This window comes from Aristolochia californica, unplaced genomic scaffold (assembly GCF_029961685.1).
Source record: "Aristolochia californica isolate CCGP_79_NKW_82.1479 unplaced genomic scaffold, dmAriCali1.0.hap1 SCAF_6, whole genome shotgun sequence".
NCBI classification, from domain to species: domain Eukaryota; kingdom Viridiplantae; phylum Streptophyta; class Magnoliopsida; order Piperales; family Aristolochiaceae; genus Aristolochia; species Aristolochia californica.
In genome coordinates this window covers 2,632,499-2,703,803 of record NW_027182257.1, presented here as the reverse complement: position 1 = coordinate 2,703,803, position 71,305 = coordinate 2,632,499, and the positions used below count along the sequence as shown (strand labels likewise).

At 38.1% G+C, this 71,305-nt stretch overlaps 6 protein-coding genes and 1 pseudogene across 6 annotated transcripts; all 7 read right to left on the bottom strand.

Moving 5' to 3' along the window:
* Positions 1-1,382: 1,382 nt before the first annotated feature.
* On the bottom strand, positions 1,383-2,804 carry LOC137934314 (uncharacterized). Its single transcript, XM_068778598.1, has 4 exons — positions 2,763-2,804; positions 2,351-2,489; positions 2,041-2,267; positions 1,383-1,961 (listed from the first exon to the last, which is right to left on the bottom strand). Exons 1-4 carry the CDS (start codon positions 2,802-2,804, stop codon positions 1,383-1,385), a joined length of 987 nt encoding a protein of 328 aa, XP_068634699.1.
* Positions 2,805-23,531: 20,727 nt separating this feature from the next.
* Positions 23,532-24,954, bottom strand: LOC137934310 (uncharacterized). Its single transcript, XM_068778596.1, has 4 exons — positions 24,913-24,954; positions 24,501-24,639; positions 24,191-24,417; positions 23,532-24,110 (listed from the first exon to the last, which is right to left on the bottom strand). Exons 1-4 carry the CDS (start codon positions 24,952-24,954, stop codon positions 23,532-23,534), a joined length of 987 nt encoding a protein of 328 aa, XP_068634697.1.
* Positions 24,955-37,958: 13,004 nt separating this feature from the next.
* LOC137934311 (uncharacterized) lies at positions 37,959-40,954 on the bottom strand. Its single transcript, XM_068778597.1, has 5 exons — positions 40,792-40,954; positions 40,128-40,266; positions 39,750-39,976; positions 38,713-38,970; positions 37,959-38,513 (listed from the first exon to the last, which is right to left on the bottom strand). The coding sequence occupies exons 1-5, from the start codon at positions 40,831-40,833 to the stop codon at positions 38,199-38,201; spliced, it is 981 nt and encodes a 326-aa protein (XP_068634698.1). The 5' UTR covers positions 40,834-40,954; the 3' UTR covers positions 37,959-38,198.
* A 2,762-nt stretch (positions 40,955-43,716) lies between these two features.
* On the bottom strand, positions 43,717-48,547 carry LOC137934309 (uncharacterized). The gene is made up of 7 exons (XM_068778595.1): positions 48,530-48,547; positions 48,246-48,335; positions 46,647-46,763; positions 45,977-46,115; positions 45,597-45,823; positions 44,629-44,886; positions 43,717-44,409 (listed from the first exon to the last, which is right to left on the bottom strand). The coding sequence occupies exons 1-7, from the start codon at positions 48,545-48,547 to the stop codon at positions 44,095-44,097; spliced, it is 1,164 nt and encodes a 387-aa protein (XP_068634696.1). The 3' UTR covers positions 43,717-44,094.
* On the bottom strand, positions 48,401-49,567 carry LOC137934308 (uncharacterized). Its single transcript, XM_068778594.1, has 2 exons — positions 48,855-49,567; positions 48,401-48,740 (listed from the first exon to the last, which is right to left on the bottom strand). The coding sequence occupies exons 1-2, from the start codon at positions 49,565-49,567 to the stop codon at positions 48,548-48,550; spliced, it is 906 nt and encodes a 301-aa protein (XP_068634695.1). The 3' UTR covers positions 48,401-48,547.
* Positions 49,568-51,214: 1,647 nt separating this feature from the next.
* On the bottom strand, positions 51,215-54,225 carry LOC137934810 (uncharacterized; annotated as a pseudogene).
* A 7,354-nt stretch (positions 54,226-61,579) lies between these two features.
* Positions 61,580-63,792, bottom strand: LOC137934962 (G-type lectin S-receptor-like serine/threonine-protein kinase At1g34300). Its single transcript, XM_068779566.1, has 2 exons — positions 63,165-63,792; positions 61,580-63,051 (listed from the first exon to the last, which is right to left on the bottom strand). The coding sequence occupies exons 1-2, from the start codon at positions 63,497-63,499 to the stop codon at positions 62,232-62,234; spliced, it is 1,155 nt and encodes a 384-aa protein (XP_068635667.1). The 5' UTR covers positions 63,500-63,792; the 3' UTR covers positions 61,580-62,231.
* Between the last annotated feature and the right edge of the window lie 7,513 nt (positions 63,793-71,305).

Sequence of the window (71,305 nt, the reverse complement as noted above, 5' to 3'; positions counted from 1 at the left end):
AACCGCGTTTTAAGAAGAAATGGGAAACACTTGAAAGTTGAAATCAGTACCAACAAATAAAAAGGCAAACGCTCTTCCTCCTATCTTTGTGCATGACTTTGCACAGAGGAGGAAGAGCTGCTGCCTTGCTACCTTCCCTTTGTCATCAATAAGTGGAATACCAACCCATCTTGGACTAGAAAAGAGACAAAAGGTAATGGCGACGAAAGGAGGGAAAATGCCAGCTTTCCCATTGATAATGAAAGGAGGGGAGGGGCCTCTCCTCTTTTTTCTGTTCTCTTTCCGAAGTGAGAGAGACAGCTGAAATAGGGGAGAGAGTGCTCCATTGCCCTCCTCATTTTTTCCCTGTTTATTACTGGTTGTTGGGTATAAGAGAATAAAATAATCTAGGTTTATAAATAGAGAATAAAATTACATGCAAAGCAAGGAGTGCCTAATTTGACCTTCCTGGGCGCCAAATTAGTCGGTCTAGAATCAAGTGCCTGTTGATAGAGATAGAGATAAACATAGTGATAGATATAAAGATAATGATAGAGATAAAGATAACTAGTGTTTGAATTAGAGATAGACTCAAATTGTAATCTCCTACAATCTCTCCGTGTAATTCTATAAATAGTTTACACCTGATCAATAATAATCATGGCAATATTATTCTTTATTACTATATTCTATATAGATATAAAGATAATGATAAAGATAAAGATAACTAGTATTTGAATTAGAGATAGACTCAGATTGTAAAGTCCTAATCTCCAACAATCTCTCTGTGTAATTCTATAAATAGTTTACACCTGATCAATAATAATCACGGCAATATTGTTCTTCATTCCTATATTCTATATGGTATCAGAGTTTCCGATCGATTAATCAGAACCAGTCTGCCGTCGCTGGAAATCCTTATCGGAATCAGCCTCCGTAGCTCCGTGCAATCTCGCTGGAGGTATTTTTGAAAAAATAAAAAACTTCCGCCACTGTTTCGCCTGACATCCTCATCGCCGTCACCCTGCTGCCGCTGCCGTCCGCTCTGCTGTCAACTCCCTCGCCACTGCCACTCGCCTCCGCACGCCGTTGCCGCATGCCACCGAACGCCGCTACCCCGAGACAGTGGTATTTTCTTCTCAATTTTTTTCTCGTCACCGCCGCACGTCGCCGCCACCGTTCGCCCAGACGGCCACAATGCCGACCGTCCAGAGTTCCCCACTCTTCTTTCTCTCTTTTCTCGTCGCCGATTTACCGCCGAAATCAGTAGACCCCGCTACTGCCCGCCGCCGTTCACCCCTCCGCTCACATCACCGACCACCCCCAGCCTGCTGGCGCAGCTCCCCCCCCACAGAAAATCCAGTAACAAATTCAATGCTATGTAACATGTGTATAGATATATATTAGCAAATACTGAAGTCTGGAATCAAAACAATCGACCCTGCAGTTTGGCGATTCTCAACGTCTGCATGGGCTTGTGCTGCTTGCGACAGAGGGTAAGTGTGGTTAACACGAACCTTTAGCACACCCGCTGTAACATTAGCAAACACTTCTCCGGCACATTCAAGTAGCTTGTCTGGAGTTGTAATGAACTGAAGGTACGTAGGTCTTGTCAAGAACAAACTTTTTTCTGCAAGGATTGACAGTGGGACTGGGTCTGGTGCTCCTGACGACTGCCCGAAGCTGATCATCCATCCCCGTGTCTTCAAGCAAGCCAATGATCCCTCAAATGTGTCCTTCCCAACAGAGTCATAGACCACATCAACTCCGTTCCCAGATGTTATCTCGTTGACACGAGCAGCAAAATCTTCTTTCTTGTAGAGTATGACATGGTGGCATCCATCTTCAGTGGCTTGAGCTGCTTTGGCCTCACTTGACACAGTTCCAATCACAGTAGCACCAAGGGCATTTGCCCACTGGCAAAGTAAAGAGCCAACTGCTCCGGCTGCCGCATGCACCAGGAGAGTATGCCCAGCTTCAACCTGCAACAGCGAACATTTATACTATAATTGGAGTTATAGATCATGTTTTAATCCTCATAGGTCTAAGCATAGAAGATACCTTAAAGCATTGGCGGAGTAAGAACTGTGCAGTCACACCCTTAAGCATAACTGAAGCGGCCACGATTGGAGATACAGAGGATGGGACTGGCACCACAGAAGTGGCAGGGAGTATCATTTCTTCTGCGTAAGCACCCATGGGAACGCCACTATAAGCAACTAGATCCCCCACTTTCAGCCCTATTAATCCAGGCCCTACTGCAGTCACTACTCCAGCTGCCTCAACTCCTACAAAACCAATCTAATAATTGGTATTTGGTGCGAAAACAAACCGATTAAACCTTTTTTGCTGGAAAGAATTGCGAACAGACCTGGTATAAAGGGCAAGGCAGTTTTTTTTACTCCCTTGCGGAAATATATATCATAGAAGTTGAGTCCAACAGCTTTGATTTTGAGTCGGATTTCGCCTTCCTTTGGCTGTCCTACTTCTACATCTTCAAACTTCAAGACCTGCTTGTCATGTTCAAATAGAAAACGCCCTGATCACAGTCTGTAAAATTTTAAAAATGGAATAAAACAGGCGATATCCAAGTATTGGGTGGTGACGATCTTTGCCAGCTGAGTGAAAATTTAATGAGAACCAAGATAGAAAGTTATACAAACAACCATAACAAAAGTGTCTCCAGGTGCGACGCTATCAGTTTACATTTTATCCAGGGATTGAATATAAAAAGCCCGTCGAAGAGATCAGAAGATCAATATTCGAAAGACGGAGACTGATACCTCGGGTCCGCCATGCTCGTAGACTCTAATGGCTTTCACCATGGCTACAGCAAATGTCGTTGCTGGGGAGAACGAGAAGCCACAGAAACCAGCAATCTTCTTCCTTAATAACATCGAGGGCTTTCCAACAGATTTATATCTAAAAACGGTAGACTTTATGATCGTGTGATTCTTTTATGTTGCAGGCACTCGATTCCAGACCGATTAATCTGGCGTCCAGGAAGGTCAAAAATTAAAAACAAATTAGGCACTCCTTGCTTTGCTTGTGTTGGGAATTTTACCAAAATACCAGTTTAAAACAACTTATTTATGAAAATAACGGAGATCTCAACTTATTTGCAAAACTACCGAACTATGACCGGTCCAATGTATATGTGGACAGTCAAAGCGACATGTAAGCTTTGACTGCTTACGCTTCGCCCCGTCATCAGAGCGATGAACACAAAAGCTACCACGTCATTATTATTGACACATCATCTGCCACATAATTTACCACGTCATTATATATTACTTTCTTTTATCCCTGTCATCTAGGGCCACGTAAGCACACGCCACGTCAGCCCTCACATATATTTTTCATTCTAATCTCTTCCACGATCTTTCTCCTCGCCTCTCGTCTCGGCTGCTCTCCTCTCGTCGCTCCCTTGCTGTCGCCTCCCCTGTTGCCGCTGGCTCCCCTGCTGTGGCCGCTCCCCTGTTGCTGCTGCTCTGCCTCGGCCTCGCCCTCGACACCCCCCTCTCAACTGCTCTCTCTTCGACTTAGCCTCATCTCTCGTTCTTCTTCTCCGTTCGCCTCTATTCATCCTCTCGCCGCCCCATCTCTCAAAACCGAAACCCTACTCACCCTCCAAACCCGAATTTGAATTTCAGAAGCCGATTTAGGAGGGTGATTTTTTAGGGTTTTTGTTAATTGAATTGAATTATTGTATTTAATTATAATGTTGATTTGAATTTAGGTGTTTAATTACTGAATTGATTTTTTTATGATTTATTGTTTAATTTCTGATTTTATGTTAATGAATTTTTTGCCAAATTAAAATTATTGTAAAATTTTGTAAGATTTTTAATTAAATAATATATTTTTTAATAATTTATTATTTTTTAAATAAGGTGATAAAAAGTATACAAATAAATTATATTTTTAAACACTAAAATAACTTTTTTGTATATTTTTTAATTTATAAATATTTTAAATAGATAATATATGTGTAAAACGTAAGAGTAAATTTTTTTCTATTTATAAATATTTTAAATGGATAATATATGGGTAAGACTTAAAAGTAATTTTTATTTATTTATAAATATTTTAAATCCATAGTAAATGGGTAAGAGTTAGATTATTTCTATTTATAAATATTTTAAATTTCTAAATATTATTATTTTTTAAATAAGGTGATAAAAATATACAAATAAATTGTATTTTTAAACTCTAAAATAACTTTTTTGTATATTTTTTTAAAATTTTAAATATTTTAAATCGATAATATATGGATAAGACTTAAGAGTAAGATTTTTTAAATTTATAAATATTTAAATCCATAATAAATGGGTAAGAGTTAGATTTTTTCTATTTATAAATATTTAAAATTTGTAAATATTATTATTTTTTAAATAAGATGATAAAAATTATACAAATAAATTGTATTTTTAAACTCTAAAATAAATTTTTTGAATTTTTTTAATTGATAAATATTTTAAATCTAATTAATTTACTTATTTTATTTTATTTTTTAAAATATGAAGAAATAAAAAGTGTAACGATAATTTTTTTAATTAATAAATATTTTAATTGATATTAAATGGTGTTAAATAAGTAAAAGTTAATTTTTTAATTTTTTATTAAAAAAATTTAATAATTTATTATTTTAGATATAAAGTAATAAAAAGTGTATTTGATTTTTTTTAAATTTGTTCAAAATTTTATCATGTAATGATGTGGCAGATGATGTGTCAATAATAATGACGTGGCAGCCTCTGTGTTCATCTACAGAATCGCACTGATGATGTGGTGACATGTAAGCAGTCAAAGCTTACGTGTTGCTTTGATTGTCCACATATACAGTGGGCCGGTCAAAGTTCGGTAGTTTTGCAAATAAGTTGAAATCTTCGTTGTTTTTATAAATAAGTTATTTCAAACCGGTATTTTGGTAAAATTCCCATTTTATTATCTATTTATGAACCAAGAGTATTTTACTCTCTTATACCCAGCAACCAGGAATAAATAAGACTTCACATGTGTGCTCTCTGAAGTGGTTCAAGGGGTATGAATCTGAATCCGATCAGTTAAAAGATTTTCTGGATATATAGTGCTAGACATGAGGGGTTTGACCTTCAAGTGCTTACTTCATGTTTTCGAGGTTAATCTGAAAATCTGACAATGGGTACCACAGGAGTGATTGAAAATCTTTGATTGGTTTCTTAAATGCAATCTAGTGATCAAATTTATTTGAATAAAACCTATGAAATAATAAAATTATTTCATTTAGATCATTCTGTAATAAAAGAGGGGAGGCCCTTTCGTCGTCATTACGAGAGGCTGTTGGCCCCTGTTCCCATTACTGGTTCGGAGAGTGGTTGTCCCCTCCTGTTGGTAGTGGGAAAGGTGATTGCCACCTCCTTCTGTCACCTATGGGAGGCACCACCTCCACCACCACCGATGGTTGCCACCACCTATGGGTTGGTAGTGAGACTGGGTCTGGTGCTCCTGACGACTGCCCGAAGCTGACCATCCAACCCCGAGTCTTCAAACAAACCAAAGATCCCTCAACATATTCAAGGTGCATTAATAGAAGAGACACTACCATTTTTCTAGAAGATTGTTGGCATGAGCTGTCTCAAGGAATTGAAATCCTTTGATTTATCCTCCGAGAAAGATCAGGAGGAAACCTTAATTCCGACAAAAATTAGAGGATTTCATCCTCTGATTTATCCAGTGAGAGATTGCAGGAGAAAATCCTGCAATCGATGTTGTATAAATTTTGTAAGATGTAAAGTGTAAGATCGAAAAATTGAAATACGAAAGATAGACGATTTTTTTATCATGGTATCAGAATTCGAATAACCAGTTCGGCAACGACTGTGGGAGAAAAGTTGGCGATGAAGTTTTCAACTTAGGTGTTGTTGAGTGATTTTTTGTGTGACCCAGACCGAACTCCAAGCCGAATTAACCTGAACCAGACTCGGACTGGATTCAACCAAGTCAGACTAGACTCGACCGAACAAGACTCAACTTGTCCTAGTTTGTCGAGATGTGTATCTCAGGTAAGATAAGATGGGGTATTTGAACAACGATCCTCCTCAGATGGATGAGGTCTCAGGTAAGGTTTTACTTGGATCTACTAAATAGGCTAATTGCAGTACGTGGATACTTGATTTTGGAGCAACGGACCATATAACATTTAATGTGAATGATTTTTATCGGACCTCTCCTCCCTGGTGAACTAGTATTGCCAATGCTAATGGAGTTATTTATTTGGTAATAGGAGCGGGAACGGTAATGTTGTCACCATCTATACTATTATCAAGTACATGTACCTACTCTTTCTCACAAGTTATTATCCGCAAGTCAAGTTATCGAAGAACTGAATTGTATTGTATTATCTATCTATCCTGCATTTTGTCTTATTTTTGATATTCTCACCAAGGAGATCATTGGCGTGGTACTAAGAGATGGGGGTTCTATTACATGGAAGATTTTGGTATGGACCGAGCATATCACATGTGCCACCCGAGTAATCTCAAAGTGGAACAAATTTGGCAATGACATCGTTAGTTAGGTCATCCTTCATTTGGTTATCTGAAACATATGTTTTTTTATTTATTTTATGATTTGTCAATTCATGACTTTAACTGTGATGTTGTCACCATCCCTACTTATTCAATTCTTTTGAATAAGAGTAAGGTCCCTTTTTTCTTTGATTTATTCTAATGTGTAGGGTCCTTTCCCTAAATATACTCTGTCTGGTTTTCGTTGGTTCGTAATGTTTGTTGATGATTGCACTCGAATGAAGATACAGAGGATGGGACTGGCACCACAGAAGTGGCAGGGAGGATCAGTTCTTCTGAGTCGAATAAAGCAGTAATATATATTTGAATAGATTTGGTGCAGAACAAACTGATCAAACCTTTTTCGCAGGAAAGAATTGCGACAAGGCAGTTATTTTATTCCCTTGCGGAAATATACATCATAGAAGTTGAGTCCAACAGCTTTGATTTTGAGACGAATTTCAAACTTCAGGACCTGCTTGTCATGTTCAAATAGAAAACGCCCTGATCACAGTCTGTATAATTTTCAAAATGGAATAAAACAAGAGATATCCAAATTTTGGGTGGTGACGATCAACTATAAATCGATTATATTGCCACCTGAGTGAAAATTTAATGAGAACCAAGATAGACAGAAAGTTATACAAAACACCATAACAAAAGGCGTTCTCCGGGTGGAATGCTACCAGTTTTCTTCCATCCAAGCATTGAATACAACAAAGCCGTCGAAGAGATCAGAAGATCAGTACTCGAAAGACGGAGACTTATACCGCCATGGTCGTTGGCTCTAATCGCTTTCACCATGGCTACTGCAAATGTCCTTGCTGGGGAGAACGAGAAGCTACGAAAACCAACAATCTTCTTCCTGATTAACACCGAGGGCATCCCAAAAGATTTGATCTAAAAACGGTATACTATTTTATGATCATGTGATTTTTTTTAAGTGATTTGTTTATGTTGCACGCAGCCGAGAAGGGAAGTTAGGCACTCCTTGCTTTGCATGTGATTTTACTTTCTATTATGGAAATAGTATTATTTTATTCTCTTGTACCCAGCAACCAGGAACAAATAAGGCTTCCCATGTGATTTTTAAACAATGCAAGACTCTCCCTGCTTTGCTTTCCGATTGGGTTCATTTTTATATAAAAAAAGGATATGAATCTGAATCCAATCAGTTAAGAGATTTTCTGGATATATAGGATTAGACTCGAGGGGTTTGACCCAATCCAACCCAATACAGGCCTACCTTTGGTTGCTTGTAAGGGTGGCATCAAACCGAGCTGATTCGCAAATAGCTCGAGTTCGGATTTGATCCGGCTCGGTATGATTCAAAAAATTTTGATTTCGGATCGAATTCGAGATTGGAGTCGGGTTTGTTTAAGTAAACAAGCCGAGCTCAAACGAGCAGCAATTCGGTTAGTGAACTCGTGAGCTGACCAGTGGGCATTAGAGGGAATAAGGGCATTCTGTTAGATCCGTAATAGTAAATTCTAATCCAGAATTTAGAACATGTTAGAATATTGTGATTAAAAACATACCCGGATCTATTCCGTGAATTTCGTCTTCTGATGCGGAATTTACTGTGACGAATGATAAGAACGGATGTGGTTTTCCTCAACTAAATCGCCTTATTCATCAATGGGACCTTCGTCTTTCTTCCGAATGGGGAGAAGGGAAATTATGTGTGATTTAGTATATTGGGGACCATAACCATGTTGTGTCTCTTTATATAGGGTTCCCATAATTCCCTATGGTATATACTTAATTGGCCCATATCCATGACCCATTCCTTAATGGGCTTAACAAAATTAGATCACTTAATTTCAGCCCATTCCATTAATAATAGAAAATATAAATGCATAATAAATATGTTACAAAAATTAGAATAGGAAATGTGAATTTCCTAAGAATCTCCCACTTGGGTTACATATCATTCCTGAAACAATTATATCACAATTCTTTAGGCGTGCATTTGTATACAATTAATAATGGAACCATCGTATATATTAATAATGGAACCACCGCGACTTTCATCACATTACATTCGTGATTAAACCACGATGATCACTATACTAATACACTCAATGACATAGATCAAATATGGATGTAGCATGAAAATTACATGCAATGTGATCTCAAACATGCCTATTTCCAACTGGTCCTTCTTTAGTCTTTAGTGAGATCTTTCCATAGTCCTTAATGCAATGTCAACATAGCACATAGAAAAACACAAGCAAGTTCATAAATAAAATAATAAGCAATCAATTTTATTAAAAAAATCAAATAACGCAATGTCTAAAGCAAACATGTAGTACAAAAATGACTCCCACTAAACCAAGGTATCCTTAGAAATAACGCCCATATGAGCAGTGTGCTCATGAAAGACCTTAGGCGGTAAACCATTGGTTAATGGGTTTGCTAGTATAGAGTCCGTCCCTATATGTTCTATAGAAATCTGCTTATTCTGAACTCTCTCCTTAACAACTAGAAACTTGGTGTCAATAAACTTTGACTTCGTCGAGCTCCTGTTGTTGTTGGAATAAAGTACCGTCGAGTTATTGTCACAGTAAATCTTTAATGGCCTGTCAATGCTATCTACCACTCGTAGCCCAGTGACAAAGTTTCGCAACCATATTCCGTGGTTGGATGCCTCAAAACAAGTAATGAACTCCGCAACCATGGTTAAAGAAGGTATGAGAGTCTGCTTAGCAGACTTCCATGACATAGCTCCTTCACCAAACATAAAGATGTAGCCTGATGTGGAGCGTCTGCTATCTTGGCATTCGGCAAAGTCGGAGTCAAAGAACCCAATGATCTCTAAATTGTCTGACCTCCGATAAGTAAGCATGTAGTCTTTTGTTCTCCTCGAATAATGCATCACGCGTTTGGCTGCCTTCTAATGTTGCATACCCGGATTAGTCAAATACCTGCCTAGAATTCCTACTATAAATGCTATGTCGGGACGAGTACAAACTTGAGCGTACATTAAATTCCCTACTACTGATGCATAGGGAATTTTTTGTATCTCTGTTCTTTTAAGATCATTTTTAGGGCACTGTTTGAGACTAAACTTGTCTCCTTTAGCGACGGGTGTGTCTACTGGTTTACTATCTTTCATATCGAATCTACTGAACACCTTATCAATATAGCTCTTTTGTGACAACCTAAGGATACCTTGAGAATGATCTCTAAGTATCTGTATACCTAATACAAAAAAGGCATCACCAAGATCTTTCATCTCGAATTTCTTCGTCACAAATTTCTTGGTTTCGTGCAGTAAGCCTATATCGCTACTAGCGAGTAGAATATCATCGACATATAATATTAGGAAGATGTATTTACTCCCACTGAACTTATGATATACACAGCCATCAATAACATTCGCCTCAAAACTGTATGAGGTTATGACTTGATGGAATTTGTGATACCATTGACGGGAAGCCTATTTGAGACCATAGATGGATTTCTTCAATTTACAGACCATAGACTTTGGATCATCAGACACAAAGTTTTCTGGTTGTGTCATATAAATCGTCTCATCAATGTCTCCATTGAGAAATGCAGTTTTAACATTCATCTGATGTAGTTCTAGATCTAAATGAGCCACTAGTGCCATTATTGTTCTAAAAGAGTTTTTCGAAGATACCGGAGAGAAAGTCTCTTTATAGTCTATGCCTTCCCTTTGAGTAAAGCCTTTAGCGACTAGCCGAGCCCGAGCTTGATTTAAATATTTCGAATCGAGCTTCGAGCCGAGCCTTGTCTCGAGCCTAAAATTGTTATTGAGCTCGAGCCCAACGAGTTCGACCCGAGCTTCGAGTCGAGCTCGAGCCTCAACATACATTTAAAACTTTTCAAAAAATATATATCGAATAAAATGTATATAAAATTATGCATACATTTTACATAAAATTGGGCATGACCTCTACATAAAATTGGGCATAACTTATATATATAATATGTGTATAAGATTGGGTATAACCTCTACTTAAAATTGATCATAATCTATATATATAATACTTGTATAAAATTCGGCATGACCTCTACTTAAAATTGGGCATAATCAATATACATAATACCTGCATAAACACTCCATAAAATTGTCTATACATTCCATAAACACTTCATGAAATTGTTTATACACTCCATAAAATAATCTAAACACTTCATACACTGCATAACATTATAAATAAACTCCATACAATAATCAAACATAACAAAATTAAATAAAATATCACTATCAATTTACAATCACCCAAATAAAAACTATAAAGCCTTTAAATAAAATCCTATTACTATTACAGACTTACTAGAAAATTACAAGAAATATTTTAAATTTTTCTTAGGAAAGTTAAATGGACCTCTTATTGCCTTTTCTAAGGAAATAAATAAAAATTAATAATTAATCTAATATATTATTATACTTATCGATACATTTTTAATCACATCAAATGTCAAACACAAAATTGCTATGAAAATTGCCTCATGCTCAAAGTATTATATCATCAACTATCAAATACTTATTCAAAATTTTTCTATATGGTTTTCTAACCCATCTTGGCAAGAAAATCTTACTTATAAAATTATATGATTTTTTAAAAAGAATTTATAAGTAGAAAAATATTTTGAAAAAACATGAGGCACTAATGGTCCCTATATTTCTATTAAAAATTTCTTTTCAACATTTATTGAAAAAACCACTAATAGTCTCTAGAAACGTATTTCTACTAAAATATCTTTTCAATTTATTTAAGAGCCATGAGGAAGGGACAAAAAGTTTTTTTTTCCCTTGTTTATGATCTCGCACGTAGGGGTGGCTTTGAATAAATTATATATAAAATTATGCATACATTTTTAAAAAATATAATGATAGAGGAGGTTCAGGATTGAATTTCAATAATGGATTAAAATGCACCAATATTAATATTTTTTACTCCAATTGTTGTCTAGCTTATTTTGTAATTTTTGAATATGGCCATAATTTATTATGGCCTCCTTAGTGCCCCTAGATAAAAATTTATATTCTAGGAAAAACTAAAAATATTTTTCCTATGATACATATTCCCAAAAAAACCTTTAAATAAAATCTTATTACTATTAGTGACTTATTAGAAAATTACAGGAAATATTTTAAAATTTTCTTAGGAAAGTTAAATGGACCTTTTATTGTCTCTTCTAGGGAAATAAAAAAAATTAATAATCAATCTAATATATTATTATACTTATCGATAAATTTTTAATTAAATAAAATATCAAACACAAATTTGCAATGAAAATTGCTTCATCCTAAAAGTATTACAGCATCAACTGTTAAATACTTATTCAAAAATTTTCTATACAGTTTTCTACCCCATCTTGGTACGAAAAATCTTACTTAGAAAATTATATGATTTTTAATAAAAAATTTCAATTAGAAAAATGTTTAAAAAAACATGAGACACTAATAGTTTATAGAAAATTATTTCTATAAAATTTATTTTTAATTTTTTCCAGAGGAAAAAGTTTTTTTTATTTTTTTATTTTATGATCTCGCACGTGCGAAATCGCACGTGCGAGATCATCTTCTCGCGAGGGAGGGGGGAGATTATTTCTCCCCTATTCTGGTTTTTCGCCGAGACGACGCGGAGGGAAGGGGGTTACGGCGCCGGGGAGGACCTATCATCGGGGATGACGGCCACGACGGAGTAGGCGGCGACGGAAGCGGCGGTGACGGAAACAGAGGCGACGACGAGGAGAGGAAGAAATCGAACGGACGGCCACAGAGGCGGCCGACGAGCAGCTGCGACGACGGTATAGATGGCTGGCGAACAGCTCCGACGGCGGTAGAGGCGGTGACAACAACCGATGGGAGGGGTCGGCGGTGACGAGGGAAGAGGAAAAAAATTTTCCCCCCTCGCTCGCGATCCCGTTACCGATCCATACCAATCCGACTCACTTCGAGCCGGCTCGCGAGCCGACGAACCGGACCTAGCTTCGCTCGAGCTCGGCTCGTTAAGGTAAACGAGCCGATTTCGGTGCTCGAGCTCGGCTCGAGCTCGATAAATGACGAATCGAACTGAGCCGGCTCGGTTTGAAGCCACCCCTATCTCTCGACATTGCCCTTTGAATCCCTCTTGGTTTTAAATATCCACTTACAACCAATGGGCTTCTTACCTTTAGGCAACTCGATGAGATCCCAAACATCATTGTCATTCATAGACTTTATCTAATCCTTCATGGCGTCAATTCACTTTTGAGAGTTAGAACTGTGCAAGGCTTGACATAAGTTAATCGGGTCATCTTCTGTCTATCCGACGTCATCCTCATGTTCTTGGTGAAATATGATATAATCATCTGGAATCACATTTCTCCTCTCCCTAGTGGATGTCCTTAATGGCACTTCTTGAGGTGGTTGAGTTCGTACTAAAGGAAGTGCAAGAGGAAGAATCTCATTGTTGTCTTGATCTGGAACAATGTCAGGAATAGGAGCCTTAACATTGTCCTCTAATGCCTGAACTGTGTCTTGAACAACAATAGGTATGAAGACCTGATCACTATCAATAACAGATTCTTCTTCAAAGACAACATTCCTTATGTTTTCTTCCCCTCCAAACTCAATATCCTCAAGGAATCTCACTTTTCCAGTTTCAAAGAAGGATCGTGATGTGGGATCGTAAAACTTATAACCCCGAGAGATTTCAGCGTAACCAACGAAATAACAGCTAACCGTCCTTGAGTCCAGTTTTCTTTCATGTAGCCTATAAGGCCGCGCTTCAGCTGGACAACCCCAAATGTTTAAGTGCCTAATGCTAGGCTTCTTGCCTGTCCAAAGTTCATAGGGGGTTTGGGCAACTATTTTGCTTGGTACCCTGTTAAGGATGTACACTGCGGTTTTGAGAGCTTCTCCCCAAAGTCACTCTGGCAAAGAAGAATGACTGGTCATAGTCCTTACCATATCCTTAAGAGTTCGGTTTCGTCGCTCTGCAACATCGTTCATCCTAGGTTTGCCCGACATGGTGTATTGCGGAACAATTCCACACTCTTTGAGGAAAATCATGAAGGGTCCTGGACGTTGTTCTCCTGATCCATCATACCGTCCATAGTATTCACCACCACGGTCGGATTTGACAACCTTGATTTTCTTTCCAAGTTGAAGTTCAACTTCAGCTTTGAAAGACTTGAAGACGTCCAGTGATTGTGACTTCTCATGTATTAAATATAGGTAATCGAATCTAGATTAATCGTCTATGAACGTAATGAAGTATTGTTGGTCATTCCATGAAGCTGTAGGAAATGGACCACAAATATCTATATGTATAAGTTCTAAGACATCTTTAGTTCTTTCGGCACCTAATTTTCTAACATTTGTTTGTTTCCCCTTGATGCACTCAACACAAACTTGGAAGTTTGTAGTATCTAGGGGTTCAAGAATTTCAATCTGACACAAGCCTTTGAATTCTCTGTTGAGAGATATGTCCTAAATGTTTGTGCCATAATGTGGTGGAATTCTCACTTAATTTTTGCTTCGTACTACGTGAACTAATTTGCAATATTTCTCTATAGGAACTAACAACATCAAGCATATATAGATTATCAATTAAGGGACCGGAACTAACAACATTTGAATTTTGGTAGAGACTAACTTTATTATTTCCAAAAGAACAAGAAAAACCTGATTTGTCCAAAATGGAAATAGAAATTAAATTCCGTTTGAAAGACGGTGCAACAAATATCTCAAATAAATCCAAATAAAATCCAGTGCTTAATTGTAATCTAAAAGTTCCTATAGCCTCTACTGCAACTTTATTGCCATCGCCCACAAAGGTGAATTTTTCAGCATCACTTGGCGGTCGGCTCCACAGGCAACCCTGCAAAGACATACTAATGTGAGTGGTAGCACCAGAATCCACCCACAAAGTGTCTTTAGGTACAAAAGCTAAATTAACTTCAAAACAAACTAAAGTTAGAGGCATACCCTTCTTTACACGCCAGGCGGCATACTTGGGACAATCCTTCTTCATATGTCCCGACTTCTTGTAGAAGAAGCACGTAAACTCCTCAGCTTGCTTCTTCTGTTTCTTAGTCTGAGAAGAACCTACCGCAGTATCCTTACCTCTCTTCTTCTTCTTGTAAAAATCTCGTTGTTGCCTCTCTTCCTCTTGCACACAGTGAGATATAAGCTCATTTATGGACTATTTGTCCTTCTGAGTGTTATAACTCACTTTGAATTGGCCAAAGTGTGCAGGAAGAGAGATCAGAACCAAGTGCACGAGCAAGTCCTCAGACAGCTCTAACTTAAGTGACTTGAGTTTTGATGTGAGATGAGACATTTCCATAATGTACTCTCTTATGTTCCCTTTGCCTTTATACTTCATCGAAACGAGTTTAGCCAAAAGGCTACTCGCCTCTGATTTTTCATTCTTGGCAAAATATTGTTCAATTTTTTCTAGGAACTTCTTGGCGCTCTCGCTCTCTGTCATAGAGCCTCGAAACGCCTCCGGAATGTAGCATTTCATGATCATCAAACTCATACAGTTAGAGCGCTTCCACTTCTCAATTTTAACCTCATTGAGGTTATCAGGAGTAGAAATGGGTGGCTCTGCCCGAAGTGCAAGATCTAAATCCATACAACCAAGGACAATTTCCATGGTATCTTTCCAGGCCTTAAAATTCGTCCCGCTTAACATTGGAATGTTGCTTATTTGAGCAGTAACATTTGAAGCAGTAGCAACAAAAATTGGATCCAGAACAAAATAAACAAACATACTCACATTAACTACCATGTCATATAAAGAAAAATAGACAAGTACAAAATAAAATCCAAATTGGGGATCCATCTCAAGATACCTAGTACAACATTAATTCATAGTCTTTGGACAGAGAAATTAATTGTAAGTGGTACTCTCAGTGCAATGATCAAATACTGACAATCAGTTCTGTCAAACAATAGCCTTTCTTTGGACCGACTATTGTTCACATGAAAAGTCTTTATAATCGTCCCGCATTTATCATCATAGGTACGTTGTTGATTTGGCCAAATTGTGTCTTCCTTTGGGCCGAGCACAATTTGCATAAATAGCTCCGTACAAACATCTATGTATTTCTAGTCAAATTATTTTACACTACAAAGGTTACTTTGGCAACATGTAGCTTCAAACAATTTGATTGAAAATACTAGACCAACTGAACAAAATAATTTTTTTTTTATTCAGTTGCCCAACATTGTGGCACCGCCTCCATTGGCGCTGCGGCGTTGGCCTTTATTTCCTTGGACCTGCAATAAATGTTTTTTAATGTAATATAAATAAATAAAACATTTAGTCAGATGTAACAAACAAATATGAGCAGCCTTATTCGACATATACGCCAAACGCAAAAGTTAGCTCAGTCGAGCCAACTTAGCTAGAGTCGACCCGATCTGTCGCAACCGGTTCGAGTTGACTCACCCGAGTCAATCTCGTTATGTAAATTTGACAAACCCCGAGAATAATTTTTTTTTAAGGCGGCGCTGCTGTTTGTCCAACGGACATAGCAGCGCGCCTGTTGCTTTGAACAGGCACAACGGTTGCCCAACGGACGCACTCTCACAACGGTTGCCCAACGGATATGGCAGTGCGCCTGGTGGAGTCAACGGGCGCTGCTATCGCCCAACGGCGATGACAACCCTCCCAACAGGCGATTCTGCCGCCGAAGGGCCACAACAACGCTCCCGACGGGCACTACTGTCACCCATTATTTCCGATGGGCGCTGCAATGCCGGACTCTCAGTTGGCGGCGTTGGCGTTCGCCCGAAGGCTCTGGCCTGCCAATCACTGTTCGGATTCCGTCCGACGACATGTTTCCTCCGTCGCCTCCCCCTTTTCCCGTCGGAAGTCGCTTCATCAACGGGCTCTATGACTTTATTTTGTCGCCCTCTTTTCTCATGCGCAAAGAAGAGGGGGGGGGGGGGGGGGGGGGCGGTGTTGTCGTCGCCCTCTCTGCTCACGCGCGGAGGGGGTGTTCTGTCGCCTTCTCTGCTCACGCGCGGAGGGGGGGTGTTCTGTCACCTTCTCTGCTCACGCGCAGAGGGGGGGGGTGTTCTGTTGCCCTCTCCGCGACGCGCAGAGAGATGGTGGGGGTGGTCTCCACCGGTGGCCGACAATCAGAGTCATTGCAGCGTGTCCCAGCGGACGCTGCAGTGCCATCCTCCACCCGACGACGACGCCGACGAACTCACAACCCAAAATAGGAATTCTGTGGGGAAATTTTTTTTTTCTGCACTCCACGAATTAATCTAGAAATCCTAATAATCTAACAGAACTGCTCTGATACCACTTGTTAGATCCGTAATAGTAAATTCTAATCTAGAATTTAAAACATGTTAGAATATTAGGATTAAAAATATACTTGGATCAATTCCGTAAATTTCATTTTCTGATGCGGAATTTACTATGACGAACGATAAGAACGGATGCGATCTTCCTCAACTAAATCGCCTTATTCCTCAATGGGACCTTCGTCTCTCTTTCGGATGGGGAGAAGGGAAACTGTGTGTGATTTAGTATATTGGGGACTATAACTATATTGTGTCTCTTTATATAGGGTTCCCATAATTCCCTATGGTATCTAGTCAATTGGCCCATATCCATGGCTCATTCCTTAATGGGTTTAACAAAATTAGATCACTTAATTTCAGCCCATTCCATTAATAATAGAAAATATAATTTCATAATAAATATGTTACCCAAATTAGAATAGGAAATGTGAATTTCCTAACACATTCGACTTTTCTGGCAGGTATTCAGCGAAGCAAGGGTGTTCGTCAAGAGACTAGGACAAGCCATGTTTGTCTTTGCTCTTCATCGTCTTCAAGCTCTAGTCAACTTAGGTGTTACACAAAATAGACCAGATGTAAGCTGATCTTTCCAATTATGATTCCAATTAGACTTTATTCTCTCTTTCTCTACCTGTCCCTATTCGAGTTCGTTTTCGTTTTGACTTCGAACTCTTTTGAAACTCCAGACTCCAAACAAAAAAACTCAGTGACATAGTCTCCATCTCCTCCATTCTTTTTCCAATTTTCCAATTTCCAGTGGCCACTTCATTCTCGAGGCCGGCACATTCCCAAGCCCCTTTTGCGCTCTCTACACCCTTTTTTTCTCAAGGCACTAGTGATGATGTTCTCTCCAGTCGTAGGTCGCCTTAGCAAATGCCTCATTGAGATCGGTCAATTGTTCACCTCATCTTAGGTTCGTTAACATTGCCTCTTCCTTCCTCTCTGTCTCTGTTGTTGTCTTATTTTTCTCTTTCGTGTTACAAGTCAAATCTTTTTCTTCTTGCACCACACTAAATTATGGGAGCTTTAGCTTTTTTCTTACTCTTAATTCTCTTTCTTTTTATTGATCTTTTTTTGAGTTCATTTTGATTGTCAGCTCGTCTTGTTTCTAAAATTGGATGAATTGCACAACATTGACATGCCCGATTACAATCTAGACATTCCATGGGATTTTACGGATGTCAATAAGGAAAGGGTGAATCCTTTTTCACTTATTTTGTAAAAAAATTTAGCTTTATTTTCCTTTGCAGGTGGAACTAAGATATTCGATCTGATTCCAGTAGAGGAAATAATTTAACGGGAAGAAATATGCTTTGAAATTTGGAAAATATTGAACTTTTTAATTGCACGGCCTTATCTTGTTTGAGGTGATTTGACTTACTATCTTAATGATCTGAATAAGATGCAATATCCTGAACATGATTCATTTGAATTTGATCTTAATGCTGTAACTAGCAGCAGTTGAGTTGCTTTGCAGAATTCTGCATGGATAAGACTAATGGTATTTGATGAACAATTAGTTACCATTCAAATTTGATGGTATCGCAGAATGGTGAAATATCATAATTGTCATAAAACTTTTGGGGCTATTGAGGGCAAGAAAATTGGTAAAAACTAAGAAAGGGCCAGCAGGTGTGGTGGGACCGTGTTAGATCTAAAGGTACAAACCGAGCATAGATTTCGAGATTATCAAACTACGAAGTATATAAACAAATGAGAAAACGAAATATGCAGAAACATGAATCAATCTCAAACAAAAGAGGAGGCTCAGGGTTTACGTGGTTTGGCAACAACCTACATCTACGGGAGGAGACGACGATTCCACTAAATGGAAGAGAAACTTTGCGGCTCCAAGCATATACAAATCGAAAATCAATTTCTCCCAAATCGACGAAACACTTACTTCCAAAGAAGCCCCAAAAATGTCTGAATGTTCCGAACTGAGAGTCCCGAATAGAAAGCTCCCGATTAAGTCATCTGTCAGGTCATAACGTGGATCTGAAACGGGTAATCGGGTTCAAGACACCCACTTAACAAATGTCCACCTTGGCTTGAATTCAATTAATCTTCTCTAAAAATATAAAACTGTCTATCGCCATCTCCACCTTGCCCCTTAGGGCATCCTCTTCAGATACTGTGAACACCAATCAAGTCCAAGCAGTGCTTGAACGAGAGTGTAGGAATTGGTTTGGTCATCATATCTATTGCATTTTCTACGGTACCAATCTTCTTTACTTCAATATGGCCCTAAGAGACAATATCTCTCACAAAATGATATCAAACATCAATGTGCTTAGTTCTCTCATGATACATCTGATTTTTAGTCAAATGTATAGCACTCTGACTATCACATTGAACAACAGTAGCACCTTGTGGCAAACCAAGCTCACCAAGTAAACCTCTCAACCAGATAGCTTCTTTCACTGCCTCAATCACAGCCATGTACTCAACCTCTGTAGTGGATAAGGCAACTGTAGTTTGTAATGTTGTCTTCCAACTCACAACACAACTCGAGAGAGTGAAAACATAACCTGTCAAAGATCTCCTCTTATCATGATCGCCAGCATAATCAGAATCAACATAGCCAACAACACCAGTATCTCTGCAACCTCCAAATACCAACCAAGTACTAGTAGTAGCTTCAGATATAGAAATATCTATTTCACAGCCTGCCAGTGTCCCTTTCCAGGATGTGCCATATATTTACTCACAACACTAACCGCATGTGAAATATCTGGACGAGTGCAAACCATGACATACATAAGGCTCCCAACTGCACTAGCATAGGGAACATGAGACATGTGCTCCACCTCTTCCTCGGTCTGCGGTGATAACTTTGCTGAAAGTCTGAAATGAGCAGCAAGATGAGTGCTCACAAGTTTAGCATCCTGCATCCCAAAACGCTCAAGTACCTTCTCAATATAACTCTTTTGTGACAGGTACAACTTGTTTGCCTTTCTCTCCCTGCGAATCTCCATGCCCAATAATTTCTTTGCTGCACCCAAATCAACTTGTTGACCACAGACATATTTTTTGCTGCAATAAGCATGTCATCAACATACAATAACAAATACACAAATGAACTATCTGCGAGCTCCCTGAAATAAACACAACTGTCATGTTCACTTCTCGAATAACCATGGTCCACCATAAATATGTTGAACCACTTATACCACCGTCTAGGTGATTGTTTCAGCCCATACAAAGATTTTTAAAGCAAACAAACATAGTCCGCCTTTCCCAAAATAGAAAACCCCTCTGGTTGATGCATATAAATCAGCTCTTCAAGCTTACCATGTAGAAAAGTTGTCTTGACATCAAGTTGCTCTAACTCTAAGTCAAACATAGCAACCATAGTAAGCAACACGCGAATAAAGCTATGTTTCACAACAGGTGAGAAGACCTCAGTGAAATCTACACTATCTCTCTGACTATAGCCCTTTGCCACTAAACATGCCTTGTATCTAGCATCGTCATCACCTGGAGTTCCTTCCTTTCTCTTGAAGACCCATTTGCAGCCAACAATCTTCTTGCCCTATGGTGGTTTCACAAGCTCCCAAGTTTGGTTCTTTTGGAGAGATTCCATCTCCACATGCATATCAATAGTCCATTTTTCAGAATCACTACCCGTGACAGCTTCACAGTAGTTAGAGGGCTCTTGAAACTGAACGGTCTATGCCACAGTCAATGCATAAGCAACTATGTCTGCATAGCCGTACTTTTGAAGTGGCCTTATCTGCCTCCTCTCTCGATCTCGAGCTAAACTGTACTGTTGCTCTTTTGATGCATCTTCTACCTCACTAGAATCTTGCACCCTTTCCTCAATAGACTGAACTGAAGTGTTTTCTATGTCTCTCCCAGAAGTGTCACATTCTAGCTCCACCTGTTCACTGACATCATGATTTCTAACTGCATCATCAGACTCCTTTCTTGGGTGAAGCATATAAGTTTCATCAAAAGTAACATCTCTACTAATAAGAAACTTAGGTGACTTGGGATCAGTACACCATAATCTATACCCTTTCACCCCAGATGCATAACCCAGAAATATACATTTCTTAGCACGAGGTTCTAATTTGCTTTCATTAACATGAGCATAAGCTGGACAACCAAAAATTTTCAAACTAGAATAATCTGCAAGAGATCCAAACCATACCGCAACAGGAGTCTTACACTCAATAGCAGTCGATGGAGACCGATTCACCAAGTAACACACTGTGGAAACTGCCTCAGCCCAAAAATCTTTCCCCAAACTCGCATTAGAGAGCATACACCTAGCCCTCTCCAAGAGTGTCCTATTCATGCGTTCTGCGACACCATTTTGCTGAGAAGTCTTCCTCACTGTGCGATGCTGAGCAATTCCCACATTCTTGCAGAAATCATTAAACTCCCCTGAACAGAACTCCAAACCATTATCAGTCCTCAGACGCTTGATCTTCTTTCCAGTTTGATTCTCAATCATGGCCTTAAACTGCTTGAAAGTAACAAACGCTTCATCCTTTGACTTCAATGGATAAATCCAAACCTTCGTGGAGTAGTCATCAATGAAGCTAATGAAGTATCGATCACCACCCTTTGAAGGAACACAAGAGGGACCCCACAAGTCAGAATGAATGTAATCCACTATACCCTTGGTTCTGTGGATTGCCGTACTGAATTTAAGACGATTCTGTTTCCCAAAAACACAATGTTCACAGAAGTTGGGGTATTTAGTAGTTGATAATAACTCGATTACCTTACTAAACACCTCCAATCTAGAACATATTTTTTTTCCATTTTCCACTCTTCTTTAGTTAGCAATTCCATGTTCAAACTTTCATGTTGTTTCAAACATACAAATAAAGCTTTAAATTTTAAAGCCACTTGAAGCATCATATAGGTAGAGTTTTATTGGGTTTTACAATCCAAAATTATCTTCTTCGAAAAGTCATTCCTTCAAACTTCTCAACTCTCTAAGGGCTTGCAGTTCCATACACAACCCGATATCTTAAAATTTATATATTGTTTTTTTATTTGTCGAGGGATTTGTTGAACAACTTTGTTTAAAATATGGGCCGCACATAAAAAATGTAAAAACTCTCCATCAAGTAAAAGTGAGTGAGAAAGTTGTTTCCTAAGTAATGATATACAAACATCATTAATAGAACAATTGTCTACAACTCCTTTGGACCTGTCAAATCCTATCAGAAATCCTCCTAAAAAATGTCATTTGCTATCATCTCTTGTCTTTCTTTAAAAGCCCAAGACGTAAAAAACAAAACCAGTGACAACAATTTCTTCTTCTTCCCCTGCATTCGAAATGTAAACAATCTGATTTAAATGCCCGATTCTGTATAAGATGCCAGAGATGTAGGGTAGCCTGGCTTTGACCAACGTGAGAGATAGCGCCATAAAGAAATTTTTCAGGCTTTGTTTCCCGTTAGATGCGGGGTGTTCCACGAGCTTCATGCTTTTGTTGGATTCTATCCACTCTGGTCTTCTTTAATTGCAGCTGGGGAGCAGGAGCCAACCGCGTTTTAAGAAGAAATGGGAAACACTTGAAAGTTGAAATCAGTACCAACAAATAAAAAGGCAAACGCTCTTCCTCCTATCTTTGTGCATGACTTCGCACAAAGGAGGAAGTGCTGCTCCCTTCCTTTTGTCATCAATAAGTGGAATAGCAACCCATCTTGGACTAGAAAAGAGACAAGAGGTAATGACGACGGAAGGAGGGAAAATGCCAACTTTCCCATTGGTAATGGAAGGAGTGGAGGGGCCTCTCCTCTTTTTCTGTTCTCTTTCCGAAGTGAGAGAGACAGCTGAAAGAGAGTGCTCCATTGCCCTCCTCGTTTTTTCCTGGTTTATTACTGGTTGTTGGGTATAAGAGAATAAAATAATCTAGGTTTATAAATAGAGAATAAAATTACATGCAAAGCAAGGAGTGCCTAATTTGTTTTTAATTTTTGACCTTCCTGGGCGCCAGATTAGTCGGTATGGAATCGAGTGCTTGCTGATAGAGATAGAGATAAACATAGTGATAAATATAAAGATAATGATTGAGATAAAGATAACTAGTGTTTGAATTAGAGATACACTCAGATTGTAAAGTCCTAATCTCCTACAATCTCTCTGTGTAATTCTATAAATAGTTTATACCTGATCAATAATAATCACGGTAATATTGTTCTTCATTCCTATATTCTATATAGTATCAGAGTTTCCGATCGATTAATCAGAATCAATCTGTCGTCGCTAGAAATCCTTATCGGAATTAGCCTTCGTAGCTCCGTGCAATCTCGCTGGAGGTATTTTTGAAAAAATAAAAAACTTCCACCATTGTTTCGCCTGACATCCTCATCGCCGTCACCCCGCTGCCGCCGCCGTCCGCTCTACTGTCAACTCCCTCGACGGCGCCGCAAGCCGCTGCCACTCGCCGTCGCTCGCCTCCGCATGCCACCGAATGCTGCTACCGCGAGACTGGTATTTTCTTCTCGATATTTTTCTCGTCACCGCCGCACGTCGCCACCGCCGGTATCCCAGACGGTCACAATGCCGACCGTCCAGAGTTCCCCGCTCTTCTTTCTCTCTTCTCTCGTCGCCGATTTACCACAGAAATCAGTCGACTCCGCTGCTGCCTGCCACCGTTCACCCCTCCGCTCACATCTCCCCCCCCCCCCCCCCCCAGAAAATCCAGTAACAAATTCAATGCTATTTAAAATGTGTATAGATATATATTAGCAAATACTGAAGTCTGGAATCAAAACAATCGACCCTGCAGTTTGGCGATTCTCAAGGTCTGCATGGGCTTGAGCTGCTTGCGACAGAGGGTAAGTGTGGTTAACACGAACCTTTAGCACACCCGCTTTAACATTAGCAAACACTTCTCCGGCGCATTCAAGTAGCTTGTCTTGAGTTGTAATGTACTGAGGGTACGTAGGTCTTGTCAAGAACAAACTTTTTTCTGCAAGGATTGACAGTGGGACTGGGTCTGGTGCTCCTGACGACTGCCCGAAGCTGATCATCCATCCCCGAATCTTCAAGCAAGCCAATGATCCCTCAAATGTATCCTTCCCAACAGAGTCATAGACCACATCAACTCTGTTCCCAGATGTTATCTCGTTGACACGAGCAACAAAATCTTCTTTCTTGTAGATTATGACATGGTGGCATCCATCTTCAGTGGCTTGAGCTGCTTTGGCCTCACTTGACACAGTTCCAATCACAGTTGCACCAAGGGCATTTGCCCACTGGCAAAGTAGAGAACCAAGTGCTCCGGCTGCCGCATGCACAAGGAGAGTATGCCCAGCTTCAACCTGCAACAGCGAACATCTATATTATAATTGAAGTTATAGATCATGATGTTTTAATCCTCATAGGTCTGCATAGAAGATACCTTAAAGCATTGGCGGAGTAAAAACTGTGCAGTCAGACCCTTGAGCAAAACTGAAGCGGCAACAATTGGTGATACAGAGGATGGGACCAGCACCACAGAAGTGGCAGGGAGTATCATTTCTTCTGCGTAAGCACCCATGGTAACGCCACTATAAGCAACTAGATCCCCCACTTTCAGCCCTGTTAATCCAGGCCCTACTGCAGTCACTACTCCAGCTGCCTCAACTCCTACAAAACCAATCTACTAATTGGTATTTGGTGCGAAAACAAACCGATTAAACCTTTTTTGCTGGAAAGAATTGCGAACAGACCTGGTATAAAGGGCAAGGCAGTTTTTTTTACTCCCTTGCGGAAATATATATCATAGAAGTTGAGTCGAACAGCTTTGATTTTGAGTCGGATTTCGCCTTCCTTTGGCTGTCCTACTTCTACATCTTCAAACTTCAGGACCTGCTTGTCATGTTCAAATAGAAAACGCCCTGATCACAGTCTGTAAAATTTTCAAAATGGAATAAAACAGGCGATATCCAAGTATTGGGTGGTGACGATCTTTGCCAGCTGAGTGAAAATTTAATGAGAACCAAGATAGAAAGTTATACAAACAACCATAACAAAAGTGTCTCGAGGTGCGACGCTATCAGTTTACTTTTTATCCAAGGATTGAATATAAAAAGCCCGTCGAAGAGATCAGAAGATCAGTATTCGAAAGACGGAGACTGATACCTCGGGTCCGCCATGCTCGTAGACTCTAATCGCTTTCACCATGGCTACAGCAAATGTCGTTGCTGGGGAGAACGAGAAGCCACAGAAACCAGCAATCTTCTTCCTTAATAACATCGAGGGCTTTCCAACAGATTTATATCTAAAAACGGTAGACTTCATGATCGTGTGATTCTTTTACGTTGCAGGCACTCGATTCCAGACCGATTAATCTGGCGTCCAGGAAGGTCGAAAATTAAAAACAAATTAGGCACTCCTTGCTTTGCATGTGTTGGGAATTTTACCAAAATATCAGTTTAAAACAACTTATTTATGAAAATAACGAAGATCTCAACTTATTTGCAAAACTACCGAACTTTGACCGGTCCAATGTATATATGGACAATCAAAGCGACACATAAACTTTGACTGCTTACACGTCTCCCCGTCATCAGAGCGATGAACACAGAAGTTATCACGTCATTATTATTGACACATTATCTGCCATGTAATTTACCACGTCTTTATATATTACTTTCTTTTTGCCCTGTCATCTAGGGCCACGTAAGCACAAGCCACGTCAGCCCTCACATATATTTTTCATTCTAATCTCTTCCACGATCTTTCTCCTCGCCTCTCGTCTCGGCTGCTCTCCTCTCGTTGCTCCCCTGCTGCCGCCTCCCCTGTTGCCGCTGGCTCCCTTACTGCCGCCTCTCGGCCTCGCCCTCGACACCCCCCTCTCAACCGCTCTCTCTTCGTCTCAGCCTCATCTCTTAGCCTCACCCTCGACGCCCCCCTCTCAACCGCTCTCTCTTCGTCTCAGCCTCATCTCTCGTTCTTCTTCTCTGTTCCCCTCTATTCATCCTCTCGCCGCCCCTTCTCTCAAAACCGAAGCCCTACTCACCCTCCAAACCCGAATTTGAATATCAGAAGCCGATTTAGGAGGGTGATTTTTTAGGGTTTTTGTTAATTGATCGAATTATTGTATTTAATTATAATGTTGATTTGAATTTAGGTGTTTAATTTACCGTTTAATTTCTGATTTTATGTTAATGAAATTTTTGCCAAATTAAAATTATTGTAAAGTTTTGTAAGATTTTTAATTAAATAATATATTTTAATAATTTATTATTTTGTAAATAAGCTGAAAAAAAAGTATACAAATAAATTATATTTTTAAACACTAAAACAACTTTTTTGTATATTTTTTTAATTTATAAATATTTTAAATAGATAATATATGGATAAGACGCAAGAGTAAATTTTTTTCTATTTATAAATATTTCAAATGGATAATATATGGGTAAGACTTAAAAGTAAATTTTTTTTATTTATATATATTTTAAATCCATAGTAAATGGGTAAGAGTTAGATTATTTCTATTTATAAATATTTTAAATTTCTAAATATTATTATTTTTAAATAAGGTGATAAAAAATATACAAATAAATTGTATTTTTAAACTCTAAAATAACTTTTTTGTATATTTTTTTAAAATTTGAAATATTTTAAATCGATAATATATGGGTAAGACTTAAGAGTAAGATTTTTTAAATTTATAAATATTTTAAATCCATAATAAATGGGTAAGAGTTAGATTTTTCTATTTATAAATATTTAAAATTTTTAAATATTATTATTCTGTAAATAAGATGATAAAAAGTATACAAATAAATTGTATTTTTAAACTCTAAAATAAATTTTTTTATATTTTTAAAAAATTTTAAATATTTTAAATTGATAATATATGGGTTAGACTTAAGAGTACGATTTTTTAAATTTATAAATATTTTAAATCCATAATAAATGGGTAAGAGTTAGATCTTTTCTATTTATAAATATTTAAAATATTTAAATATTATTATTTTGTAAATAAGGTGATAAAAAGTATACAAATAAATTGTATTTTTAAACTCTAAAATAATTTTTTTGTATTTTTTTAATTTATGAATATTTTAAATCTAATTAATTTACTTATTTTATTTTATTTTTTAAAATATGAATACATAAAAAGTGTAACGATAATTTTTTTAATTAATAAATAGTTAATTGATATTAAATGGTGTTAAATAAGTATGAGTTAATTTTTTAATTGTTTATTAAAAAATTTTAAATAATTTATTATTTTAGATATAAAGTAATAAAAAGTGTATTTGATTTTTTAAAAATTTATTCAAAATTTTATCATGTAATGACATGGCAGATGATGTGTCAATAATAATGACGTGGTAGCCTATGTGTTCATCTACAGAATCGCACTGATGACGTGGTGACACGTAAGCAGTTAAAACTTACGTGTCGCTTTGATTATCCACATATACAGTGGGGCGGTCAAAGTTTGGTAGTTTTGCAAATAAGTTGAGATCTTCGTTGTTTTTTATAAATAAGTTGTTTCAAACTGGTATTTTGGTAAAATTCCCATTTTATTATCTATTTATGAACCAAGAGTATTTTACTCTCTTATACCCAACAACCAGGAATAAATAAGACTTCACATGTGTGCTCTCTGAAGTGGTTCATTTTTGTATAAACAAGGGGTATGAATCTGAATCCGATCAGTTAAAAGATTTTCTGGATATATAGTGCTAGACATGAGGGGTTTGACCTTCAGGTGCTTGCTTCATGTTTTTTAGGTTAATCTGAAAATCTGACAATGGGTACCACAGGAGAGATTGAAAATCTGTGATTGGTTTCTTAAATGCAATCTAGTGATCAAATTTATTTGAATAAAACCTATGAAATAATAAAATTATTTCATTTAGATCCTTCTGTAATAGAAGAGGGGAGGCCCTTTCGTCGTCATTACGAGAGGTTGTTGGCCCCTCTTCCCATTACTGGTTCGGAGAGTGGTTGTCCCCTCCTGTTGCTAGTGGGAAAGGTGATTGCCACCTCCTTCTGTCACCTATGGGAGGCACCACCTCCACCACCACCTATGGGTTGGTAGTGGGACTGGGTCTGGTGCTCCTGATGACTGCCCAAAGCTAACCATCCAACCCCGAGTCTTCAAACAAACCAAAGATCCCTCAACATATTCAAGGTGCATTAATAGAAGAGACACTACCATTTTTCTAGAGTTGAAGATTGTTGGCATGAGCTGTCTTCTGAGGAATTGAAATCCTTTGATTTATCCTCCGAGAAAGATCAAGAGGAAATCTTATCTTCCGAGAACAAATAGAGGATTTCATCCTTTGATTTATCCGGCGAGAGATTGCAGGAGAAAATCCTGCAATCGATGTTGTATAAATTTTGTAAGATGTAAAGTGTAAGATCGAAAAATTGAAATATGAAAGATAGATGATTTTTTATCATAGTATCAGAATTGGAATAACTAGTTCAGCAACGACTGTGGGAGAAAAGTTGGCGATGAAGTTTTCAACTGAGGTGTTGTTGAGTGATTTTTTGCGTGACCCAGACTGAACTCCAAGACGAATTAACCTGAAGCGGACCGAACCAGACTCGGATTGGACTCAACCAAGTTAGACTAGACTCGACCGAACCAGACTCAACTTGTCCTAGTTTGTCGAGATGTGTATCTCAAGCAAAGATAAGATGGGGTATTTTAACAACGATCCTCCTCAGATGGATGAGGACTCAGGTAAGGTTTTACTCGGATCTACTGGAGAGGCTAATTGCAGCACATGGATACTTGATTTTGGAGCAATGGACCATATAACATTGATGTGAATGATTTTTATCAGACCTCTCCTCCCTGGTGAACTAGTATTGTCAATGCTAATGGAGTTATTTCTTTGGTAATAGGAGCGGGAACGGTAATGTTGTCACCATCTATACTATTATCAAGTACATTACTTGTACCTACTCTTTCTCACAAGTTATTATCCGCAAGTCAAGTTACCGAAGAACCGAATTGTGTTGTATTATCTATCCTGCATTTTGTCTTATTCTTCATATTCTCACCAAGGAGATCATTGGCATGGTACTAAGAGATGGGGGCTCTATTACATGGAAGATTTTGGTATGGACCGAGCATCTCACATGTGCCACCTGAGTAATCTCAAAGTGGAACAAATTTGGCAATGACATCGTCAGTTAGGTCATCCTTCATTTGGTTATCTGAAACATGTATTTCTTGATTTATTTTATGATTTGTCAATTCAGAACTTTAACTGTGATGTTGTCACCATCCCTACTTATTCAATTCATTTGAATAAGAGTAAGGTCCCTTTTTTCTTTGTTTTACTCTGATGTGTGGGGGGTCCTTTCCCTAAATATACTCTATCTGGTTTTCATTGGTTTGTGATGTTTGTTGATGATTGCACTCGAATGACTTGGGTTTATTTTTTGAAATATAAGGATGGTCTTCCAGAAATTTCAATTTTTCATAAAATTATTCAAAGTTCAGTTTTCCACTAAGGTTCAAATTCTTCAATCTGATAATGGTGAAGAATATATAAATCAATAGTTCCATGATTATTTCCAACATCATGGATTGATTCATGAAACCTCATGCCCCCAAGCTCCTTAGCAAAATGATATTGCGGAGAGAAAAAATCATCATATCCTTGAAACGGCTCGAGTTCTTGTACTTAGAACTCATGTGCCTAGCCACCATTGGATTGATGTTGTTGCTACAACAGTCCATCCATCTTAGTAACCACATGTCCTCCAAAGTGCTTGAGTTCATGACTCCAATACAGGTCCTGTCAACCGATGTTTCATTACCTACGGTGCTGATGCTCCCACCTCGAATTTTTGGTTGTGTTGTATTTGTTGATCTCCAAAAAACCAACGTACAAAACTTGATCCTTGTGCTATTCGGTGTTTTTTTTGGGATATGTGGTACATATAAAAAGGTACCGATTCTATGATCCTACTAATCAGTGCACATATGTGCCTATGGATGTCACATTCCTAGAATCCAATCCTTTCGACTCTCCTTCCGCATTCAATTCTTCTCTTCACGAGGAGACATGAGAAGAAGAGCTGAGTTGGTTGACATTTGAGTGGTTCAAGGACACTAATACAGCGACGTCTCCAGAAATTGAAGTAGCATAACCTAATCCAGAGCCAACATCTCCAAAAGTTGAAGCCACAGTACCCCTCCTCTCCTCACTATCCAACGACCCTTCTCCTGAGAATATCAGTGGCGTAAGTACTCCTGCCACACCTCAAAACTCTAATGATGCGGATATTCTTGTTAGTGGCTATGAATTACCTATTAGGCATAATTGGAGCAAACCACCAGATAGATACTCTCCTTAAGTGAAGGAACAAAGATCGAGATATACGATTGCCAATTATGTATCTACAAAAGAACTGCCAAAACACTTCAAGAACTTTGTAAGTGAACTCTCCTCGCACCAAATTCCTACAAGTGTTGATGAAATTCTAAAAGTCCCTAGGTGGGTTTATGCTATGAAGGAAGAAATGGAGGCATTAATGAAAAATGAGACATGGAGTCTTGCAAGGTATAAAAATAGTTGGGTGTAAATGGGTATTCTTGATCAAGTACAAATCTGACGGATCATTTAAATGGTACAAAGCAAGGCTAGTAGCAATAAGATACACACAAACATATGGTGTCGACTATCAAGAGACATTCTCACCAGTGGCCAAATTAAGCATTATTAGGGTGTTATTATCTCTTGCAACTAACCTTGATTGGTCATTACACGAACTTTACATTAAAAATATGTTTCTCTATGGATATCTTAAAGAATAAATCTATATGGATGTTCCTTCGGGATATATGGCAAATTCGAAAGCGAAAGTGGTGTGCAAGCTACAACGAACATTGTACGGCTTGAAGCAATCTCCTAGAGCGTGGTTTGGGCGATTGAGCTTGGCAATGAGAAAATATGGTTTTCAGTAAAGTAACTTGGATCATACTATTCTTAAAACAATCAACGGGGTTATGTAACATATTTGATAATTTATGTAGACAATATGATCATTACAGGAGATGATCTAGAAGAAATAACAAAACGTCAAGAGCAACTGGCAACAGAATTTGAGATGAAAAATCTAAGAAGACTCAAATATTTTATAGGAATTGAAGTTGCTAGATCTAAGCAAGGCATATTCATTTCCCAATGAAAATATATCCTAGATTTATTATCTAAAGTTGGACTACAGGAGTGTAAACCTGCAAATACCCCAATAATACAAAATCACATGCTTAGAGAATACCCAAACCAAGTGCCAACAAATAAAGGAAGGTACCAGAGGTTGGTTGAGAAACTTATCTATCTTTCCCATACACGACCTGACATAGCATATGCAGTAAATCTAGTAAGCCAATTCATGCACTATCCGAGTGAAGATCATATGAATGATGTGAGTCAAATTCTTCGGTACCTAAAGTCCTCCCCTAGGAAAGGACTTATGTTCTAAAAAAACAACCACCTAAGGGTTGAAGGTTATACATATGCTAATTGGGCAAGAAATATTTTTTATAGAAGATCCACCTCAAGCTATTTTACGTTGTTGGAGGGAACCTAGTTACAAGGAGAAGTAAGAAGCAAAATATAGTAACATTATCAAGTGTTGAAGCCGAGTTTCATGGGATGGCTAAGGGTCTTTGTGAACTTCTCTAGCTTCAGAGATTATTAACCGAAATTGGATTTGCCCCAAGCCATGAGATGAACTTATTCTGTGATAACAAGGTGGCTATTGATATTTCGCATAATCCGGTTCAACATGATCGGACTAAACATGTGGAAGTAGATCGACTCTTCATCAAGCAAAACCTTGAGGCCAAGATAATTCAATTTCCGTTTATTAAATCTGAAGACCAATTAGCAGACGTACTTATACAAACGATTTGCAACAAGAATTTCTAGAACTCACTTGGGAAGTTGGGCATAAGAGATCTATATGCACCAACTTGTGGGAGACTGTTGGCGTGAGCTGTCTCTCAAATAATAGAAGAAGAAATGCTTTGATTTATCCTCCGAGAAAGATCAGGAGGAAATCTTATCTTCTAAGAAAAAAAGTGGATTTCATCCTCTAATTTATCCGGTGAGAGAGATTGCAGGAGGAAATCCTGCAATCATGTTGTATAAATTTTGTAAGATGTAAAGTGTAAGATGGAAAAATTGAAATACTAAGGATAGACGATTTTTTTTATCAAAAACACCTGCCCCTTTCATTTCTGGGGCTTGGATCAGTGCTAACCTCAAATGTGTCTTTCCCAACATAGTCATAGACCAGATACCTTAAAGCATGGCCGGAGTAAGAACTGTGCAGTCACGACTTAAGCATAACTGAAGCGGCAACCATTGGAGATACAGAGGATGGGACTGGCACCACAGAAGTGGCAAGGAGTATCAGTTCTTCTGAGTCGAATAAAGCAGTAATATATATATTTGAATAGATTTGGTGTAGAACAAGCAGATCAAACCTTTTTTGCCGGAAAGAATTGCGACAAGGCAGTTTTTTTATTCCCTTGCGGAAATATACATCATAGAAGTTGAGTCCAACAGCTTTGATTTTGAGACGAATTTCAAACTTCAGGACCTGCTTGTCATGTTCAAATAGAAAACGCCCTGATCACAGTCTGTAAAATTTTCAAAATGGAATAAAACAAGCGATATCCAAATTTTGGGTGGTGACGATCAACTATAAATCGATTATATTGCCACCTGAGTGAAAATTTAATGAGAACCAAGATAGACAGAAAGTTATACAAAACACCATAACAAAAGGCGTTCTCCGGGTGGAATGCTACCAGTTTTCTTCCATCCAAGCATTGAATACAACAAAGCCGTCGAAGAGATCAGAAGATCAGTACTCGAAAGACGGAGACTTATACCGCCATGGTCGTTGGCTCTAATCGCTTTCACCATGGCTACTGCAAATGTCCTTGCTGGGGAGAACGAGAAGCTACGAAAACCAACAATCTTCTTCCTGATTAACACCGAGGGCATCCCAAAAGATTTGATCTAAAAACGGTATACTATTTTATGATCATGTGATTTTTTTTAAAGTGATTTGTTTATGTTGCACGCAGCCGAGAAGGGAAGTTTGGCACTCCTTGCTTTGCATGTGATTTTACTTTCTATTATGGAAATAGTATTATTTTATTCTCTTTTACCCCAGCAACCAGGAACAAATAAGGCTTCCCATGTGATTTTTAAACAATGCAAGACTCTCCCTGCTTTGCTTTCCGAATGGATTCGTTTTTATATAAAAAAAAAGGATACGAATCTGAATCCAATCAGTTAAGCCATGTTTGTCTTTGCTCTTCATCGTCTTCAAGCTCTAGTCAACTTAGGTGTTACCAACGGTGATGGAAGTCACAAAATAGACCAGATGTAAGCTGATCTTTCCAACTTTGATTCCAATTAGACTTTATTCTCTCTTTCTCTACCTGTCCCTATTCGAGTACGTTTTCGTTTTGACTTCGAACTCTTTTGAAACTCCAAACTCCAAACAATAAAACGCAGTGACACAGTCTCCATCTCCTCCATTCTTTTTCTAGCTGTCCAATTTCCAGTGCCACTTCATTCTCGAGGCCGGCACATTCCCAAGCCCCTTTTGCGCTCTCTACACCCCTTTTTTCTCAAGGCGCTAGTGATGATGTTCTCTCCGGTCGTAGGTCGCCTTAGCAAAGGCCTCATTGAGATCTGTCAATTGTTCACCCCATCTTAGGTTCGTTAACATTGCCTCTTCCTTCCTCTCTTTGTCTCTGTTGTTGTCTTATTTTTCTCTTTTGTGTTACAAGTCAAATCTTTTTCTTCTTGTTCCTTCTCCACCGCACTAAATTATGTGAGCTTTAGCTTTTTTCTTACTCTTACTTCTCTTTCTTTTTATTGATCTTTTTGTTTTTTTAGTTCATTTTGATTGTCAGCTCGTCTTCGTTTCATGCCCAATAACAATCTAGACATTCCATGGGATTTTACGAATGCCAATAAGGAAAGGGCGAGTCCTTTTTCACTTATTTTGTAAATCATTTTAGCTTTATTTTCCTTTGCAGGTGGAACTAAGATATTGAATCTGATTCTAGTAGAGGAAATAATTTAACTGGAAGAAATATGCCTTGAAATTTTGGAAAATGAACTTTTTAACTGCACGGCCTTATCTTGTTTGAGGTGATTTGAGCATCTGACACAGTGACTTACTATCTTAATGATCTAAATAAGATGCAATATCCTGAACATGATTCATTTGAATTTGATCTTAAAGCTGTAACTAGCAGCAGTTGAGTTGCATTGCAAAATTTTGCATGGATAAAACTATTGGCATTTGATGAACAGTTAGTTACCATTCAAATTTGATGGTATCGCAGAACGGTGAAATATCATAATTATCATGAAACTTTTGGTGCTATTGAGGGCAAGTAAATTGGTAAAAACTAAGAAAGGGCCATAGCTATTTGGAGGTAGTGCAGGTGTGGTGGGACCAAATGTTTATTTTTATGGTGAGAATCAGATTTGGATGATAATACTTTTCACTTGTAATGAATTTTTTTTTTTTTTTTTTTTTGGTGATTATTGATTATGCACACTACTCACCAAATCCTATTATGACTGAACCCAAGACCTCAAGTTAGAAGCCAGTCAAAGGCCCAATCATATTTGTATTGGAACTTTTTGGTGTAGAATCAAGTAAGGGGCTGCAAGGAACATAATATCGAACTAGTTCGGAAAGATATATGTCATATACCTTTTTCTATCAATCATTACTGAAATGTAATAATCTAGATGTTAACAAGTAAACGAGAGTCAAATAAGATTCTTTTTGTAGTTTTGATTCAGAAAATTGTTTTGAGCTTTCTATTATGTTGGCATTATTTATTGAACAAAGTTTATGCATAATTTATCAGTGTTTATGAAAAATTTTATGCAAAGAGTTTATGTATACTTTGATGTAGAGGCCTACAATTTATTTGATATGTTTTTTATACAAAGTTTTAAATGTAGGTTGGAACTCGAACCCGGCTTGAGCTAGCATTCAAACTCAGTTAAAATTTTTGGGCTTGAGTTCGATTCTAATTTTAGGCTCGAGTTCAAAGTATTCAAATCAAGCCAAGATTGAACATATGGAGGTTCAAGTCTGGCTCGGCTCAATGCCACCCCTAGTTGTTTGCATCATATTTTTTAGGTTAATCTGAAACGTGGGTCCACAACAGTAGTCGGGACCTTTTGACTGAAAATGTGTACTACAAGAAACGAACTGAAAGCTTGTGATTGGTTCTAATGCAATCTAGTGATTGAATTTCATTTGAATAAAACCTATAATATGATAAAATATTTCTTTTAGATCATTCTTTAATAGAATTTGGGAACACAATTTACTTGATGGGTAATTTCAAAATATGACTTCATTAAATCCCTTTAACTCTAAATACAATCAATTGTTCAATATGGACTAATTAAGTATAACAAATTCAAAATCTGTCAATTATAAAAAGGTCATTTGACAAAAAAATTGAAAACCTAATTAAATGAAGGGAGACTTCTAAGGGAGCTCCATTGTTTCAACAAGAAGGGGGTGAATAGATCACTCTCTCCCCTCTTTCAGTTGTCTCTCACACTTTGATGAGAGAACAAAAAAAGGGGGAAAGGTGGCATTTCCTTCCTTTCGTCATTGCTAAGAGAGGATAAAATTCCTTTCGTCATTGTTAGCGATTTCAACTTTCAAGTGGAATTCCCATTTCTTCTTAAAATGCGGTTTGCTCCAGCTTTCGAGCGATCCTCATAAAGTGTTTTTGTAGCTACCCTCAGAAAGTAGGTAGACTATTTGTCCCACAGTAGGGCTACTTTTTTGCTTTTAAAAAAACACTTCTTGGGTAAAATAATAAACTTGACTTATGCTGGTTGTTGGACACACTCTTATACTTTGTAGGTAGTGGGTTTATAGGCTGATAATCCATTACTAAATAAGAAAGTTGTACAAAATAATATGTTAGAACCGAGTAATAATCTAAGATAATAATCCAGTCGAAGAAAAGGGATAAAGTTGAGTCCAGTTACGTATTAGACCAATATAGCCGAGTCGTGGGAGAATTAAGTATAGAACTCGGGACCCCGAGGTGGGCCGAGACAAACTGACCCAGACCGAGTTGACTAGGTCCGAGTTGACTCAATTATGCAGGTGCGGCTCGATAGCAGTGAATCGAATTGGGTTCCTTGGGTTGACTCGCGCGGGTCCGATCTGAGTCATGGCAGGTGCTGATTAAATCAAGTTTCCTGCCTAAAAAACTTAAAGTCGTCTACTGTGTATCTTCATCCCCGAACTTGTGAATACAACAAGATCAATCAGCGAGGGACTCGACGTTCTTCCTGTGTCTGCGGTGGAGAAAATAAGCCAGCAAATGTTTCGGAATGACGACAACCGTAATAAGAAACGGGAAGCTTAACAGGGAGATAATGCCAATAATTTTTTTCCGATGAGACTACTAGTCCGAACTCCGGAGACTAAGGCAAGATGAGGTAGTCAGTTACGCTTTAGCTGAGAGAGAGATACTTGGCAGAGATCGGCAACAGCAGCAGACATAAGATACCAAGATACTCGGCAACAGCAGAAAAATTTGGAAATAACAGAGATGACCTGGCTGGAACAGTCGTCGACAATAGAGCAACAAAATTTCTACGCTGTTAATCAGAGAAACACCAAGAACGGAATGAGTTAACGACTCTGGTATCCAGCTGCTCTAGAGAAATTATTCCAAAAAATATAAGTTGCTGAGTTTGGCAAGATGACAGCAACAGCAAAAAAAAAAAAAATCCACGTGATAAGATCTCATTTGTTATGATACGATGAACTACACTGATTTTTCAGGTAGAAATAGAGCCAAAGATCCCCCTCGACTGGCCATTTTTTTTTCTATAACAAATCAGTTTAGAGGATACGATGAGCAGTAACTCGAAAAACAACGCGGAAACCGAACAAAAATGCCAAACATAGATTGTGATATTCTAATGAAAATAGCAACGTCCCAAAGAACTTTTCTTCTTCGAGCTCTATTTCGCAGCCTCTGAGACGATGGCTACGAGGTGCTGAAACCGATCAGTTTAGAGGTTAAACCCATATCACTATAAATTTCTTTATTTATAAGATTTAGTGATTGAATGTCATTTCAGTTAAACCCATTAAATGATGAAATTATTTCTTTTCACTCTTTGCATGTATCAAACATAGTTTACTTATGGGCAATATAGTTTACTTAAAGGGGAAGTTTTAAATGTGTTTTCAGGATCCGATAAGTGGGTGCTTACTTCGGTTTTTCTAACTTAAACGGTCCTTTTGACGAACCATAAAATCGTTTCCCTTTTAAAACTGCTTCTCTCTCTCCAAACTTAAATACCCAGTTCTGTTCTTGTTTCAGACATTTGAAGATTCTCTGGGTCGTTCTCTGGAAGTCATTTCTGTGAAACTGCTTCCGCGACTTCCTTCCTCTTGTCTCCAAAATGAGAAAAGGCGTAGAGTTCTTCTCCATATGTTTTCTTCTCCATATGTTTTCTTCTTACTGTCATGATTCTGTGTAGCTAAAAGATTGGGGGCCTTGCCTTCAGTCTCCTCTTTCTGGTCTCTGTAGTGCTTTACGTCTCTTATGTATTTCTCAGTCATTCTTCCCTCCATGACGAGTAATAACAGAGGTTCAAATCGAATAAATGACACTGAAAATGTCTTGAGCTAATTATACATAGTAATTGGAGCATTTCTTGCGTTACAGTGACAGTAGTAAATTCGCTTTGCACCACTAGAGAAAGCTTTCTGTTGCAATTTTAGTTGTCAGACTGAGAACTGAAGGGGCTTTTGATGTTTCTCCCTGTTGAGTGATTGCTTCAAGCCGAAGGCAAGGCTTCTCTCTCTAAACTCTTAGAAGGATTCTGAAAATCCAATTAGATTGAAGTTAACTAAATCAGATTTAATCGCTCAATCATGATAATGTATATTCCGGTCGATGGTGAATAATTTGTCTGTTTCTCCGATAAAAAAGAAGGGCCAACTTTTTAATTGACATTTTTCTCTGATATGGCTTTTTTCTGTCACAATAACAGTATTAAAGCTAACCTGCTCCAGAATTGCATCCTAGTTTGGAGAGGGAAGATGCACCCTTCTGGAAACAATTTTTTTTTGGTTTGAAAGTTCCAAACATCAAGGATGAGAAAATAATGATTTCACCATTCTGAAAGAAGTCAGCAACTCCAAAATAGTTGGAACTTCACAGCATAATTTGTCCCAACAAACTCAAACAACTTTTAGTGTGAAGTTCTCAAGTTCTGACAGGAGGCAACACCCATATATCTATAGTGACAGAAAAGCTTTTAGAAGAAGTTGAGATCACTGAAACAACCAACTCCAATCCACTTATTTATTCTGCATCACAAATGCTACTGATCCTAAGCCGTATCTGGAATCAAAACCACCGATCCAGTGGTTTGCCGACTCTCAAGGTCCCTATGGGCATGAGCTGCATCCGACAACGGGTAAGTGTGGTTAACACGAACCTTCAGCACACCCGCTGCAACATTAGCAAATACTTCTCCAGCGCATGCAAGTAGCTCGTCTCGAGTTGCGCTGTAATGAGAAAGTGAAGGTCTTGTCAAAAACACACCTTTTGGAGCAATGGCCGATAGTGGGACTGGGTCTGGTGTTCCTGATGACTGCCCGAAGCTCACCATGTATCCCAGAGTCTTCAAACATGCCAATGATCCCTGAACATCAAAGATGCATTAGTACCGTGCTACTGCAGCAAATTGCAGAAGAGCTGCCTCATGCCACATTCAAATCCACTCATCTTCACAATTATTATTATTTTCACTGAACATCCATTACTTAGTTGTAGAATGCCCTCGATACGCTTTGGGAATGAAGTGAGGGCTCCTTTCACACAAGCATATTAGAAGTGCTTACCTCAAATGTGTCCTTGCCAACAGAATCATAGACCACATCAACTCCTTTGCCAGATGTTATCTCATTCACACGAGTAACAAAATCTTCTTTTTTGTAGATTATAACATGGTGACATCCATCTTCAGTGGCTTGAGCTGCTTTTGCCTCAGTTGACACAGTTCCAACTACAGTTGCACCAAGGGCATTTGCCCACTGGCAAAGTAAAGAGCCACATCCTCCAGCTGCTGCATGAACAAGGATAGTATGGCCCGGTTCAACCTGCACACATGAGTATCATATGCTATAAATGATATTTAATGGTAATCCTTAAGTAACTCCTTGCAATTATCTACCCCGTAACTTCATTGCCAGCCTAACAACAATGCAGGATTGTTCAAAGTAGGCAATTGGATTGCATGACCTTGATTATTCAAATTCAGGAACTCTTGTACCAGATAGATGATAAATTTTTTAAATAGTCCACTTGTTACCAGATGGATAATAACTTTTTGAAAAGTCCACTTGTTACCAGATGGATGATAACAGAACCAGAACTATTAACAAGAATTAAAAATACTATTTTCAGTCAAATATTGAATATTACAGCTTGTTAAGATGAGGAGGGTTATTAGGGTATTCAATTTTATTACATCTACCAAAACATGAACTTGAATCCTGGAACCTAACAGTCATGAAGTTAAGTTTTTCAAATAACAGTAGTTTTTACTGCCTTGAGAATAGGTTGACTTGAAGTTCATTTTTCAAATCATATTCCTTTGTTTGAAGGTTTCCATATTCCTTTTGATCTTGATGCCCATGAGTCTTGACCAAACAATCAGATTCTATTACGCATGAAGGACTTTAAAAGATCATGGGGCAGATTATACATTTTCACCACCAAATTTAGAGGTCAGGAGTAGTCTATTGATTTCCTTTGTTGATGGATATTGAAGTCTCCTCCCTTGCGGATATAGCGAATGTTACAGTAAAAATTAACACAAGTTTGAACTTCTCTAGATCATTTTTTAGTCATCATTAGCTCTCAGCATAGAATATACCTTAAAGCATCGACGGAGTAAATACTGTGCAGTCATACCCTTGAGCATAACTGAAGCTGCAACAATTGGAGATATAGAGGATGGGACAGGCACCACAGCACTGGCAGGAAGTATCTGTTCTTCTGCATAAGCACCAATGGGATTGCCTGCATAACCAACTAAATCTCCCACCTCCCGCCCTGTTAATCCAGGGCCCACTGCAGTGACCACTCCAACTGCCTCCACTCCTACAAAACTAAATCCACTAATGGGTATGTGGTACAGAGAAATACAATAACTTGAAAATATTAGATAATATAATACAGCAAAACTACAAATAACTGGATAGGTTAGGAGCACAAGAAGAAAAATCTTTTTGCAGGAAAGAATTGATCAGACCTGGTGTATAAGGCAAGGTAGTTTTGTAAACTCCTTTGCGGAAATATACATCAATGAAATTGAGTCCAATTGCTTTGTTTTTGACACGGATCTCACCTGCCTTGGGCTCCCCTATTTCTATATCTTCCCACTTAAGGACCTGCTTGTCATTTTTAATTAGAAAAAACACTGATCACGATCAAATTTCAAAATGGAATATAACAAGCGATATCCAAATTTTGGATTGTGGCGATCAATTATAGAGTTATTGCCACCCGAGTGAAAACATCCACAGAAAATTATAAAAAAAAATTAAAAATGCAACCAGTTGCAATTCTAACTTCTTCGTTCGAAGGATTAAACAAAATGTAGTGAAAAAAATTCAAATAATGGAGAATTGCAGTATTGCACGACGAATTGAAGAGAAACGCTGACTCGAGTTCAATCAACAACTCAAACTCGAGCCTTATTTTCAATCGCAAACCATATTCCCCATCTAGTTAGCCCAAAGCATCAGCTCAAATATCACTTCGTCATACTGGGTAATTTCAGTAAAAGACAGAAAACGTAGCCGATTCTGATGGATTCGTCATCGAAAATGGAAAACCAATTCAAATAATTATAATTTACTCAATCATCCAACAAAGCCGTCGAAGAAGAGAGAATTCGAAAAGGGGAGACTTGCCTCGGGTCCGCCATGCTCATAGACTCTAATAGCTTTCACCATGGCTACTGCAAATGTCCTTTGCGGTGAGAACAACAAGCAACAAACACCAACACTCTTCCTCCTTAATACCGAGAGCTTTCCATGACCAAACAGGAAAGTGCTCTTCAGTCCAGGAACTAGGCCAACCATTTCTTGTTTCGGCGTTCAAACCCGAGGAACCCACAAGGGTGAAAAGGGCAAACAAGTCCAAAAGCAGTGAAAATACCATTTTCTCCTTGATAGTATGTCCAAATGAGTTTGACTGGTATTTTCGAGTTGAATTGCCTCATTCGTCCGGCTTCCGGATCAATCATGGCCACCTGGAGCCTGTGGACACACTAATGGGCTAGTCTTTTCGAGTTGAGGTTTCTGATTCGGGTTTTACCCTGTGGGTCTAGAACGGGGGAGGGAAAAAAATCTGTCCGGTTTTGGGTTAGAGATAGGTTTTACAAACTCGACCCACAAGGACAAGATGGAAATATAAAATGGGATAGGGAAGGGTCGGAGATGGATCAATATATTTAAATTGAAATGGGTACTTTGCTTTTAAGATTTTACCATTGAGACAATTTATTTACTAATATAAAATTCTTTTATAAAATTTAGATTAATTTTTAAGCACTAACATAATTTTTATCATTTTTTTTTATATTTAAGAAGGTGAACTTAATAAATAACTCGGTTTCAGGCCAACTTATTCATCAACAAGTTTAGTAAACCCAACTTAAAAACCCGTTGTCATCCCTAAAACTATGTTGGAACGCTGAAAGTGGAGAGAAAAGGAAAGAAAGAAAAAAGAAAAAGAGAGAGAAAAGAAAATAAAATAAAAGATGTTTTTTTTCTCTTGTTTGGATGCCCATGGAAAATGAAAAAGAAAATGGAATAGAAATATAGTTGTTTTTGTTTGGATACACGTGTAAAAATAAAAATAAAAGAAAATTAATAATATTTTAAAATTTTGTTGATTAAGCTTTTCTCTCAAGTTTCTATTTCTTTTTTTCTCTTCCAAAATTTCATCATTTTGTGAGAAAAAATTTATTAACTAAGAGAGTAATTTTCTCTATTATTTTCTTTTCTCTTAATGATTTTCTACTACCAAACAACAAAAAATAACTTTATCTTTTTTTTTTTTTTTGTGGTTCCGAACAGGCCGCACAACCTCCTCTTATTGTTGACACCTCCCCTTCTCCCCCCCCCCCCCCCCCAACAAAAAAAAGTTTTTGAAAAGGTGCAGATTAGATAAGGTAATTTTTTTTTCTTTTTTGAAAATGTCACTGAACCTTTGTTTTAAATGAAACAACTGTTATAAGGACAGTAGGGCAGCCATGAAAAGGGGGCAAAAACACCTTTCAGAGGGGCAACTCCTCCCCCTTGCCCCTTGGCTTTACCCCTTTAAGACTTGAACTAGTAGTCCTAACTAAATGTTGCTTCAAGCCACAGCTTATAGTTCGGAAATCAGATAAGATGAGAAGCAAATATTTCTCAATTGTACAAAAGATTCAAGTTATGTTTATATGAAGACTATATTCATCTTGAAGAGTTGTCCCGAACCTTCCTTTTGTAGGTGCTCTGATCAGACTATCATTTTCCTTGTAATTGTAGGAAATTGTAAAGTTTCAATTTATGCGTGCTCCATGTTTATCTCATTGGCAAAGTGTTAAAAGAATTTTACGGTATCTAAAACACGCATTGGACTTGTGGTCTCTGGATTACACCTTCTCCCGTTTCTTCTCTTTCTCTGGCTGTTTACACCGATGCAGACTGGGCTGGCTGTCCAGACGATAGAAAATCAATTGGTGGCTATTGTGTTTTTTATGGCAAGAACTTGGTTTCATGGAGTTCCAAGAAGCAATCAACCATAGCTAGATCAAGTACGGAAGCGGAATATAAGGCACTACCTCATGATATTTGTAAATTATTGTGCCTGCAATCACTCCTATCTGAATTAGGAATATTTTTAACTAAACCCTCTACTCTTTACTATGACAATTTGGGGGCCACTTACCTCTCCATGAATCCAGTAATGCACTCCCATACCAAACATATTGACATTGACTCTCACTTTGTTCGGGATTGTATTCAAGCAAAGGCACTTCAAGTTTCATTTCTATCAAGCAAAGATCAACTTGCTGATATATTTACAAAACTGTTGTCCACTACCAGATTTTCAACATTGAGATCGAGCTTCTCTATTCTTCTAGATATGCTTGGCTCGCAGGGGCGTATCAACAGTACAAAGAACGGTACCTCATCTGCACATACAAAGGACGTGCCAAGCCTGAATCCTCTAGAATAAAATCTGTTTATACATGTCACTTTATTACTTTTAATTCTTACATATTGTTTCAAAGAATATTCTCACTCGATGTATATAAATACCCACTCTGTAGTCAATACCAGATGACGAGAAAAAAACATTTCTTTACAATTCTACACAATTTGTTTGTTTTTTATACTTGTGTATTTCTCAGTCATTCTTCCCTCCATGACGAGTAATAACAGACGTTCAAATTGAATAAATGACACTGAAAATGTCTTGAGCTGATTATACATAGTAATTGGAGCATTTCTTGTGTTACAGTGACAGTAGTAAATTCGCTTTGCACTTCCTGGGCGTGATTCTAGTTCACTAGAGAAAGCTTTCTGTTGCAATTTCAGTTGTCAGACTGTTAGAACTGAAGCGGCTTTTGATGTTTCTCCCTGTTGAGTGACTGCTTCAAACCGAATGCAAGGCTTCTCTCTCTAAACTCTGAGAAGGATTCTGGAAATCCAATTAGATTGAAGTTAACTAAATCAGCTTTAATCGCTCAATCATGATAATATATATTCCGGTCGATGGTGAATAATTTCTGTTTCTCCGATAAAAAAGAAGGACCAACTTTTTAGTTGACATTTTTCTCTGATATGGCTTTTTTTCTGTCACAATAACAGTATTCAAGCTAACCTGCTCCAGAATTGCAACCTAGTTTGGAGAGGGAAGATGCACCCTTCCGGAAACAATTTTTTTTTTTTTTTTTTGGTTTGAAAGTTCCAAACATCAAGGATGAGAAAAGAATGATTTCAGCATTCTGAAAGAAGTCAGCAACTCCAAAATAGTTGGAACTTCACAGCATAATTTGTCCCAACAAACTCGAACAACTTTTAGTGTGAAGTTCTCAAGTTCTAACAGGAGGCAACACCCATATATCTATAGTGACAGAAAAGCTTTTAGAAGAAGTTTAGATCACTGAAACAACCAACTCGAATCCACTTATTTATTCTGCATCACAAATGCTACTGATCCTAAGCCGTATCTGGAATCAAAACCACCGATCCAGTGGTTTGCCGATTCTCAAGGTCCCTATGGGCTTGAGCTGCATCCGACAGCGGGTAAGTGTGGTTAACACGAACCTTCAGCACACCCGCTGCAACATTAGCAAATACTTCTCCAGCGCATGCAAGTAGCTCGTCTCGAGTTGCTCTGTAATGAGAAAGTGAAGGTCTCGTCAAAAACAGACCTTTCGGAGCAATGGCCGATAGTGGGACTGGATCTGGTGTTCCTGATGACTGCCCGAAGCTAACCATGTATCCCAGAGTCTTCAAACATGCCAATGATCCCTGAACATCAAAGATGCATTAGAAGAGACACTACCGTGCTACTGCAGCAAATTGCAGAAGAGCTGCCTCGTGCCACATTCATTGCACCAAATCCACTCATCTTCACAACTATTCATTATTTTTCACCGAACATCCATTACTTAGTTGTAGAATGCCCCTCGATACGCTTTGGGTATGAAGCGAGGGCTCCTTTCACACAAGCATATTAGAAGTGTTTACCTCAAATGTGTCCTTGCCAACAGAATCATAGACCACATCAACTCCTTTGCCAGATGTAATCTCATTCACACGAGTAACAAAATCTTCTTTTTTGTAGATAATGACATGGTGACATCCATCTTCAGTGGCTTGAGCTGCTTTTGCCTCAGTTGACACAGTTCCAATTACAGTTGCACCAAGGGCATTTGCCCACTGGCAAAGTAAAGAGCCACATCCTCCAGCTGCTCCATGAACAAGGATAGTATGGCCCCGTTCAACCTGCACACATGAGTATCATATGCTGTAAATGGTTTTTAATGGTAATCCTTAAGTAACTCCTTGCAATTTATCTACCCCGTAACTTCATTGCCAGCCTAACAACAATGTAGGATTGTTCAAAATAGGCAACTGGATTGCATGACCTTGACCATTCAAATTAAGGAACTCTTGTATCAGATGGATGATAACAGAACCAGAACTATTAACAAGAATTAAAAATACTATTTTCAGTCAAATATTGAATATTGCAGCTTGTTCAGATGAGGAGGGTTATTAGGGAATTCAATTTTATTACATCTACCAAAACTTGAACTTGAATCCTGGAACCTAACAGACATGAAGGTAAGTTTTTCAAATAACAATAGTTTTAACTGCCTCGAGAATGAGGTTGACTTGAAATTCACTTTTCAAATCATATTCCTTTGTTTGAAGGTTTCCTTATCATATTCCTTTTGATCTTGATGCCCATGAGTCTTGACCAAACAACCAGATCCTATTAGGCATGGTGTAAGGACTTTAAGAGATCATGGAGCAGATTATACATTTTCACCACCAAATTTAGAGGTCAGGAGTAGTCTATTGATTCCTTTGTTAATGGATAATGAAGTCTCCTCCCTTGCGGATATATCGAATTACAGTAAAAATTAACACAAGTTTGAACTTCTCTAGAACATTTTTTAGTCATCATTAACTCTCAGCATAGAATATACCTTAAAGCATCGACGTAGTAAATACTGTGCAGTCATACCCTTGAGCATAACTGAAGCTGCAACAGTAGGAGATATAGAGGATGGGACAGGCACCACAGCACTGGCAGGGAGTATCTGTTCTTCTGCATAAGCACCAATGGAATCGCCTTCATAACCAACTAGATCTCCCACCTCCCGCCCAGTTAATCCAGGGCCCACTGCAGTGACCACTCCAACTGCCTCCACTCCTACAAAACTAAATCCACTAATGTGTATGTTGTACAGAGAAATACAATAACTTGAAAAAAGCAGATAATATAATACAGTAAAACTACAAATAACTAGATAGGTTTGGAGCACAAGAAGAAAAATCCTTTTACAGGAAAGAATTGTGATCAGACCTGGTGTATAAGGCAAGGTAGTTTTGTAAACTCCTTTGCGGAAATATATATCAATGAAATTGAGTCCAATTGCTTTGTTTTTGACACGGATCTCACCTTCCTTGGGCTCCCCTATTTCTATATCTTCCCACTTAAGGACCTGCTTGTCATTTTTAATTAGAAATAAACACTGATCACAATCAAATTTCAAAATGGAATATAACAAGCGATATCCAAATTTTGGATTGTGGCACTCAATTATAGAGTTATTGCCACACGAATGAAAACATCCACAGAAAAGTACAAAAATAAAATAAAAATGCCACCAGTTGCAATTCTATCGTCTTCGTTCGAAGGATTAAACAAAATATAGTGAAAAAAATTCAAATAATGGAGAATTGCAGTATTGCACGACGAATTGAAGAGAAACGCTGACTCGAGTTCATTCAATTGAACAACTCAAACTCGAGCCTTATTTTCAATCGCAAACCATATTCCCCATCTAGTTAGCCCAAAGCATCAGCTCAAATATCACTTCGTCATACTGTGTAATTTCAGTAAAAGACAGAAAACGTAGCCGATTCTGATGGATTCGTCATCGAAAATGGAAAACCAATTCAAATAATTATAATTTACTCAATCATCCAACAAAGCCGTCGAAGAACAGAGAATTCGAAAAGGGGAGACTTGCCTCGGGTCCGCCATGCTCATAGACTCTAATAGCTTTCACCAAGGCTACTGCAAATGTCCTTTGCGGTGAGAACAACAAGCAACAAACACCAACACTCTTCCTCCTTAATACCGACAACTTTCCATGACCAAACAGGAAAGGGCTCTTCAGTCAACGGACTAGGCCAACCATTTCTTGTTTCGGCGTTCCAGCCCGAAGAGCACAAGGGTAAAAAGGGCAAACAAGTCCAGAAACAGTGAAAAGACCATTTTCTCCTTGACAGTATGTCCAAGTGAGTCTTTTCGAGTTAGAATTGTCTCGTTCGTCCGGCTTCCAGATCAATCATGGCCACCACCTGTTGACTCACTAATGGGCAGGTCTATTCGAGTTGAGGTTTCTGAATCGGGTTTTACCCTGTGGGTCTAGAACGGGGAAGGGAAAAAAATCTGTCCGGTTTTGGGTTAGAGATAGGTTTTCCCAAACTCGACCCACGAGGACAAGATGGAAATATAAAATGGGATAGGGAAGGGTCGGAGATGGATCAGATTTACGAGGATGGGGTGGGGGCTGTGATCAGTTGGAATCGGGTTTAATATTTTGTTTTTTGGGGTTTGGGTTTTTAGTTTAAGGTTCGGGGTCTGCTTTAGATTTCAAGAAACCAGACCTGTGCCTACCCCTACTACAACGAGATGTGATTCTTGTAGAGGATTCTCATGTGATTTCAATATAGGTGTACGTATTTTCCAATTGATGCAATTTTTAACAGAGGATTTTATACATGGGTTAGGTATAGGTTTATTCCCTTGACCCGATTAATACACAGGTTGGGTTTGGGTTTAACGTTTGGACCCGACAAGTCCTTGTTTAATTAATCAAAAGAATAAACACTAAGATTTTACTATTAAGACAATTTATTTACTAATATAAAATTCTTTTAAGAAATTTACATTAATTTTAAACACTAACATAATTTTTATCATATTTTATGTATTTTTTATTTTTATATTTAAGAGGGTTAACCTGAACTAGTTGGTTATAGGCCTATATTTTAGATTTTTCATTTATAAATAACTCGGGTTCGGGCCAACTTATTCAACAACAAGTTTAGTAAACCCAACTTAAAAACCCATTGTCACCCCTAAGGCTACGTTTAAAAGAAAAGTTCTGTGGGTTCCAAACGGGCACCACAGCCCCCTACTGCCTCCTCTTATTGTTGACACCTCCTTATAGTACCCCTCCTTCTGGCAATGCCAAAGATGCAAAAAGCTTCGAAAAGGCGCAGATTTGATAAGGTAATTTTTTCTTCTTTTTTGAAAATGTCACTGAACCTTTGTTTTAAATGAAACAACTGTTATAAGGACAGTAGGGCAGCCATGAAGAAAGGGGGCTTTCAGAGGGGCAACTCCTCCCCCTTGCCCCCTGGCTTTACCCCTTTAAGACTTGAACCAGTAGTCCTAACTAAATGTTGCTTCAAACCACAGGTTATAGTTTGGAAATCAGATCAGATGAGGAGCAAATATTTCTCAATTGTACAAAAGATTCAAGTTATGTTTATATGAAGACTATATTCATCTTGAAGAGTTGTCCCGAACCTTCCTTTTGTAGGTGCTCTGATCAGACGATCCTTTTCCTTGTAATTGCAGGAAACTGTAAAGTTTCAGTACCCTTTGAATGAGCAGCAACAGAATCTTCTGGCTCGATGGCAATTTTCTACCCATAAACACAACAAAATTAAGAGATGAAGAAGTGTATGAAATAGAGATGGATTGCTTCATCTTCACCATATCATCGCAACACAAAACAGATCAGAAAACATTGCCAATGCTTGGATAAAAGTAAAAATAAATTAAACTTCTAAACAAAAGAAGTAGAATAAGAGTGAAATATCCATCGAAAGCGAGTACCAATCGCAGGTTCGACATTCATAACTGTCTCTTGGGCACAAATAGTCGAGCCCAGAGATGCTTCCCGTTCACCACGAATTTGGCAGTCGTGCTCCCGTTGAGGATGAGAGGGATAACTGAGGCGTTATTGAATACAACTCTTCCATACATTGGCTGACTGTCATTTTGAGTACGCTCTATCGAAAGTGTCTGCACACAGTTCCCCCAACGCCTGGGCACAAAAATAAAATAAAATCAGATTTGAGTGAGTATAATATAGAGAAGATGGAATGCAAAGACATGCAACAAAGAATTATTGCTATTATGAAAATTTATTTGTACTTACGATGTGAAGAACCTTAGAACTTCCTCTCTGCGCAGTGGATACCCTCTCGAAAACGTCAGGAACATGGATCTGTGATCGTCGGAGTTGCGGGCAATATCAGGGGACCAAGGCTCCGCCTGAGGGTTCAGCCTGAAGGGCTGAGCGGCTGCTTGAGAACTACTTGCACCAGCGGAAGTCATTTTCTCGATCGGAGTTAGAGTAGATTCCCTTAGACCAAGCTCGTCGAGTCGCAGGTTTGACCCAGCGATAAAAGGCGAGGTTGCCCTTGCTGGCCTTCTGGCGGCATGGTTCGTATCCCTTTCCATAATCTGAGCAGCAGCCTCGCTGCATATGATGTCGCAGACATTGTGGAGAAAATGGGATATTCCGTGAGTGGCCACATCGCGATTGTAATGGAAGAAACGGAGGCTGATGGGTTCCTTTATCAGCCCAGCAGTGATGGGGATGTCGTTGTTGCCGGCGGGTTGAGAAGAATCGGGCTGAATAATAGCAAGACAGGACTGGCCTTCGGATATGATGGATCGAAGCACCCGGCCGTCTTTCTGAGCTGATATGCGTTGTACAAGGTCGGGATGACCGATGAATTCGAGCCAGAGCCAGAGGGCAATGGAGCTCTTGGCGATGGAGGGGTCGACTGACATGTGGTTCACCAAATGGCTGAAAAGGTTTCTTTCCATAGTGTAGAAAGTGAGAAGGTTGATGACGGGATCCATGGCGAGAAGGAAGAGGGAGAAGGGAGGAAGGGGTCTGAGCAGAGCCTCCAGTACCGGCGAGAGGTTTCGTTTGCATTTTAGCTAACAAGCACCGGCGAGAGGTAGGGTGAGCCTGCATGCCAAAACACGTATCAGGAGGATTTGCTGTCAGCATTAACTTCGAAGACTCCATTCTTATCAGTGGAGCCGGCTCCATGATATCTCTCTCTTTTTTTTCCGTTACAAATGGGGAGGAAGATTCACTGACCCCTATCTACCAACTCGGGAAAAAAGAGGGCTTATGGGTTGGCTTTTTGAAACAGAAATGTTGGCGTCCATTGATTCTTTAGGTGTGTGGGACCCATTCTGTAGGGGGGAGGGGGGAGATTGTGCCGCCGAGAGGTACGATTTGCCGCCGGGAGGAGAGGGGAGAGCGTCGGGAGGAGAGTGTCGCACGAAGAAGAAAAAGGGAATAAAATGAGGAGAGAAAAAGAAGAAAAAGAGGAAGAGGTGCGTATGGCTGCTGTGGTGCGGATGGGGCATTGATTAGGCGATGAAGCGGCACTCTACTGATGTGACACTGACTAGGCAATGATTGGACGATGATTGACACTATTTGACAGTCAAATGCGAGTTCCTGGAATGTTGCATTTGGCTTTTCAAAGGATCTTCTTACTAGGCGACGCTAATTCCACAATCCCCTACTAATCTGACTGCGACGATGCGTATCTGCCTCACTCTCGTCTCTGAATGTTCACCCTCGATCGGCTATAACTGGTTGAAAAAAGAGAAATGGAAATCCTTGGTGTTTTCAGAATCTGATAAGTGGTTGCTTATTTCAGTTTTTCTAACTCGAACGGTCCTTTTGACGAGCCATAAAATCGTGTCCCTTTGAAGAGTCATGAGAAGATTCATAGGGACTCCTCTCGCAGCCTTTTAAAACTGCTTCTCTGTCTCCAAATCTAAATACCCAGTTCAGTTCTTGTTTCAGACATGTGAAGATTCTCTGGGTCGTTCTCTGGAAGCCATTTCTGTGAAACTGCTTCCGCGACTTCCTTCCTCTTGTCTCCAAAATGAGAAAGGGCGTAGAGTTCTTCTCCATATGTTTTCTTCTTACTGTCATGATTCTGTGTAGCTAAAAGATTGGGGGCCTTGCCTTCAGTCCCCTCTTTCTGGTCTCTGTAGTGCTTTACGTCTCTTATGTATTTCTCAGTCATTCTTCCCTCCATGACGAGTAATAATAGAGGTTCAAATCGCATAAATGACACTGAAAATGTCTTGAGCTGATTATACATAGTAATTGGAGCATTTCTTGTGTTACAGTGACAGTAGTAAATTCGCTTTGCACTTCCTGGGCGTGATTCTAGTTCATTACAGGAAGCTCTCTGTTGCAATTTTAGTTGTCAGACTGAGAACTGAAGCGGCTTTTGATGTTTCTCGCTGTCGAGTGATTGCTTCAAGCCGAATGCAAGGCTTCTGTCTCTCTAAACAACTGACAATGATTCTGGAAATCCAATTAGATTTAAGTTTACTAAATCAGCTTTAATCTCTCAATCATGATATTGTATATTCCGGTCGATGGTGAATAATTCGTCTGTTTCTCCGATGAAAAAGAAGGCTCTGATATGGCATTTTTCTGTGACAATAACAGTATTAAAGTTACCCTGCTCCACCATTGCAACTTAGTTTCGAGAGGGCAGATGCACCCTTTTGGAAACAGATTTTCTTTCTTTTTTTTCTTTTTTTTTTTTTTGGTTTGAAAGTTCCAAACATCAAGGATGATAATAGAATGATTTCTGCATTCTGAAAGAAGTCAGCAACTCCAAAATAGTTGGAACTTCAAAGCATAATTTGTCCCAACAAACTCGTGTTACAACTTTTACTATGAAGTTCTCAAGTTCTAACAGGAGGCAACACCCATATATCTATAGTGATAGAAAAGCTTTTAGAAGCAGGTTAGTCCACTGAGACAACCAACTCCAATCCACTTATTTATTCTGCATTACAAATGCTACTGATCCTAAGCTGTATCTGGAATCAAAACCACCGATCCAGTGGTTTGCCGATTCTCAAGGTCCCTATGGGCTTCAGCTGCATCCGACAGCAGGTAAGTGTGGTTAACACGAACCTTCAGCACACCCGCTGCAACATTAGCAAATACTTCTCCAGCACATTCAAGTAGCTCGTATCGAGTTGCTCTGTAATGAGAAAGTGAAGGTCTCATAAAAAACACACCTTTTGGAGCAATGGCCGATAGTGGGACTGGGTCTGGTGTTCTTGATGACTGCCCAAAGTTCACCATGTATCCCAGAGTCTCCAGACATGCCAATGATCCCTGAACATCAAAGATGCATTACAAGAGACACTACCGTGCTACATCAGCAAATTGCAGAAGAGCTGCCTCGAGCCACATCCATTGCACCAAATCCATTCATCTTCACAACTTCTCATTATTTTTAATCGAACATCAATTTCTTAAGTGTAGAATGCCCTCGATACGCTTTGGGTATGAAATGAGGGCTCCTTTCACACAAGCATATTAGAAGTGCTTACCTCAAATGTGTCCTTGCCAACAGAATCATAGACCACGTCAACTCCTTTGCCAGATGTTATCTCATTCACATGAGTAACAAAATCTTCTTTTTTGTAGATTATGACATGGTGACATACATCTTCAGTGGCTTGAGCTGCTTTTGCCTCCGTTGACACAGTTCCAATTACAGTTGTACCAAGGGCATTTGCCCACTGGCAAAGTAAAGAGCCACATCCTCCAGCTGTTGCATGAACAAGGATAGTATGGCCCGGTTCAACCTGCACACATGAGTATCATATGCTATAAATGGTTTTTAATGGTAATCCTTAAGTAACTCCTTGCAATTATCTACCCCGTAACTTCATTCCAGCCTAACAACAATGCAGTATTGTTCAAAGTAGGCAACTGGATTGCATGACCTTGACCATTCAAATTAAGGGACTCTTGTACTAGATGGATGATAACAGAACCAGAACTATTAACAAGAATAAAAAATACTATTTTCAGTCAAATATTGAATATTGCAGCTTGTTCATATGAGGAGGGTTATTAGGGAATTCAATTTTATTACATCTACCAAAACTTGAATTTGAATCCTGGAACCTAACAGACATGAAGGTAAGTTTCAATAGTTTGAACTGCCTTGAGAATGAGGTTGTCTTGAAGTTCATTTTTCAAATCATATTCCTTTGTTTGAAGGTTTCCTTATCATATTCCTTCAATCTTGATGCCCATGAGTCTTAACCAAACAACCAGATTCTATTAGGCATGGAGTAAGGGCTTTCAAAGATCATGGGGCAGGTTATACATTTTCAACACCAAATTTAGAACTCAGGAGTAGACTATTGATTTCCTTTGTTAATGGATAATGTAGTCCCCTCCCTGGCAGATATAGCGAATGTTACAGCACAAGTTTGAACTTCTCTAGATCTTTTTTTAGTTATCATTAGCTCTCAGAATAGAATATACCTTAAAGCATCGACGGAGTAAATACTGTGCAGTCATACCCTTGAGCATAACTGAAGCTGCAACAGTTGGATATATAGAGGATGGGACAGGCACCACAGCACTGGCAGGGAGTATCGGTTCTTCTGCATAAGCACCAGTGGGATTGCCCACATAACCAACTAGATCTCCCACCTCTCGCCTGTTAATCCAGGGCCCACTGCAGTGACCACTCCAACTGCCTCCACTCCTACAAAACTAAATCCACTAATGGGTATGTGGTACAGAGAAATACAATAACTTGAAAATATTAGATAATATAATACAGCAAAACTACAAATAACTGGATAGGTTTGAAGCACAAGAAGAAAAATCTTTTTGCAGGAAAGAACTGTGATCAGACCTGGTGTATAAGGCAAGGTAGTTTTGTAAACTCCTTTGCAGAAATATACATCAATGAAATTGAGTCCAATTGCTTTGTTTTTGACACGGATCTCACCTTCCTTGGGCTCCCCTATTTCTATATCTTCACACTCAAGGACCTGCTTGTCATTTTTAATTAGAAAAAACACTGATCACAATCACGGAGGACATTTTTTCTCTGACAAATTTCACAATGGAATATAACAAGCAATTTCCAAATTTTGGATTGAGGCGATCAATTATAGAGTTATTGCCACCCGAGTGAAAACATCCACAGAAAATTATAAAAAAAACAAAAATGTCACCAGGTGCAATTCTAACTTCTTCGCTCGATGGGTTAAACAAAATATAGCGAAATAATTCAAATAATGGAGAATTGCAGGTATGTCACGACGAATTCAAGATAAACGCTGACTCGAGTTCAATCAACAACTCAAACTTGAGCCCTATTTTCAATCGCAAACCATATTCCCCATCTAGTTAGCCCAAAGCATCAGCTCAACTATCACTTCCTCATACTGGGTAATTTCAGTAAAAGACAGAAAACGTAGCCGATTTTGCTGGATTCGTCACCGAAAATGGAAAACCAATTCAAATAATTATAATTTACTCAATCATCCAACAAAGCCGTCGAAGAAGAGAGAATTCGAAAAGGGAGAGACTTGCCTCGAGTCCGCCAAGCTCATAGACTCTAATAGCTTTCACCATGGCTACCGCAAATGTCCTTTGCGGTGAGAACAACAAGCAACAAACATGGTATGTAAATGGGTTTAAACCTAGTACCGAGCTGGATACCCAGCTTACAAAAGATATAACAATCGCTTGAGAGGGAGATGAGATGTTGAAGTAAACGTTGCTTAGGTGAATGGCTTCTACTCATGGTCTATCGGTGATTGGGCAAACATAGTAGTCCTACTCTCTTCGAAAGGAAAAATGTCATCCTCACTAAGTTCCAGTAGTCTCTCGGTTATTCCACATTTGTCCTATATCTTCTCTTATGGATGGTATGTTGGATCTCTCTCAAATTCTTTTTTTTTTTTTTTTTTTCATGTGCAACTAGTAGTGCATGTTAGTGCACATGCAAAATATTAGGAATTTATTTTTTATTGGAATTTGGGATTGGTGTATGAATGAGTTGTGCTTTGAAATAAACATTGTGGGTGCTAGAGAAGATGGCTTAAGTTAGATATGAAAGAAATGGAATTTTTTGGAGTTGTTTTGGGAAAAATTGAAGTTCTAGCTTTCGCTTAGCAAACATTAATTGATCATTCAAGGAGCATTCATCAATCATTGTGATTGATCGATCAACTAGGGAGTGGTTTATCATGTGATCAATTAGACAGAAGGAGGAGTGTGGTGTTTTTTTATGTATGATCGGTCATTGATTGATCAATCGTAGTGATTAATCGATCGTTTCTTGATGTTGGCAGATTCTTCTGGTTTTACAAAGATTGTGCCTGGTGGTATGCAGGATGTTGTTGAGAATAAACTTAAGTTAAAAAATCACTGAATAGCCAAAAATATTTGGTTTGGTCAAGAGTAATGCATATTTTTAAGCTTATGAGAAAGATTATATCTCAACAGATAATCCACCATCCAATGCTTCCATAGTGAGGAAGAACTACAATGCCACAATCGTGACCTAATCAATTAAAAGTATGGACCCGACCATTCAGAATCAAGTCGTCCATTGTGCAACTACTAAGGATATTTGATGTGTTGAAGACGATCAATTCTCATAAAAATAATTTGACCAAGATGTATGATATTCACTCTAAATTGTTTACTATTTAGCAGGGACAATGAAGTGTGAGTGAGTATTTGGTGAATTGAATAGCTTATTCCAAGAATTATGAATTTATCATCTCCATACTATTGATGATGTTTAGTTGATAAAACAATAGGTAGAGCTTGATGTAGCACAATTTTTTACATGGGTTAGGCTCAAAGTATGAGATTGTTCGTGCTCAAATGTTATCCAGTGTACTAGATATACGCACACTCACTAGTACCTATGCATGAGTTATTCTAGTTGAAAGTACAATGTAGGTGCTCTTGTTCCCTTGGTTTCTTCTTAGGAGAAATACTGATTAATATTCTTCCTCAAATACAACTGATCAATAAGAAACTTCTTGAGGAAGAGAAAATGGTGGTCATAGTAAAGGTGGAGGTACACATAATTGTGCCAAGACATATTATGATTGTCGAAAAATTGGTCATATTTCTTCATAGTGTTGGGAGCTTATTGGTAAGCAAGCTTGGACTGATAGTAGTGCAGCCCTAGGGTTAATGAATTTTCATGGCGATTGTAACTTTGTCGATGGGTTGTCGAAACTTGTTGAAAAAAGGAGAGTGGGTCCTTTGATCTCATAGGTAGTTGGCCCTTTGTCATAGCCAAGCAAATTTTATATTGTGCATACATCTTTTGTTCATTCAAGTACTATAACCCTTCATGTTATTGTTGGCCCTAGTTGTGCCGAAGATTTAGGTGCCTCAACTCATATGACAGACAATAAATATTTCTCTTCTTGTGGTCATTCCTCATTTTTGCATCTATTGTTCTAACTGATGGGTTTTAGTCATAAGTCGATGTGAATGTCTATTAGTAAACTTACATCATAGTTGAATTGCTCTATCATATTTTTTCTTCTTATAGTATGTTTCCAGATCTACTGTTGAGAAGATGATTGGTACGAGCCACGAGAGGGTTGGACTTTACTACTTTGTTGTACATTCATATGATTGTCATTTTGGACTCGTTGTTTCTCCCTATTCTTATGGTTGGCATATTCGAATGGGATATCCATCTATAGAGAATATTCATCAATTTTTTCCTTCCATTTCATGTAGTTAGATTTTTGAGTTTGAATCATGCTAGTTGAGGCAACATGACCGCTCTTCATATTTTGGTAGAGTGAATTGCATGAGTTCTTCTCCATTTTGTTCAATTGATTATGAAGTATGAGGTTTGTGTTTGATTCATAATATTTTTTAATTTCAATACTTTGTTGATGATTTCAGTTGAGTTTTGTAGGTGTATTTGTTAAAAAATATGACAAAGGTATTTGATGTGTTTATTCATTTTCATCATGAAATAAAAACATATGTTGGTTTTTCTATTCAATTTTTCATATGGATAATCGATTATAATATGTGAATTCTCAATGTGCTCATTATTACTCTTTGCATAGTATTATTCATTAGACGTCATGTGTGTCCGCGTCACAATAGAATGGGGTTACTCAGATAAAGTATTAACATTTGTTTGATGTTGTTTGTTCATCACTCTTTCATATGCTTGTTTCAAAGTCTTTCTGGGGTGAAGTTGTTGTTACAAGAAGTTACTTGACCAATGAGGTTCATTCATCTATTTTGTGTGGCCGAATTCTGTTTCTGGTTTTTCCAACCTCATTATCGTCTATTTATGTTAGATTGTGTATTTTTTGTTATGATCCTTGTTCTCAAATATTTTGTTTTAGCGATATCAAATGTTTTGAGCATTCCATATTTTGGTTCTCATTCTAGTGTATCTTTTGGTTATGATAAATCAAATGTGTCTTTGCATATTCCTATACCTACAAATATTATATCTCATCAATAGGAGTTTGCAATTGCTGATTTGCAGGAGGATTGTGATGTTGAATTACCGATGTTGAAGCCTCTCAGTTTGTCAATTTCAACATCTATTTCTTTAGTTATGGATCTGGTAAGTTTGGTCCTTGTATTTTCTAATCTTCATCTCCCTATTTCCTTGCGCAAGGCAATACTTTAAGTCTAATATTCGATAACCTATGTCCAAAATATGTTACTTTTTCTCATTTATTTCCTTCATTTTGTGCTTTTACCTCCTCTTTGTCATTTGTCTCCTCCCAAGTCTATGAAAGCATACTATGGATGATAAAATGGAAGTCTTACTTTCTTGGAGTACTTGGGAGTTATGTGATTTGCCTACTGGTTGTATGGCAGTTGGTTGTTACTGGGTGTACATATAGTGAAGTACAACACTAATGGTTTTATAAGTCGCTATAAAGCTCGACTTGTAAGGGGTACTCCCAAACTTATGGATGAATTATGTTAATACTTTTTCTCCTATAGCTTCCATTAATTTTGTAGTATTTTAATTTTTGTTGTGAGATTCATTGGCCTAGATTTTAGCTTGACGTGAAAAATGTGTTTTTGTATGTTGATTTATGTGAGGAGATCTATTTGCAGCAAACACTCAACTATATTTCAAAGGGAGGAGCGTAAGGTTTGAAGGCTTCAAAAGTTATTTATGGTCTCAAACACAGTCCTATAGCTTGGTTTGAAAAGTTTTGTGTGGTTGTTATGCATTTTGGTTTTGGAGAAGCCATTGTGATCATTTAGCATTTATATTGAAGCAATAGATGGTATTATTAGTTTGTTGGTGTATGTTGATAATATCATATGCATTTTCAAACTAAATATTTGGGAGTTATGAGATAGTTTTCGAGTGTTGAGGTGCTCGAAGTAAGTCTAAGGTATTGTTATCTCAAAGTATGTGACTGATTTTTTGAAGGAAACTGGGTTGTTGGGGGCAAAGACTCCAATGGATAGTAGTCTTGACTTATATTGTCCAGATAGCCCAATGTTATGGGATAAGACACAATATCATAAGTTGGTGGGCAGTTTGTTACATGCAACTATACACAACGTGATATATCCTTTGTCGTTAATGTGGTAAGCCATTTTTTGGAGTCTCCTTTAAGATATTGTCCTTCGTAATGTTGTTTACATAATCTTGATATTTGAAATAGTCATCAGGGAAAGGATTATTGTATAAGTCTCACGAAAATCTTAGAATTGATGGTTTTTTTTATGCAGTATTATGTGGGTTCTTAAGTGGACAAACAACCCACTAGTGATGTTTTTACTCTTTGTTGTGGGAAATTTAGTATCCTAGAAGAGAAAAAAGTAAATTGTGGTTGTTCGATCTAGTGTCGAAGTGGAGTATAAAATTGTAACTCATACAACTTGTGAGCTTGTGTGGGTAAATTCTAGCTTTAGTTGGAAGAGTTTGAATATTCAGATGAGGTGTGACATTCAAATTGTTATTTTATTGCAAGTAATCGAGTGTTTCACGAAAGAACAAAACATATCAAAGTAGATTATCATTTTATTCTAGATGATGTATTGAGTGAGAAAATATCTACTCCTTATATTAGGTATTTTGAACAACTAGGTGATATTTATACGATAGCTTTGAATAAAAAGTATTTTTTAATTATTTAACAAGTTGTGATTATTTGATATATATATATATATAGGGTTGATCCAATAAGAAAAACCGTTTGGTGTGATTGGACAGCTGAGATAGTTGTTTTGCATGTTTCATACCAAATGGTTTTTCGTATTGGATCAGTTGTGTATATATATAGAAGTGTGATTGGGTACGAAACTCAAATTTATGTGAAAAATACAAAACAACATTTCTGGCCATTCAATCTTGATCAATGGTGGAGGCGAAGGATCCCTGCTCGACTCTCTTGCTTGCCTCTCATTGCCTAATAGCTCATTTTGCTCATTTTCTTATTTTGCCTAATCGCTCGCCTAACCCATCGCATCGTTTCCATTCACACCCCATCGCCCTCGCCTAAGCCCCACAACCTCACCTCGCCTCATTCCCTTCTGCCCTGCTCCCATTCGCATGTTATTACCGTCGCCTCATCACTATGCACTATTCCATCTTCACGTCCTCTCTCCTCTGCGAGCCAAAAATCCCCAGTCAACATCGTCATTATTGTCACCGAGCCCTAATCCACCTCTACCAGGCATCTTGTCCTTTAGTCACGCACCATCCATCGTTGCCACATCTAGGCATTGTCCTCTTTATGAACAATTATGCCAGGTGAAAAACAAAATCGCACAACACCTAGTTCACTAAACCCTCGCTCGATTCTTTCATTTGCTTCTTCTATTATCTCTTTGGAGTCGTACCCTAGCCTCCTATCCTATTTTTATGTTTCCTTTGGGCTCTCCTTTGTTTCCTATTCCCTTATGTTTCCTGAATTATTTAGTAATTCAGAAGTTCATGGCATTATCATAAGAGTAATTTTATTAATCGGAAAATAGGCTTATTGAAATTGCAGTAGCCACTCATGGTTTTGAGAAGTAGGCTGGTTCTGCTAGTTATTATTTTTTTATTGCTAGAAATCTCTTGTGAATTGTATTTTTTTTTTTGTTTTGTCATTTGAGTAAATTTGATAGATATTGAGCTATATACTTTATGTTGTTTAGCCTAGGGTTGTTAGAAAAAAATCATTTGGAATGATATAGGATCTATTGAGCAATATGCTAATTCAAGGGCAATGACAGTATTCATTCGTGGTGGTAAAATCTGATGTCTCTCTTAAATAATTTTGGTGATAGCTCTCCATTGTATTTTAAGTACATCACATTCATGGATATTGTGGTTATAACTGTGTAGAATGTATTTGAGTAAAATAATCAATGTAATTTGGATTATGTAGGAAAACCATAATAGGAGAGCCAAAAAGTAGCTTCTAGGATAACCCTTTATAGGGGAAGAAATCTGATCCATAGCAATTCCATCATAGATAGTGGTGGATCGGCTCAAATCAGTTACTCCATTGCTGTTGAGGCAAGTGCATATAGATATCTTGGACTTGATAAGGTGACCATGATAACATGCTTATGTTCTTGTTTGCGACTTCAACAATGCTTCTTGTTAATTCCTTGTTTGTGCTGGCAACATGCTATAAGGACCTTTATTGAATCTTTATATTCAATCTCCATGGCATTGGCTGAGAATGGTAGGCTCCGACCAATAGATACATTTTTTGCAGTCAAGTGTATTATTATTTTTTTCGTGTGTTATACTTCTTGTAATTGGATCTTGTCTGTAGCATGGGTATTAGGAGGAAACCACCGGTGTGCTTATGGATACTTACTGTGAAATCATAAATGTAATTAAGAAGACATGTATTTCTTTATTTGCAGACCAATTGATTGTTGTATGAATTTGTTTTCATTGCAATAAGCAAACTGCAGACCTAGAAGTACTAGTATCTTGTATAACCCAATAATAATAGAGCACTCAAGTAACTTGACAACCTAAGGCCAAGTGGTAGCCAATGCTTTTTTGGATGGTATTTTCTTCTTGAGAAATAAATTTCTTGAATGTTGCTTTGTAATAGAAGTTGAAGTGGGTATAGATTGGAAGCAAGTGTATTTTGCATCTTTAAACATCTCACAAAAACCACATAAGTGACAATTATTCAACACAAATTAATACATATGGTGAACTTAGCATACTTATGATCTGCAACTATATGAGTGTTGTATGCTGTCATGAATTGTTGCTTAGATTTGAATTTTTATCAGCTATATCAATGTTTCTCTTGTGTCAAGGTATCAAGGTCATTATTGCATCTCTTTGGTATAAACCTTATCACTCATTCAACTTTAGTTGCCAAGTTCCTTTTCATTATAGCAATCAAGGTCATTCTTGTATCTATTTGGAATACTTTTAGTATTGTTAGTTAAGAAAATCAATAGAACGGAAATGAACTAACTCTGCTAGGAATTGAACCCAGATCTCTAGTTGTCTGGTGTCATACCATTAGACCACAAAGTTTCTCTATTATACAAGCACAATGTTACGTATGTTTTTTTTCAAGATTGCAAATGCAATACAAACATCCAAAATGCATATTAAATAAAATATGAGTTGACCCACTTGCAATAACAAAATGTTTAATTGCTTTCTCTCTTTATTAAATATAATAATAGATATAATTTGGTTGATGGAAATTTCTTAGTATCCTTTTTATTTCTTTATCTTGGGAAAAAAAATGTCAACATAATCATTCTTCATAGAAACACATATTTACACACAAGTGCTTGCAACACCATCCCTTGTAATAGTCACTCATAGTCATGCCAAAATATACTTAAAGCCATAAAAAAGAAATGAATTTGCTGGGAATTGAACCCACATTCTCTAGTTAAAACTGATGCCTTAAGCATAATATGCAATTTCCAAATAAAAAAACAACAAAAACTTCTTAAGCAACCTTTGGTAAGTAAAACAAAAACAAATGGCAGAACTCCTATATCAAAGGAGTTTGTAATTATCATGATGATTACCTGTTTGTCCTTAAAGTTAAGTCTTTGATATATAAAGAAGAAAATAATATACAAATCTCTCTACACCAACAGGAGAGAGATAAGAGGAAAAAAAATGGATAATAGAGATAAAAATGTGGTGATTTACCTCTTGAAGTTTGCTTTTCCCATGAGTGTGTAGCCTTTAGTTTCTGTTCAGCGTTTCTGCCTATGTGTCGAGGTTTCGGTTCATTCGATGCTGTCACTCATGGCATCAGACTCATTTGCAGTGATTGCAGAAATGTAGACAACAAACTCGACGAAGGCAAAGGGTGTGCCAAGGATCATCCACCTGAGAGCGACGCATCTGAAATCGAAAGGTCATCACTACCAAATTCATTTTCGTTGTCTACCTTTTCCTCTGCCAAAGAGCAAGGGAGGGAAAGGCAATGGAGGCTTCCTTCCAGCATATGTATGATACTACCAACTGAAGGGCGAAGAGCCGGATCATCTTGTGTGCACCAAATGGCCACTATAAGCATTTTTCTTTGTGTCTCATCCAATGCCATGCCTTGTATTCCTCCCATTGGAGTCACTCTTCTGCGAACCCAGGGGAGTATATGTATGTCATCTTGGCTCTCTTCATGGGTGTTAATTGGCCCCCTTCCTAAAACCATTTCAAGCAGTGTGATACCGTAGCTATAAACGTCTGTGCTCCTTGAGATCCGACCCAACCTGTAAAAGACAGGATCCAGGTAACCGGGAAGTGCCTCTGACTATAGTTTCGCAATGAGAAGAATCGGTATAAATGGAGGATATCCCAAAGTCTGTGAGTTTTGGACGGAGTTCCTCATCCAAAAGGAAATTGTGCGGTTTGATGTCTAGATGCAGAATGGGTGGATAACATCCATGATGCAGGTATTCCACTCCTCGAGCTGTTCCAATTGCTATTTCCCATAGTTCTTTGCTATGTTTTGAAGAGAATGAGCTTGACTCCTCGGAATGTATGAGTTCAGCAAGAGAACCCTTGGGCATGAATCCGTATACGAGAAATCTATTCCTTCCCTCCGAACAGAAACCCAAGAGTCGAATGATATTAGCATGTTGAGTACTCTTCAAGATTTCTATCTCCTTGTAGAAGACATTCTCTACCTGCGGCAGGGCCCAGTTATGGACCATCAGGGCAACCTTCTGGTCTCGCTGCGGCAGGGGCAGGGTATGGCTCTTCACGGCAACCTCCTGGCCGTCCGGGAGGATCCCTTTGAACACCGTCCCAAAGCCTCCATTCCCGAGTACAAGTCTAAAAGATCCAGTCATTTTCACGATCTCTGAATACTGGAATTTCGTCAGATGAGAAAGACTTGTGGTTACGTGAGAACGGAGAGGGAGGGTGGACCCAAATTCACTCTCTCTTCTCTCTCTGCGCACGTTCCCAGCAAATCTCAATTGCGGTACAGGGGTATGGTCTTTCTGTTTCATCCTCCACAAGAAATTTAGCATTTTGGAAGAGATGATTTGTCTGCATAGAAATTGTTCAAAGATTTATTTTGAGGCATGGACAGATCGTAGAGACAAATGCCTAATCAAAGTTAAATTGATTAAATTTCAGCAAAGATATACTTTGCATCTTACCTTCTTGGTGGAGATTTCCGTAGAACCTGCCCAAAGCTTTCTCCCTCTTCTTCAGAGTGGCGGTCAACTCCCTTTCCACGGGCTTCAGCTGCTGTTTCTGAGAATTCTGATTTTCCTGTGACATCTATTCCTTGATTGGTCATCTCATTCTGATAATTCGGTTTCTCATACGAGCATTCTCCTCTGCGCGCAGTCGCTTCGGTATACATGATCTTTTCTGTATCTCCAGAAGAGAAATCTTTAGAAGAGTCGTCCGATATACTTTCTCCTTTGCACCCAACAATTTCCTTGTGTTTCTCTTCCTTCATTGATGATTGAGACGAACCCAGCCGCATAGGTTCTCTACTTCCTTCGTCATGTTCTATAATTGGAGACCCATTCTTTGGTTGACACTGTGCCGGGCTTATGATTCTTTGGAGAGCGCAGATTAGGAGAAGACAGTCTCTTTGACAGCTGACGGTTATATCTTCCCTGCGAGTAATAGATGGTCGTCTGATTTGAGATCCGGTCGGTAAAGTTCATCCTTTGCAGTCTGTACCGCTTCACAGAAGGAGATCAATCAGATGGAGGAAGAAGAAGAAATTTTGGGGGGCGTCTTTCAACCTTTCTATCATTAATTGACACCCAAAGTTTCTTCCATGCTTCCCCACAAATTAAACCTAGCTTTCATCATCTCTTTTGACCTTTTACAATCTAACAATCTATCCAGATACCACAAAAATTCATTGTTATCTCGAGTTCATGGATAAGCTGCTTGGTCGTTGTCGTCAACTCTACCTACAGGCTACAGCATTAGGAATAGTCTTTAAAGTGCAACAAAATGCTTGTAGTTTATTTTTATAATATATTTATATTAAATATTAATCATTATACTAGAAATAACAAAGTTAATGTATTCATATTCTTACTATTACATCATGATGTTACACTATTCTAAATAGTAGGTCTTATTGTAAATTAGTTACATACAAATAATATAGAGTCTAATAATTTAGAAAGCTAGATTGTATGCACTTATTCAAATATATCAATTATCATACACAAATTTTAACTTATCTAAAGTTAATTATTTAATTCATGTTAGTAAGTTGAATGTCAATATACTTTATCAACATTAGTAAGTCGAATGAATTGTTTAAGTAGAATTTGCATACTATGTACAATTAATAAAGGGCAAGGAGACCTATTTTTTCCTTTTAAGTAAAATTATACTATTTACAAGAATCTAACTTATTTCATTGTATTGACAACAATGTCATCACCTCAATTTTATTATTAAAAATAATACAACAAAATATTGCAAAAATCCAATTCAATTTTGAAGGTAAGAATAAAAATTCAATGTACCTTGGTGGTGTGTAAGTTGCAACACATATTATATGGGTTAAAACAATAACCTCATGTATGGTTTGGTAGGTTTAGCTTTGCTATGAGAAAATATGACTTCAAACAAAGTAACTCAGGACCATACTCTATTTATGAAACATCGACTTAGAAAGGTAATAGCTCTAATAATCTATATATATGACATGATTATTACAAGCGATGGCATGGAAGAAATCTCTAGAACACAAGCACAATTGACATCTGAATTTGAAATGAAAAATTTGGGAAAACTTATATATTTTTTTGGGAATTAAAGTAGTAAGATCAAGAAAAAATATATTTATGTTTGAAAGGAGATATGTTTTAGATCTGCTATCGGAAATAGGGTTACTAGATTGTAAGCCTCCCAACACTCAAATTATCCAAAATCATAAACTTGGAGAGTATGCAAATCAGGTACCAGCTAATAAAGAAAGATATAAAAAATTTGTCGATAAGCTAATCTATTTGTCCCATACTCAACCAGATATAGCTTATGTTGTAAGCATAGTAAATCAATTCCTGCATTGTCCTAGTAAAGATCAAATGAATGTTGTTATTCTAATTCTTCATTATTAAAGTCCTCTCCAGGAAAAAGGCTTATGTTCTCCAAGAATCATCATCTAAACATTCAGGGTTACATCGATGCAGATCGGGCTGGAAATATTATTGACAAGAAGTCCACCTCAGGTTGTTTGACCTTTGTAGGAGGGAATCTGGTCACATGGGGAAATAAATTTGTTTTGTGATAATAAAACAGTCAATGATATTTTTCATAACCCAATCAAACACGATTGAACCAAACAGGTTGAGGTGGATAGACATTTTATCAAACAGAATCTTGAAGCCAATATAATTCAATTTCCATTTGTTGAGTCTGAAGATCAATTAGCAAATATACTTAAAAAAAAACTATTTGTAGCAAGACCTTTTACAACTCGCTTGATAAGTTGGGCATGATAGATGTCTATGCACTAACTTGAAGGGGAGTGTTAGTGTGAGCTGTCAAATAGAAGAAAAAAAGAATTTACTTATGGTAGCGTGAGTTGTCAAAGAGAAGCTGTAATGAATCAATTGCGATTTGTTTCTTGAAATCAAGAAGAATAGTTTGTCATCTTCTCCTCTTATGGTACTATAAATACGTTGTATACCAAACAAAAATTCATTGAAGAAAAATAAAATAAAGATCTCTATTTCATCACCTTCTGCTACAACCCTACAAGAACAAAGAAATGTTACTACTGCTACAATCTTTGTGTTTGGCCAAGAAGTTTGTTGATTTTTAGGACTCCATGGATTTAGCTCATGGAGAAAAAGGGAGATGACATATTGAGAGAAAAACAAAAGGAAGAAAGAGGTTATGGACTTGTGTCCTAACCTTCTTCTTGAAGCTCAATTTATAGATAATAAGATTACAATATTACAAGAGTACACCTGAAACTTAAACTAGTTACATCAATGACATCTTTATGAGATGACTCTTTATTTATCATAATGCCATCACTTTGCATCTTCCACATCTCTTGGATGTGTGGGCCTCCCTTAGTTTTATGGGCTGAGGCCATCTTCTAACACACTTGGATGTGTAAACCTTCCTTGGTCGTGTGAGTTTGGACCCATCTTCCAACACTCCCCCTCAAGCTGGGGGTGAGAGAACATTATGAATGTTCAACTTGCTACAAATGGTGTATAGGATTTTCTCGTATAAAATGGCAATCCACTATATATTCTAACACTCCCCCTCAAGCTAGTGGTTTATTTGTTCTTTACCAAGAGACCCAATTGGCATAGTATAAGAGAGAGTAAAATCACTCCTAACCGTAAGACATCGCTCTATACTTCAGTCAAATGGTCATAGTCAAAAATATTTTTTGCTCAATTTCATAGGCAGAAAATTAGCTTTGACGTGGGGCATAGAGTCTACCCACTTTCTCAGGGTAGCTAAAAAAAATACCTCGTGGGTGAATAATAGACTTGACTCACACTGGATATTGGGCAGACTCATTTTCTCTGTAGGTAGTGGGTCTATAGGCATTGCTAAAAAAATGTAATAATAAACTCTTCCATCACAGTGTCTCTCCATAGGGCATCGACTCTCAAATGGTAGGAGTAAAAATGCCTAATAAGGGGGATAAAAGGTAATCATCGAAAAATAACATTCTAGGGCCACCAAATGCTTTCTTCTTCATCAAAATAACCAATGTTGACAACAGTCAGCAACCGAAAAATCCTTCTTTAATAATAATGTCTCAATCAGAGAGATACAATAACAGCAACATAATGAACCCAAATAACACGTACCAAATAATAAAATCCTTAAAAGGGATCCATAAAATAATCTGCATATAATCCATCACTAAATAAGGAAGTTGCACCAAATTGTATGTTAGAACCGAGTAACAATCCAATTGGAGACAAGGACTGAGTTGAGACGAGGTAGGTATCAAACCAACATAGCCGAGTCGTGGAAGGAATCGGTAGAGAAATCAGACCCGGAGCCGTACAACAGAGGAAATAAGTAAGTGGACTGAGTCAGATTGACTTAGGTTTGAGTTGAACATATCTGTTGGGTTAACCCGAGCGAAACAAAGCCTGGTCGCCCGCTCGCTGGGTTAACCCAGGCAGAACATAACAGACTCTGTTTGGGTCTCTCGGCGGAATAAAAGCGTTGATTCGTTGGATTAAAATCAACCACCTAAGTTGGTATTTTAATTCAAAAAGTCATCATCTTCCCCTCGCCTCTTGCTTTCGAACAGAGCGAGAGATCTCCGACGGCAACAACAGGAGATCTCGGAGAAGCAATGAACAAAAGATCAATTAATAGAGGATCTTTCCAAAATCAGTAGACTCGTGATCCTCTTGAAGCGGCAACCAAGCTGGTGATGAAGACGAGAGTCAGTGGAGTTTCCAAAAAAAATAGCAGTCCCAAGATGGCAATTAGATAGAGAAGAAGCAAGCTCAATATACGATCTTCGTCAACCAGGGATGGATAACGTTAGAACATTAGGGAAGCAAAGAGCCGTTGAGCTCAAGTGGCTGGAGAGGCAAAGCCGAGAAGACAAAACGAAAAAAAGGTTTTTCTGATTTTTGCCATTTTGAAGTTACAAAAGTGTCTTTATACATCAGAGAGGGGAAAAAAAATACATACATTACAGAATAATGAAATAATAAATATTATAAAATAATAAAATAATAAATATTATTTATATTCTAATACTCCCCCTCAAAGTGGTTTGTAAATGTCCTTGACAACCATCTTGGACAACAAAGAAAAAAGTTGAGTCGAAAGAAGAGTTTTATTGAACATGTCGGCTAACTGGTATTGAGATCAAATGGGAAGTAACTTGAGGACTCCCGAAGTAACTCGTTCACAAAAAAAATGACAATCTATCTCAATATATTTAGTACGCTCATGAAAGGTGGGATTAGAAGCAATATGTATCACAACTTGATTGTCACAATATAACAACGCAGAAGATTCAACCTTGACTTGAAAATCTTGAAGAAGTTGCTGCAACCAAATAAGTTCACTGGCAGTAGAAGAAAGAGCTCTATATTTAGCCTCTGCGGAGGAGCGAGAGACGGTGGTCTGGTTTTTGGCCTTCCAAGAGACTAAAGAATCACCAATAGAGATGCAAAAACCTGTAGTAGATCGGCTAGAATCGAGACGTGATCCCCAATCAATATCAGAAAAAACCTTCAAACGAACTTGAGCACAAGCATCAGAGTAAGCTCTTAGCTGCAAAGAAGAAGTAGAAGAAAACAACAACCCTTGACCAGGACTGTTCTTGAGATAACGAAACAGGTGATGCACTACCTTGAGATGAGGAAGGCGGGGTTAAGCCACGAATTGAGTGAGCTTGTGAACTGCAAAAGTAATATCGGGGCGAGATAAAGTGAGGTAAAGAAGTTTCCCAACAAGCAGCTTATAGTGTGTTATATCAGGAAGAAAGTCACCTTTAGTGGCAATTAAACGAAGCTTTGGATCCATTGAAACAGTAGTTGGTTTACAAGCCAAGTAACCTGTGTCTTCAAGTAATTGTAAGGTGTTATGGCGTTGAGAAAGCACAATACCTTGCTTGGATTGAGCAATCTCAAGACCAAAGAAGTGCTTGAGACAACCAAGATCCTTTAGCTTAAACTGAGTATGCAGAAACTGTTTGAGCTCAATAATAGCATGAGATGAAGGACCAGTAAGGATGGTATCATCCACATAAACCAATATTGCAACAAAGGGGGATCCACGACCTTTTGTAAAGAGAGAGTAATCAGATTTCAATTGAAGAAAGCCAAAATTGATCAAAACTTGAGAAAATTTGGAATACCATTGCCGTGAAGCTTGTTTGAGACCATAAAGTGACTTGTGAAGCTTGCAAACTAGTTTTTTGTGATATGAAGAGGACTCCCCCTGTCGAAGATAGCCAAGAGGGAGATCCATATAGATTTCTTCAAAACGATCACCGTTTAAAAAGGCGTTGTTAACATCAAGCTGAGTTAGATGCCAATTATGAGAGGCAGCAAGAGCAAGAAGAACCTCACAATTACTAATTTAGCCACTGGAGAAAGAAGTGTCAACAAAATCCAAACCTTCTTGTTGTGTATAGCCTTTAGCTACCAAACGAGCCTTATACCGCTCAAGAGAACCATCAGATTTAAGTTTGATTTTATAAATCCATTTGCAACCAATGGTATGCTTATCAGGAGGCAGAGAAGTGACGGTCTAGGTGTTGTTTGCTTCCAGAGCTTTCAACTCATCATGCATAGCCAACCTCCATTCAAGGCACTTCACTGTTTGGTGATAGTATTGAGGTTCAACCTGAGAAGATACACTGAGCGCAAACTGTCAGTGCGAACCAGAAAGGGCATGGTAAGAGATGTAGTTAGAGATCGGATAAGACGTAGAAGGTGAAGCAGATGGAGAAGAACCAGCAAGTATATTGCATTGATAATCCTGCAAGTAATGAGGTGGATGAGTCTTCCAAGTAGATTTTCGAAGAATAGCACTATCAGATGTGGAAGGAACAAGAGCTGGAATATCATTACTTGGAATATCATCAACTGGAACATCAGAAGCAACTGGTGAATCATGAATATGTGAATAATCAAGTTCTGGAAGAGAATGAGCTTGTATGTAGGACTGGGGCAGAACCAAATCAAGAAAGGGATCAGTAACTTGATATGAACTTGTAATAGTATGAAAAGGGAAAACCTCCTCATGGAACATTCCATCTTATGAAATAAAAACTTGTTTTGTCTCCACATCATAGAATTTATAACTTTTCACACCATCTAGATAACCAAGAAACACACAAACCCGACCACGAGGGTAAAACTTGGTTTGATGAGCAGCTAAGGTGGAAACAAAGTTTAACAACCAAAGACTCGAAAAAGGGGATAATCAAGAGCTGTGTTGTATAGCAAATGAAAAGGTGTGTTGTGTTGCAAGAGAGGAGAAGGAGTTCTGTTAATCAAGAAAGCCGCAGTAAAAATACACTCTGTCCAAAAAGAGACTGAAATTCGGGATTGAAAAAACAATGACCAAGCTACATTCAAGAGGTGTCGATGTTTTATTTCAACAACCGAGTTTTGCTAAGGCCTCTCAACACATGAAAATTGATACAAAACTCCTTGATCTTGAAAAAACTCAACAAAAGATAACTCAGGGGCATTATCAGATCGAAAAACCTTGATTTTGGCATTAAACTGAGTAAAAACCATATAAAAAAACTTTGGTATCACGAAAACAGCATCAGATTTAGTCTTCAATAGATAAATCCAAGTAAACCTATTACAATCATCAACAGGAGTTAAGAAAAAATGTTGACCATTATAAGAAACAGTTTGATATGGTCCCCAAATATCACAGTGCACAAGATCAAAAGGAAATTTTGACAAATGGTTATGGGATTCAAAAGACAACCTACATTGTTTAGCAAGAGGACAATTATAACAAGGACCTAACTTTCGTAATCTTTACATCACATTTCAACTGATCTTTCAAAGAATCAAGTTTCTTAAAAGAAATGTGTCCTAGCCTATTATGCCAAACATGAGCAGAAACATTGTTAACAAAAGCATTGGAAATAGAATTCAAACTTTGAGCACGAAAAACATAGTGATCTTGGACTTTGTCACCCTTGCCAATCATTCTCTGGGTGGATAAATCCTGGATAACAAAACAATCAGGAAGGAAATGTACAGTAAAGCCAGATTCAGTAACTACAACACTAACAGAGATCAAGTTGAATTTGAATTGAGGGACAAACAGTACGTTTTTAAGCATAAGGTTAGAATGCAGTTTAACATCACCAGAAAAATGGACCAAAATTTGAGAATGATTGGGCAAAGTAATTGTAGTGTGAGGAACATAATACAAGGAAACAAAATCATGAGTTTGAGAACAAATATGTCAAATAGCTCCTGAGTCTACAATCCAAAATTGATGAAAAGAAATTAGAGGATTTAAAGACAAAAAAAAAAAAAAATACCTGCCAGGCAGTTGGTTGTAGAAGATTCCGGAGCAGTGGTGACCTTTGCGGAGCTACTCAAATGTGTAGAAAGCATGGACATTAGCTGCTGATATTGATTTGAATTCATATTCTGAACAAAACTTCCAACAGAGTTAGAACCTTGACTATCATCAGCAATAGAAACTTGATGAGCAGCAGCATTAGAATAGTTATTGGTTTTGGATTTAGATGCATACGGATAGCCATGGAGCTTGTAGTAACGATCTATGGTATGTTCGAATCAGAGGCATGAGTAGTCTTCCTTTG

Excerpts from the sequence above, each read along its gene's own strand:
- LOC137934311 (XM_068778597.1), bottom strand. The coding sequence starts at position 40,833 with ATGGTGAAAGCTATTAGAGTCTATGAGCATGGCGGACCCGAG. Across the intron at positions 39,977-40,127 it reads TACCTTGCCTTATACACCAG|GAGTGGAGGCAGTTGGAGTG; the intron begins GTCTGATCAATT and ends TTAGTTTTGTAG. Across the intron at positions 38,971-39,749 it reads TACTCCGTCGATGCTTTAAG|GTTGAACCGGGCCATACTAT; the intron begins GTATATTCTATG and ends TCATGTGTGCAG.
- LOC137934309 (XM_068778595.1), bottom strand. Across the intron at positions 46,116-46,646 it reads ATGAGCATGGCGGACCCGAG|GTCCTTAAGTGGGAAGATAT; the intron begins GCAAGTCTCCCC and ends AATGACAAGCAG. Across the intron at positions 45,824-45,976 it reads TACCTTGCCTTATACACCAG|GAGTGGAGGCAGTTGGAGTG; the intron begins GTCTGATCACAA and ends TTAGTTTTGTAG.
- LOC137934962 (XM_068779566.1), bottom strand. The coding sequence starts at position 63,499 with ATGCGGCTGGGTTCGTCTCAATCATCAATGAAGGAAGAGAAACACAAG. Across the intron at positions 63,052-63,164 it reads CGGAAATCTCCACCAAGAAG|ACAAATCATCTCTTCCAAAA; the intron begins GTAAGATGCAAA and ends ATTTCTATGCAG.
- LOC137934310 (XM_068778596.1), bottom strand. The coding sequence starts at position 24,954 with ATGGTGAAAGCGATTAGAGTCTACGAGCATGGCGGACCCGAG. Across the intron at positions 24,418-24,500 it reads TGCCTTGCCCTTTATACCAG|GAGTTGAGGCAGCTGGAGTA; the intron begins GTCTGTTCGCAA and ends TTGGTTTTGTAG. Across the intron at positions 24,111-24,190 it reads TACTCCGCCAATGCTTTAAG|GTTGAAGCTGGGCATACTCT; the intron begins GTATCTTCTATG and ends TCGCTGTTGCAG.
- LOC137934308 (XM_068778594.1), bottom strand. The coding sequence starts at position 49,567 with ATGGATCCCGTCATCAACCTTCTCACTTTCTACACTATGGAAAGAAAC. Across the intron at positions 48,741-48,854 it reads GTTCTAAGGTTCTTCACATC|GCGTTGGGGGAACTGTGTGC; the intron begins GTAAGTACAAAT and ends TTTTGTGCCCAG.
- LOC137934314 (XM_068778598.1), bottom strand. The coding sequence starts at position 2,804 with ATGGTGAAAGCCATTAGAGTCTACGAGCATGGCGGACCCGAG. Across the intron at positions 2,268-2,350 it reads TGCCTTGCCCTTTATACCAG|GAGTTGAGGCAGCTGGAGTA; the intron begins GTCTGTTCGCAA and ends TTGGTTTTGTAG. Across the intron at positions 1,962-2,040 it reads TACTCCGCCAATGCTTTAAG|GTTGAAGCTGGGCATACTCT; the intron begins GTATCTTCTATG and ends TCGCTGTTGCAG.